We start from the raw sequence: 72,089 nt of genomic DNA, 5'->3' as shown, positions 1-72,089 counted from the left end.
TGGATTCAATTGGAAATGTGAAATCAATGTTAGGATGAAGAAGAATCTGATTCTCAAAAGTATGAAAATGGCTAAAAATAGGCCCCCCAAAAAAATAGGAGTAGTACTTACTTCGTAAGTTTTAATTTATGTGATATAGTTTGGTTGGACACGGAATTTAAGAAATATGAGAAGACTTCTTAATATTTTAAAATTATCTTTAAAATAAATGAAATTTTAAATACTTTTGTAGTTCACTTTTACTTATCCACTTTAGACTTTGCACAATGAGTAATATAAATATTTTATCCTAATATTCATATTAATTGATGTATAGTTTTAGTTTTTAGAAAATGCTCACTTATTTGAGAAATTAAGTAATTAATGTAGATAGTAAAACAGGAAAAACATAATTGTTTTTTTCGTGATATGTTAAAAATGACAATTAAAAATGAAAAACTAGTTTGAAATACTAGACAAGCTAAGTAAAAGTGCACGGAGAGAGTAGAATAATACATTTTTATAAAAAAAAATTGTCAAATAAGTGGGATCCAACATGGGTAAAATATTAATAGTCATTAAATATTTATCAAATAAGTAAATGTATCTTCTTTTTTAAATTCACTAGAAAAAAATCCGTATCATATACATTGAGAAAAAAAAATTAGTATGTGAGAGACTAATAAGTACAATTCCCCTAATTGTTTAGTTGATACATACATTCACATTTTGCATTTTCTTCTCTATTAGTTAGGGGACTTTTTGTAACATTTGAAGTAGATACACCATTTGGGGATTTAGGGTTTTTCATGGTTATGATTAAAAAATTAAATTGAGCCTCAATTTAAATCAATCCTATTAAAAAATTGATATTTGATTTGGTTTGGTCAGGTTTGATTTTTATATTTTAAAAATCTATGTTATTTGGTTTGGTTTTGATTTTACTAAAAAAAAACCGCAAAAATAACCAAATCGAACCGAGAGATTATATATTATTCATAAATAAAATATAGATATTTTGTTAAGTTTTAATTAACTTAATTCGTTAATTTTTACCATTTTCTCAAGCCCAACAATAAAATTTTAGCTCAACTATAACAATTCTAAGTCCTAGTCCAAGTCCAAGTCCATCAAAATTCATTTCTTTAGTTTTTACCTACACATAAGATAGTCACACTTTCTCTTAATTGAATAACTCTGTTCGTGTAATAATCATCAAAATTCATTTCTTTAGTTTTTACCTACACATAAGATAGTCACACTTTCTCTTAATTGAATAACTCTGTTCGTGTAATAATAACTCTAGTATTATTTAATTGTTTTATTAAATCCATGTATGCTAGGTTTTCTATGGATTGTTCATGTACTAGATGTCTGCATCTATTGAGATACATACGTCCTTAAACAAATTATTACATTCAAACCAAAAAAACTGAATCAAATCGAACTAAACCGACAATAACCAAACTGACAATTATTTTTTGGTTTGATTTAGAAATTTAAAAATCGACTAAATTGATTTGATTTTGATTTTAAGCAATAACCGATACAAACCGAACCATGAACACCCTTGTTTGGGGTGGGGTGGGTGGGGTGATGGTTGAAATTTCACCCATAATCAAGATTCGAAAGTAAAATTTACTCACACTTGATGTTTATATTAATTCGATAAATATATATATATATCCGTACATGTTAAGATATACTTTTATATCACTAAATCATATTAGCTGATTAATACACATTCTCATCTTAGTTTATAACCTAATTATGGTAAAATAGTACGATTTGATGTAAACATTGTGTGTAGGTATCCCAAATTTATATCCTACAAATGAAGAACATTTTAGTAAAAAACACTATATCTTAATGTGCCTACCTAATGCGAATTTAAAATTATTCAGATTTCTTATAAATTTCTTTAATCTAACATCAAAATGCCATTTGTTAAAATGTTGTTGGGCCATAAAGTTATGGGTTGGGCAATCTATGGGCCAAGATCAAAGGAATAAGTTGGCCCAACATGATATAAATGGATAAGTTTCAATTTTTACATACAGAATTATTTGGAAAAATCCATAGATAACCAATATTATGACCCTATTTAAGTCGTAGTTGAAATTCATACTTTTTTTTGTAAGATGATCAATTACATTTAAATCGACTTTAGGCATACGAGTTTATTTTTCAGACATACGCGTCTAAAATTTGTCTTATAAAACTAACTTCAGATAATTTGAAAGCTAATAATTTTAATTATTTTTATATGAAGTTCATGTCATATAAAATTGAACTTCGACTATTTTTACATGAGGTTAAAATAATGTATGGCTAAACTCATCCGATATTAAATTTCTTAATAATGTATGATTCTTTTTTGTTTCTCAATATGATATTTACTTGGAGAACGTAATATCTCAAACAAAACTTGTCTTGGCATCTTACAACAAACAAATGTAGAACCTCGAAGAGAAAAATAAAGGTGAAAGACAAGGCACGTTATCCTTAACTAGCTTACAAATCATATTAGAGAGGTAAATGACTTTTCATTTGAGAGCTCATCTGCTCAATCAACCTTTTCACCTTCGCGGATCCTCCACAAATATTTCCATTTAAAATATTTAATGTTAAAAACTTATCTGGTTTCAATGTTTAATCAAATCAACAAAGTCATATCATGTGTTGACACATAAAGCTTCATCACTTAGTCATAATTAATTAATTCAATATTTCAATTTATTAAATCACTTAGTCATAATAAATTGAATTCATTTAATGTGAACTATCGAATACATAGTTTAAAATAAAGGAAAATCTAGGTGATCACTACTAAATATTTATAAAAAAACAAATAACGTATTATGTTATAATCTACATTTTTTTAAGGTTGAACCCATAGGCAGCCCCTAAAGTTGGCAGTAATTTTCACTTAAACATCTCAAGTAGGTTTTGTTCATTTTAAACACCTCAAGTAGGGATCCCTTGTGTCATTTTGACACCTTTTTGACAATCAGCTAAAATTACAAAGTGTATGTAAAAACTTGCGGATGACATGACATGATGACTAATTAAAAGTTGACATGTGAAATTTGAGTGTAAAAAAAATAATTTTAAAATAAATTATTAAAAAGCAACTAATTTTTCAGCAAAAATAAATAAATAAAATTACTTATTTTCTACCATCCTACCCCACCTTACATCACCCCACCCCTACCCCATCTGCCTTACGTCCCTTTTGCCTCCCCAACCCTACAGCCCTCTTTTGGTTCTTCTTCCAATTTTATTTTATTTTAAATCATTAGATTTTAGGTTTTTTTTTCTTTTTTTGTTGTGAATTTGATTTTGAAAATCATATATGACATTCTTCTTCTACTTTTTTGAAGAAAAAAAATGTGTGTCTTGTACTAAAAAATCTTTTCAAAATTAGTGTGATGATTTTTAGAAATTTTGTTCTTATAAACGTTTTTAAAATTAGTGTGATAGTTTTTTTATTTTATTTTTTCATATTTTCTAAGGTTTTTTATCATGATTTTTCATCGTGGAAGGTGGAATAAGTGGTAGGGCTAAAAAGTGAAGAAGAAGACGAATATTCTTTTAAAAAAAAACCTCACACGCTCAAAATGGGTGCAACACACACAATATGCCAAGTCAGCAAAAAGTGTCAAAATGACACAGCGGGACTCAACATGAGGTGTCTAAAATGAACAAAGCTTAGTTGAGGTGTCTAAGTGAAAATTGATGCCAATTTTAGAGGGCTACCGATGGGTTCAACCTTTTTTTAATGTTGACATGGGGTTTGCTCAATTGTAACACATTTAATCTTAAAAAAATTTGACGATCATATGATGAACAACATAAATAAAATCTGATGAACAATTGATAAATCAGGATTAAGAATAAATTAATCATGGATAAGTATTAACAGAAAAAATTAGCTACGAAATTATTGCTAATCTTCCATTGAAACGCCCTTGATAATAATTTTTTCATAATTTGTGGCTAAATAAAATTAATAGTAATTTTAAATATTAACGACAAAATTATTTGACACATTTTTTTCTCTCCATAATATAGCAGTGTTATTCTATAAACATTGATGTTCAAAAGTTAACTATCCTGTGTTGTTTAGGGACAAGAAAATTAGTTATAATGAATTATAGAAATTATCATAGAAGAATAAATATTCTTTAAATAACTCATTATATTTTTATCTCTTTTGATAAAGGTAGAAATTTAAATAATATTATATACATGGTAAAATAAATTATCAATTTTTTTAATCCACAATTTTTTACTTTCTGTAGAAAATGATAATCAATGATTTTTTGATAATTAGTTGTTAGTTATTCTATCATCAATAAATAAGATTAGTAATGTTTTTTATTTATTTATTGGCAAATTAATTTTTTAATTATATTTTTTGGTTAGTGTTGTTCTATTAAACAAAAAAAAAAGATGGGGTGTTTTTCTTAAGTCACTTTTGCTGCTATGGTGATGACAAAATTTAAACTTGGTCAATGCATCTGAATTTTATTTTAATTTGACTATGACTTTGACTTAACTCATTATATTTTTTCCTGTTCAGTCGAGTTATATAATACTAATTCAATAATAAATTATTAAACTTACCTTAAAATTTATGCACTAAACTCTCTATAAATTCCACAACTACATCAATAACAAATTCCTCATTTCTAAATTTTATTTTAATTTGACTATGACTTTGACTTAACTCATTATATTTTTTCCTGTTTAGTTGAGTTATATAATACTAATTCAATAATAAAATATTAAACTTACCTTAAAATTTATGCACTAAACTCTATAAATTCCACAACTAAATCAATAACAAATCTCAGAATTTTGTCTCTCAAAACTATATTGAATAGCATTACATACATTTATACAAAGAGGAAATGAGTTCATACAAAACTTTTCTTTTTATTTTATTTTCTATTCTTCTTTTTCAAATCGAAGGTACATATTATAATTTTATTCTACATTTAATACTACGATAATTTATACATATTTTTAATAATAATTTTTTTCTTATGTCTAACTCTTTTTTTTTTTTGAATGTAGAAAATTATGTGAATGGTACAGAGGAAGTATGTGGCCTCACATTGGGACCATGTAAAATTAATCGAGAGTGCAGCCTACCATGTAGACGTGCAAATTATTATATTGGTTTGTGTGTGCCTAATCTTATTTTTGGCCAAGCTGGTAATTTTTGTTGTTGTGTTAATAGGTAAAATAAATATTCTTTCAAATTGAAGAATATTTATTTATATATTTTTCATTTACCTATAGAATACTATAATAAAATAGCAAAGTTCGAAGGAAAATCGATTTTTTTTAATTTTACTTCATCGATTTTTATTATGCTTTGACATATGGCTTAGAGTGATATTAATGAATATGTTATTTCATATATATTTATCTCTTTATGTGAGTGGGAAATTAAATAATCATAATTCAATATTATATTTGTGAATTATAACATAGACTTTATAGTTTCAATAAAATATAAAATTCAAAACTGTAACAATGGAAGTTTAATGAGTATCGATTCTTAAATTAAGGTTAAATTATTTAAATATAAATTTGAAATGTCTATCATTCCAAATTTTCTTTTGCTAAAATCACATATATATGTGGACATCAAAATGATATTTATGAGATAATTTTTTATCAACATAAATTTTGATTAGTCTGTTAAATATCAATTACTTATTGCAGTTTATTTTACTTGATCTCTATTTCACAAATGAAATTTATTTTATTTGTCCATTTTAACAAAACAATCTATTATTAATTAGAGTACGGAAGATTATTATATACACATTAAAACACATGGACGATGTAGTTAGGCTGTCAATAGTCGTAGGCGATTAGAGGTCGGGAGACCATGATCGTAAATTCAACCTTGTAAATCAATAATGAGGATAACCTGTCAAATGCTGAAATAATTTTTATTATGCTTGAAATCAGTGTATGCTATAACCCTGAAATTTCACCCAAATTGTGAAATCCCCGTTTGAAACTGATTTAATTGTTAGTAGTTAATAATTGAAATTGTTTTAATATTGATACCTTAAACAAAGTCCTGAAACTTTCTGTCACATAAGTAACATTATTTTAGTTACAAAGTGTTTGTCGATTTGAAGTCCTTTGGGTTCGATAATCCAGCTCGAAAGAGTCACTGTATTACTTGAGCGACCACGTACACTTGCGTGTGCATTTGGACGCAACTGTACCCGAGCTAACCAATAATCACAAACAATCATGCACAATACTTGAAATCCACAAGTCACAATAACAAGTTTATTACATGCGATTACCTACAAGAAGTCATTACATATGCTTCGTATGTATTCTTGAATATGCATTACACAATGATACTACAAATTGTAGACATGCATACACATATAACCGGAAACATACCACCCTCCTAACAAGAAATTCAAGGCAATTCAAGAACTAGAGACCCCCATCCCCCCACCCTTAGCCACAACCTCATCTCTGCCCTAACAACACATCATAGCAATCTCTAATCATCCTGTCTCCGTTCCCGAAGGCCTATGCATATAGTCTCTAAATATTTACAAAATACAATGCAATAAAAACGCGTCTAACTACTCAACTGTAAGAAACCTAGCCTATTTGGACGCCAAACAACATTGATAAACCTTTCCCATGAATTTGGCTCCGCAGAAGTAATCTTTTACGAATGCGCATAGGAAAATCCATAGACGTCCACCTCCTTTGCATCGTAATTCTGCCCCCTCATTGTCCTTGCCACGGGGTACCTTTAGAGGGTTTTGGATCAGCCCTCATCTATTTTTTTTTCTTTCAATAGTGGGAGGAAAATAAAAGACGACGCATAATTAGGTTGCTGCATTTTGACGGTCTGCTATATCAGCTCTCAAACCACTATAGTGGTGTTGCCATAGCGGGAAGGCTTCCGCTACAGAGGGCTAACGTTAGCCTATCTTAGAAATTAATCAGGCTGAAATTCGTCGTCGTGCTCAAATTTAAAAAAGTCTTGCACCACCTTTTTCACACTTTTGGGATTCCGCACAAGATGTCCTTTAGTAACAACGGATCAAGTCGTTACATATAGTAGCCCATAGATCACATTAGAGACGTAAATGACATTTCATTTGGATGAACATTTGTTCAATTAAGTTTGTCACCCTCGCGGGTCCTCCACTAATATTACTATATAGCATATTTTATGGTAAAAACTTATTTGGTCTCGATGTTAAATCAAATTCAATAAAGGCATGATATGTATTTGCACATAAAATTTCATCACTTAATCATAATTAATTAATTAAATCACTTAGTCATAATAAATTGAAATAATTTGATGTAAACTATCGAATGCATAATTTGAAATGGTGTAAAAGTGTAATGATGTTTATAAAAACAAAAAATTCACGTATCATGTTATAATCAACATTTTTATAAATGTTGACTGGGGGTTTGCTCAATTGGAACACATTTAATCTAAAAAAAAATAGTGACAAATAATTTTTGTCGTTAATATTAAAAATTAACGTTAATTTTTTTAGACAAATAATTTAATCTAATTTTTTTTGACGATCTTATGATGAACAACATTAATAAAATCTGTTGAACAATTGATAAACTAGTGTTTAAGAATAAATTAGTCATGAATAATTATTACCAGAAAAAATAGCGACAAAATCATTGCTAATCTTTCATTAAAACGCCCACCATAGTTTTTCATAATTTGTGGCTAAATAAAATTAATGGTAATTTTTAATATTAACGACAAAAATTATTTGTCACTATTTTTTTTTCTTCATATTATAGCAATGTTATTATATAAAAATTGGTGTTATAAAATTAACTATTATTTGTTGCTTATTTGGGTGGTTTGGGGATAAGAAAATTAGTTATAATGAATTATAGAAATTATCATAGAAGAATAAATATTCTTGAAATAACTCATTATAATTTTATCTCTTTTGATAAAGGTCGAAATTAAGATATTATTATATACATGGTAAAAATAAATTATCAAATTTTTCAATCCATTTTTTTTTTTTTACTTTCCGTAGAAAATGATAATCAATGATTTTTTGATAATTAATTGTTAGGTAATCTATCATCAATAAATAAGATTAGTAATGTTTTTTATTTATTTATTGGCAAATTAATTTTTTAATTATATTTTTTGGTTAGTGTTGTTCTATTAAACAAAAAAAAAAGATGGGGTGTTTTTCTTAAGTCACTTTTGCTGCTATGGTGATGACAAAATTTAAACTTGGTCAATGCATCTGAATTTTATTTTAATTTGACTATGACTTTGACTTAGCTCATTATATTTTTTCCTGTTCAGTCGAGTTATATAATACTAATTCAATAATAAAATATTAAACTTACCTTAAAATTTATGCACTAAACTCTCTATAAATTCCACAACTACATCAATAACAAATTCCTCATTTCTAAATTTTATTTTAATTTGACTATGACTTTGACTTAACTCATTATATTTTTTCCTGTTTAGTCGAGTTATATAATACTAATTCAATAATAAAATATTAAACTTACCTTAAAATTTATGCACTAAACTCTATAAATTCCACAACTAAATCAATAACAAATCTCAGAATTTTGTCTCTCAAAACTATATTGAATAGCATTACATACATTTATACAAAGAGGAAATGAGTTCATACAAAACTTTTCTTTTTATTTTATTTTCTATTCTTCTTTTTCAAATCGAAGGTACATATTATAATTTTATTCTACATTTAATACTACGATAATTTATACATATTTTTAATAATAATTTTTTTCTTATGTCTAACTCTTTTTTTTTTTTGAATGTAGAAAATTATGTGAATGGTACAGAGGAAGTATGTGGCCTCACATTGGGACCATGTAAAATTAATCGAGAGTGCAGCCTACCATGTAGACGTGCAAATTATTATATTGGTTTGTGTGTGCCTAATCTTATTTTTGGCCAAGCTGGTAATTTTTGTTGTTGTGTTAATAGGTAAAATAAATATTCTTTCAAATTGAAGAATATTTATTTATATATTTTTCATTTACCTATAGAATACTATAATAAAATAGCAAAGTTCGAAGGAATAACAATTTCTTTAATTTTAGTACTTCATCGATTTTTATGCTAAAATCACATATATATGTGGACATCAAAATGATATTTGTGAGATAATTTTTATCAACATAATTTTGATTAGTCTATTAAATGTCAATTACTTATTGCATTTTATTTTATTTGATCTCTATATTACAAATATAATTTATTTTATTTATCCATTTTAACAAAACAATATAATGTTAATTAGAGTACGAAAAATTATTATATATACGTTAAAATATGGACTAATATTTTTTTGCGAGTGCTCTTTTATTGGGTATGTATAGAGTAAATCCTACTTCAATATAATAGTCCACAAATTGCATTAGAGAGTTAATTTTGTGCGACGAGCTCGACCGATACATCATGTAGGAGTTTTTGCATCCAAGACTCAACTGTTTGCACATAAAATTTTATCACTTAATCTCGGTTAATTGATAGATATTTTTAATTTATTAAATCACATGGTCATAATATGTTGAATTAATTTAATGTAAACTACTAGGTATGCAAGTTGAAATTGAAATGATGTAAAAATGAAATGTCATAGGTTTTATCAATTGAAAAAATATTTAATTAATTTTTTTTATGATCTTCTGATGGGCGTCTTAAATAAATTTTGGTTAAAAATTAATAAGCCCGAATTTGATAATAAATTGATCATGAATAATTATTATAAAACAAAGTAAGCTACAGAATTATTGCTAATCTTCCTCTGGAACGTTATATGTACTGCTCCCCTAACTCCTTACGAAAGGTCTCGTAAAGTTTATTTAATTTTTTTACTCGGAAGTCATTTCACCAAATATTCATGGGCTAACTAACACACACAGAAAATTGAAAATATCGCCTAATTATTATAAAATGATTCCTAAATACCCAAAAATGTCGCGGATCATGGTGAGGCTATACGTACTGTTCCTCCAACTCCTTATAGAAGGTCTCTTAAAGTTTTTCAAGAAATTCGCTTGGAAGCCATTTCACCAACTATTCAGGACAAACACACACAATTTTATTTTATTTTGAAAAAAATCGCATAATTCCTATAAAATGACTCCTAAATGCCCAAAAATGTCTGGGATCATGGTGACTGTTGCTCCCAATTGCACACGCAAGTGTATGCGGTCACGCAAATAATATAGTGGCTCTTAAAAGAACCAGATTATCGAACCCAAAGGATTTGTCAATTAACTATTTTTACTAAATTATACTGATCTAATTATTTATTTAAGAGAGCCAAAAGAGAAGAATGCAAAGACCAAAATAATAAAATTACTTACAATAGTTGGAAAATATCAGGGCTACAACATGTATTGGATTTCATGTATTATATTTTTGGCTTCACATCAACACTCCACACTTAAACTTTTGTTCGTCCTCGAGCAAACATTAAAGCTTATCTCAAATACATCATACTAGGAATGTCATCACTTTGGTTGACACAAACAATTAGGTCATATACCAATTACAAAACACCAAGTACTCTTCTCAATCATTATGCAAGACATCCAAATAAACAACAAACCTCTAACCTCCTACCTCAAGGAAAGACTTTGAACTCATCAAATTTAAGCTTGCTCCCCTACTCTCATAAAAGAAAGTTAATAAAATCACATATCCATCATGAAACAAGTGCCCTCACAAGAAGAAATAGTCCACACACTCAATTCAAAGGTTTGAATATAAATTAAGGACTTCATATCAAGAACAACTCTCACACTCACACTCACAAAGAAAATTCACATGTATGCACAAAGAACCATATGCTTGCCCATTATGTACATCTCCACTAATTAAGCATGCTCGAATAGAATCAAATAGGACTTTAATGAGTTGTAATGTAGGCTAGGGGATGGATAGGAAAACTATATAATAGTGACTTACACTTTCCTAAGCACTTTGCACTTTAAGATTTCATCACCATTATTTTCTTCTTTATTTTCAGCCCTCTATTCAATAATTATTTCACAAGTAATTCTCATCATCTCAAAAATGTTTCAATCTTTTTATTTTTATTTTTTATTTTTAAAAGTTTTCCTTCATAATAGCCACCCTCAACTTACGTATTTTACATGCATTAAGGTGCATGATGTCCTTGGAAGGACCATGGCCATCATCAAGGTAACTTCTTTTGTTCATCTTTTTTTTTTAATTATTTTTTTATATCACATTCTTTCAAAGATGGCTTTTTAAGCACTTGGTACCTATCATTGATTACCTTTTCACTCAACCATCCCTTTTTCTCTCAAAATTGATAATTATAATAAGTCTATGCTATAATGCTCAAGGAAGCAAGGTGCAAAAACAGGGATTCAACAAATAGTCAAGGAAAAAATATGGCTACCAATAAAAGGCTACAGGCTTGAAAAGGCTAACTAGTGATATAATATTTGAAACGGCTAAAATTTACCAGAAAAATCAAAGAAAACCTATTATCATCTCCTAAACAAAGCAACACTTTTATTTCGCTGCAATAACATGCATGGCAAGTTCTAGACTAAGATGCAAAACGTGGAATAAACAAATTCTCACCACACATGGCACAAGTATCAATCAAGATGGATCAATTCCACTTTTAAGAGAGACAAGATCATAACAAACTACAAAATAAGATAAGCTATATACAAAGTCACAACCATGAGTTTAGGTGTCAAAGAGTCTGCATTTTTTTTATCAAGCATTCACACAAAAGTACTACTAAAAAATTAGACCTAAATAGCAAATATCACACCACTCAAAAGGGTCTTTTCTTTTCTCTCAAAAAAATAAAAAATAAAAAAAATATTCCTAAAAAATAAAAGACACTTGGTTCAAAGGGACTATCCTCAGGAAAAGAAACGAAAATAAAAGCCAAGGAACCCATCCTAAAAAAATAAAAGACTTAATAAAACAATAAAAATTAGGAATTTATTCCTCCACTCCACACTTAAAAAGATGCTATGTCCCCAAAGCATCAAATAAAATTTAAAAACAAGGGTTAGAAAAACTTCCTGAGGCCTTTAAGCCTAGCTAGTAGCATGTTCTCTTTATTTTCATCAAGGGTCGTCACCCTACACTTAATCTCAAACGTGCTCCTTAGCTCCAAATTTTGGATACTCAGACTTCTCCAAAACCTGTAAAAACAACACAAAAATAAAATAATAATAATAAAAAATAAAAATAAAAATAAGAAGTTACACTATAAATTGGGTTGCCTCCCAATAAGCGCCTAATTTAACGTCGCTACATGACACAAATAAATTCACCACTTTTCTTTCCACTTTGAACTTATGAATTTTACCCCTAACTTTGCATCAATTTTTCTGCTCCTCTCAAGGGGTGGTGGTATAAAGATAAAGGAACCAAGTAATATATGTCGCATCTTGCACTTCTTGGCCCTTAGGTGAGGAATGTCATTTTGTCTACGTGGACTAAAAAACCTTAGAATGTAGGGGTCTTGTTCCTCATCAATACACTCATTCATTAGTTCAGATTTTATAGAAAAGTGTTTTGAATTAGATTCAAATTGCCTCAACTTCAAAGCAACATTATTTACAACATTCTCACTTTTGTACTCTTTCTCAACATCGATATTAAAGAATAAGATGTAGTTTAATGGTTGAAATTCCTCTTTTTGCTCCACTTGTTGATCATCATCCACGACAATTGATAATTGGGCATTAGACGCCTCAATCTTTTTGTTCAAGTGAGTCTCCAAGTCATGAATGTCTGAGCCAAATTGATCTATTTCTTGTGTGAGCTCAACTCTTCCTTCAATCAGTTGGATTGTCATGTATGTCAGACCATCATAGATAGACTCATGAAACTTTAGAAGTTGAGTTTGTTCTTGTAACCAAGATTGGCTCACTATCTCTGCTTATTCATAACTTTCTCTTTGTTGGGCTGCAATCTCTAAGACTATAATTTCTAATTGAATAGCGTCGAGCGCATCTCGTAGTTTCGTGATTATTTTTTTGCTCTTCCACACATTCAAACATTTGTTCAGCAATTTTTGAATTAACTTTGTCCAGCATGTTCGTACATTCCATAAGTGAATTCACATTGCGCGCCTCTTGTTTTGCATTCTCCACTTCATCGCCCCTACCAACATCACAAATAACAGAAGAATCATAATAGGGGTTCGGGGGAAGGGAATAAGATTTAGGACAACCATTCCAATGAATATATTGACGACCACATATATCACATAAATGACATTCATCAACCAACCACGATTTATCCTAATCATCCATATCAATAAGAGTATCAAATTATTTTTAAAAAATTGTTAAGAAAAAAAAACTTATAAAAACAAAACTTAAATAAATAAAAAGAAAAAATATAACTTAGACAAATAGTTAATTTCTAAGTCCCCGGCAGCGGCGCCAAAAACTTGTTGCTCCCAATTGTACACGCAAGTGTACGCGGTCACGCAAGTAATATATTGGCTCTTAAAAGAACCAGATTATCGAACCCAAAGGACTTGTCAATTAATTATTTTTACTAAATTATACAGATCTAATTATTTATTTAAGAGAGCCAAAAGAGAAGAATGCAAGACCAAAAATAATAAAATTACTTACAATAGTTGGAAAATCACAGGGCTGCAGCATGTATTAGATTTCATGTATCACATTTTTGGCTTCACATCAATGACACTATACGTACTTCTCCCCCAACTCCTTACAGAGGTTTTTTTAAAAAAAATCACCCAAAAGCAATTTCACCAAATATTCATAGGCTAACACATACGACAAAATTGAAAAAATCGTCCAATTCTTATAAAATGACTCCTAAATGCCCAAAATTACCGCAGATTATGATGAGTCTATACGTAATGTCCCGAGCCTACTCCCTGGACGTGGCCGGCACTCGAGAACCATTGTTGGCCCCAAGCGAACCCTTGGTCTAGCTCAACTCTCAGCAAAAGACTTACCTAACAATAAATGAACTTCAAAAGTAAAGATTTAACTCAATGTCTCAGAATAGATACTCATAATATTTTAAATAAAACATTCACTGGCCAAAATAGGCAACTCAAGTCTTAAACATTAAACAATGGAAATGAAAAAACTCTTCAACTACTACTGTCTATTTGTGAAGCCTCTAACAACTATGATAGAAGTCAAGACAAGACCCACGACATCCTAACAAAACTGAAAAGTAAATGGGAATCATTCGGAAGCAAGGAGGCTCACCAATCAAATCTGGAACTCGATTGGATCAACGGAGCACCGATTAATGATCTTGGTTACCTGTATCTGCATCATGAAAGATGCAGGCCAAATGACGTCAGTACATAGAATGTACGAGCATGTAAGGGGAACACTGAACATTACCTGCAAGCTTGAACTGATAAAAGGAAATCATACTCACCTCAACTCAACTCAACTCAAGGATACTCAATGATACTCAAACTCAGAAATACTCAACTCATTTCAATATAAAAACAACAATAAAGATATATTATAAAGAAATATTTTAAAATAGTAGATAATAACTCAATGTATTTAAAAATACAAAAATAACTCTTTTACTCTTATTTGGGAGATTCTCTAACCGACAATCATCACTATGAGCTATGTGATGATACATCGTTTCGCCCATGCTGCCAGAACTATCTTATACCTTGCCGGAGTATAAGACATCCTCAACTAAGTGGATCCACTAAGCTATGCTTTAAAAGCAATAAGGAATCATCTAAAAAGTATGAATCTTTTTACCCATGTTGGCATACTTGATTTATGAGGACTTTGAGTCGTCTGAACTCGTCCCATATCGGTGCTCAATACTACTCCCAATAATATAACTCATGCTCATATGTTTAAAAATATTTCCTCATCCTCATACTTTGATATTATTACTTAGTAGGTTATCTTTAAAGAGATTATGCTCAAAACTCCCCATGAACTCATTTGGAAATCAAAGTTTCCTCTCATTTTAAATGTAAAACATTTATTCTTGGGAATACTTAGTTCCCATATATTCATTTTGAAAAATGAAACTCAACTCTCCTCATCCTCACACTCAAGTGCTCAAGTCTTAAAACAAAATTTAAAAGTTTGCAAAAGACTTCTCAAAATGACTCAAGAGAACTCTCTAGAACCTTACTCTTAACTCTATTCTTAAATTTGAAAATGTGAATTCAAGAATTATGATTTGGATATACAGGTTTCTCAATAATTATATGTAGTTTGAGTAGTTATAATCAGTAAGAGAGCAAAGATACATTTTAAAGGGACTTAGACGGAGCAAACGACGGAAAATGAGTGGAGGCAGGCGACCCTGACGCATCCCTGACGCGGGGTGCCAACCTCTAAACTTCAGACGCTCCATTTTGGCGCACTGTAGGCGCGGAGCACCAGCCCTCCTGGCGCAGTGGCGCGTCGCTCCACCCCTCCCCCAAAACAATCCGACGAATTTTTCTTCTCGATTTCCAGCCCAAATTCACCTAGAGTCGATTGTTCTTCTCAAAATTCTCTTAGATTCGTAAACCCAACACTAGTGAACGAAAATCTAACCAAAATCCCTCAAGAACCAACCCTCAACACAAGACTCTCACCATAAGAACTCAACAAATCTTCATATTCAAGAACGAAGAAACAACACCTCATGAATTTCATCAAGAACCTCAATATACTCAATCTCATGGATGAATTTGAAAGTAGAAACTCATGATTGGCGTGTGGGTGAACAAAACCAACACTATGGAAGCTTACATACCTCGTTAGGATTGAATGCTTGGTTAAACCCCTCAACGATCGCAAGAATTTTGAACGAACGCTTGAACCTCTCATTTTCTCCCTCTTGAACTTCTCTCTAAAACCCTAAGCATTTAGGAATTGTGAGAACAGATCCAAGTCAGTTTAGACCCCTAAAAATATTACTAAAAACGAGTTAGGCTAGTGGCGGTAAGGAAAAGATCAAAATACCCCTCCTAAGTTTGGATGGATTTCCTTAATTGGACAAGCTGTACTCAAACATGCATATCTCCCTCATTTGAACTCAGAATTTGGCAAACTCGGTGGCGTTGGAAAGAGGACTCAACGATCTTTCATTTGATATATCATGGGCCACTTAATTCATCATGTGCTAAAAATTATCGTCGTTTGAAGTTGACCCAAAACTAACATTTAAAGTTTAACTTGCACAAATCTCAATTTAGCTCTTACCAAATTAGTTCTTTCTAAAATTAGCTCTTTCTAACACCGAAGTGACAACTCCCCCAACTCCTTACGGAGGGTCTCGTAAAGTTATTTACAAAAAATTGCCCGTGAGTCATTTTACCAAATATCCATGGGCTAACACACACGAAAATTTTAAAAGATCGCCTAATTCCTTTAAAATGGCTCTTAAATGCCCAAAATGCATCGGATCATTGTGAGGCTATACTGTCATGCCCCGAGCCTACCCCCTGGATGTGCCGACACTCGATAACCATAATTGATTCCTAAGCAAATCTAGCCTGGATGACTACTTAGCGGAAGACTGACTCTAGCAAAATAAAGCTTTAAAATAGAATTAATAATTTAATCTCAAAATACCCAACTCGAACTGTCTGTAGAATACTCACGGGAAACATAATAGTTTTTAAAAAAATTTAACAAAGAAATACTGCAACATCCTCAAAACTAACTATCAATGAAGCTTCTATTTTTCAAAATGGATGTCGGGACAAGATCCACGACACCTCAAAACAACGAACTAAAAAATAAAAATGAAGTCCTCCAGAATGCAAAGAGGCTCACCGAAATCTAACGGGAAGTATAAAGTGATCTCAATGAAGGGCATTTTGATGATCTGAGCACATGTATCTTCATCATAAAAAGATGTAGGTTGAATGTCATCAATACATTGAATATACGAGTATGTAATATAGTCGAAGTGAAATGATTGAATGAAAGAACTGCGATAGATATAAATATATACTCAACTGGATGTAAAGAAATGAATGATTGAAAATATTTAAGCTTTACAAAATACTTACTCATATCTGAACTCAACATATTAAGTGATATGATAAAATACACTTTTGTCCTCGTCGGTGTTGAAGGTGAGACTTCCGCCAATTAGCTATGAAATCAAATACTTCTTTTTCTTCGATTGCTTCTTGTTCGTCAAACCTAGAAATGAAATTTGTTTGTTTCCGATCAATACACTTTGTCTCTTCATCATCTACACCTCACCTCTATAAACTAGTGTGAATGAGTAGTACCACATTGAGATGCATGACCTATTCTTGTGTTTGCAAAACCAAGATATGAGAGGGTAGAGTTTGGATAAATTTCACCTTCAACATTCACAAGTCTCACGATGCCATATAATTTATTTTGATAGAAGACTTCATCACTCCACCATGCTATTCATGGCCATCCACACAAAGATAAGAAACCACCTCTATTCTCTTGAAACATAATAAATGATCTTGAGCTGAAACTTCCGTAACATTTCAATTTCTCAGCAAGTTGAGCTCGCAGGGAGCTAATACCACGGCTAGAGATCAAGACACGCCAAGTCTATTTTCATAACATTTCTGGCGAGAATGCTTATTTTTTCACATAGAGTTCGGTTTTCTTGATGAAATTTAAATATATTAATTTGTTATAGAATATAGATTATTAATGTCTTTTAGGGATATTATTTTATCTTTATGAGACAATAGTATAATTTTATGCAATCAGTCAATCTATACAGCCTGCTTGCGAATCAATTTTTTTTATCTTTCTAGATTACAAAATATATCACCCATTTATTATGAAATTATTGTAAGGAATGATACTCGAGTTCCACATCGATTAAATAAGAAGTTAATGTGGGGCTTATATAGTCTTGAGTTCTCCCATTTTAATAATTAATTTCTAGAATGTGACTCTCCTAAGGTTGTATCAATGAAATTAGAATCATCCATCATCTTCCATGTAGTATGGAGCGAGACGTAAGTCTTATGGATCTAGAGGGCGTAGGCTAATGTATATTCACTTTTATAATTTTATTACTAAGAAATTAAGCAAAAGTAAAACTTCCAATTATTTTACAAATAAATTTTGATAAATATAATATATAAAAAAATATTCTGATTTTTATTTGAGAAAGGTATTAATAACCAATAATGAAGAAAAAAAGTATTACAATTATTATTTGAGAAAAATCATTACACCAATAAAAAAATATGATTTAAAGAGAAAAAAGGTTCAAAAACTAAAAAATAACTCCCAGGGCGTACGTTTTTACGCCTAGAGCTTACGTTTTTACACTTGGAGCTTATGCCCCAAATACTAGGACTTACGCCCTATGAATCTATGTCTTCAATTTGCGCCTTAGAGCGTTTTTGTTACGCCCCGCTCCAAAATTCGCCCTAAAAAATATTTTTGAAAACCCTGTTCAACACCAACAACTAACTATCGAATTCACCCCCCAAATAATAGAAGATTGCTTCAAAATCAATATCTATCCTTAAAACCTTTTGATTAATAAATTATTTAGAACTTCGGAAAATAGACTGATAACACTATCTTTAACCTTTCATAGTTATTATTAGTACTTGTAATTTTATTTTCTAAAACCTTCATCCCTAAACCCCTAAAGAGAGACAAACAACTTCGTCTCTCTCAAGTCTCAACTCAATGGATCCTCAAGACAACAACAATGTCTTCAATGACAATTCCGACATATGCCAACAACTCCTCCAACGTTACGGAAAATCCTCAGCACCCCAACATCGTCATCTCTGTGCTATTGCAGCCGCCACTCGTTCCATTATACAAGCTGAGTCTTTACCAATAACCCCTTTTTCTTACTTCGCCGCCACAATTTCCACAATTTCAAATTCTCAAGAATCTCTTGACCCACAAGCTTTATCTGGGTTGTCTTCCTTTTTGTCTATTGTTCTTCCATTAGTTCACAATGAAGATGTTTCTTCAGATAAAGTTGCTGAGGCAATTGAGTTTCTTGTGGGTCTTCTTGAAAAGGAGACAGTGGAGAGTGAGGGTGGTTTGGGGACTTCTACTGTGAGGGCTTTTGTTAAGTGTTTGGGGGTTTTAATTGGGTTTTGTGATAAGGAAGATTGGGATTCTGTGAAAGTGGGGTTTGAGATACTTGTGAAGTTCGCCATTGATAAGCGTCCAAAGGTTCTTGCTTTAATCCTTTGAGCTTGTATTTACTTGTGTTTATGATGTATATGCAGGTTGTGTGTTTATATTGAGTGTGTGTGTGTTATTTTAGTTATGCTTGTTGGAAAAAAATGCACCTTTACTTTGATATGCTATTTGATTATTGTGGAAGCAGCCACTCAAGAGTGAGAGTGGTTTGGGGACTTCTACTGTCAGGGCTTTTGTTAAGTGTTTGGGGGGTTTTAATTGCGTTTTGTGATAAAGAAGATTGGGATTCTGTGAAAGTGGGGTTTGAGATACTTGTGAAGTTTTCCATTGGTAATCATCCAAAGGTTCTTGCTTTAATCCTTTGAGCTTGTATCTACTCGTTTGTGCTTATGATGTATATGTAGATTGTGTGTTTATATTGCGTGTGTGTGTTCTTTGAGTTATGCTTGTTGGGAAAAAATTACATCTTTACTTTGATATGCTGTTTGTTTACTGTGAAGTGTTTGTGTGCGCAGGGGGGGTAGGGGTAATTGGGTTTTGTGAAAGTGGGGTTTGAGACACTTGTGAAGTTCTCCATTGATAAGCGTCCAAAGGTGTTTTCTTTAATCCATTGAGCTTGTATCTACTTCTGCTTATGATGTATATGTAGATTGTGTGTGTTATTTGAGTGATGCTTGTTGGAAAAAAATTACATCTTTACTTTGATATGCTATTTGATTATTCTGAAAGGAGCCACTAGAGAGTGAGAGTGGTTTGGGGACTTCTACTGTGAGGGCTTTTGTTAAGAGATTGGGTTTTGTGATAAAGAAGATTGGGTGAAAGTGGGGTTTGAGATACTTGTGATGTTCTCCATTGATAAGCATCCTAAGGTTCTTGCTTTAATCCTTTTGAGCTTGTATCTACTCGTTTGTGCTTATGATTTATATGTAGATTGTGTGTTTATATTGAGTGTGTGTGTTATTTGAGTGATGCTTGTTGGAAAAAGATTGTGTCTTTACTTTGATATGCTATGGGATTATTGTGGTTCTTCTTGAAAAGAACCCATTGGAGAGTGAGAGTGGTTTGGGGACTTCTACTGTGAGGGCTTTTGTTGAGTGTTTGGGAGTTTTAATTTGGTTTTGTGATAAAGAAGATTGGGATTCTGTGGAAGTGGGGTTTGAGTTATTTGTGAAGTTTGCCATTGATAAGCGTCCAAAGGTTGTTTCTTTAAACCTTTCAGATTGTATCTACTTGTGCTTATGATGTATATGTAGATTGTGTGTTTATTGAGTGTGTGTTAGTGTGTTATTTGAGTTATGCTTGTTGGAAAAAAATTGTATCTTTACTTTGATTTACTTTGTATATTAATAAATGTTGAAATTTTGTTAGTTAATTCTTTCCCAGAACTTGCATTTTGGATTCAAGAATCACATTCATCTGAGCTCAGCATTATTATTTTTTAAAAAAGAAAATTGAGGTAGGAGAAGGGGAAATAGTGGAGAGGATTACAAGGTGGGGAATCAAACCTTCACCAACAAGGTGAAAGTTCAGGTAGTTAACCAACTGAGCTACTAAGATTCCCCATTTGAGCTCAGCATCAATAATCTGCATTGTTGGTTTTGTTTATCTTGCAAGTTATTAAGACTCACATTAGGTTCAGAAATGATAAAAAAGAGTTCTTGAAAATGTGAATTTAGTGTTCCCAATTGACTCACTTGCCTTTTAGTCAACTTGGTCTTTAACTCTTGCTCAACCAATCAAAAAGGGGATCTCAATAATCTTTGCTTAGTAAATTACTATTTTAATATTCGGTGTGCTTGATGAAAAAGTGATTCTATACCCAATAGTTGTATCTTTAATTTGATTTGCTGTGGAATTATTGTGGGTCTTCTTGAAAAGCAGCCATTGAAGAGTGAGACTTTTTTTTGGGGACTTCTATTGTGAGGATTTTGTTAAGTTTTTGGGGATTTTGTGATAAGATTGAGATTTGGTAGAGGTGGGTTGTGAGACACTTGTAAAGTTCTCCATTGATAAGCGTCCAGAGGCTCTTTGATCCCTTGAAATTGTACCTACTTGTGTTTATGATGCATAGTTGTGTGCATATATAGAGTGTGCGCCATTTGAATTATGCTTGTTGGAAAAAATAGAATCCTTACTTTCTTTGCTATGGTAAAGGTTACACTTTTGTTGGTTATTTCTTTCCCAGAACTTGCACTTTGGCTTCAAGAATCAAATTCAGTTTGATCTCGGCATCAGCATCCTGTTTTCTTGGCTTTGTTTGTTTCATGAGCTATTTTGACTCGCATTGAGTTCCGAAATGATTAAAAAGAGTTCTGCAAATGTAAATTTAGTGTTCCTAATTGATATTCTTCTCTTTTGCCATGCTGTTACAGCTTTGTTTCCAACTCCTGCCCAACCAATTAAAATGTGATCTCAGTAATCTTTGTTTAGTAATTTACTATTTTAAGCCGTTGAAATATTCTGTGCTCTTTAGACAAATATAATTCTATCCCCAAATTATGTTCTAGCTTAACTTGGGCATCCCAAACTTATACAAATTGAAGTAATTCGAGTGTTAGATATAGTTGACCTAGTTAGCTAATGATGCTGCAATGATCTGTATTATTTTTGCTAAATCATGTAACTTGGCGACTTTTCTTTGCAACCATGCTTGCATATGTCTATATAAGCAGTTCATTTGATAACCTTTTGGCTGAATAGTGATAGTTTTGTACAGGATGTTAGTACATTATGGAACTGTGTGTGAGAGGCTGACGGTTTTGAATGGATTCATTGTCCCATAGTGAAATATAGAGAAATAATTGATATGGTTCTGATATGATGTTACTTGTCTGATTTCTTTCAGGTGAGGAAATGTGCTCATGATTGTATTCTGACTGTTTTTAAGTCATTTGGTTCATCTTCTGTGGCTAAGAAGGCTGGTGAAAGAATTTACTCCTTGATAAAAGGTAACATTGCATTGGCAATGAAACTTAGTGATCCAAAGGAAATAAGTGGATCTAAAGATGAGCATCAAGAGGTGCTTCACTCCCTGAATATCCTGAAGCCTATCATCCCGTATCTTAGAGTCAAAGACAATGAGAAGGTACTTGCTCAACTAGTGGAGCTTATGAGGTCCCAAAGCTCAGCATTCACAAGACACATTTTTGATAATATTGGGGCGATATTAGATGTTTCAAAGATTGAAATCATTCTTCTAGAAGCTGACACTATTATAAAAGCTCTTATTTCATACATGTTGTCTGCGGAGACCCCTGCTGACAATGTATTGTTTGCCGCAACTTTAGCAAAAGGCATCATCGACAAACTCCATGATGACGGAATGAGTGCTTGGGTTACCTATTTGCCTTTGGTTGTCGGCTCCATATCAGGTAATATTATGGTGATTAGTTGTACTCCATTTTGGTTGTGTGGTATCTGAATACGCCTCGTCTGGTCCATTGGTAATAACTTTTTCATATTTTATGATTAAAGGATTTGGGCCTACTGGGTGGACCTGCCATTTGTTCAATATTTCGTCTGGTTATCTTATTTCATGTTTTACTTGACTAAAGCATGTGGTTTTCCATTTGGTCTAATGTACAGCAAATTTAGCCATCCGTCGTCTCTCTGTTTTTGGCAGTCCTAAAATTTAATGATTTTGATAAAATTGATGATGAGTCACCAATTAATAGAAGGCCACGTAGGAGCATACATTTCTGGATCTAGCTCGAGCTTTTATCTATTAGATGATTGACGTGTCTTTGATAACTATAGTATTGATAGAGTACCTCTATAAGACTATAAGTTCCATGGCTTTCCCTAGATTTTTTAATTACTACGTACAGCATTCCATTGCCAATATTTATGTGGGTTCTTTGCTTTTCTTATCGTTCAATAATTGATAAAACTACCCTATTTTTACATTGTTGAGTCAATCAGAAATAGATGTTCTTTGTTATTTAGAGAACATAAAGATGAGTTCACCGGGTTTCCAGGTGAATAACCCTTCAGTGTTACTGTCTTTGGAAGACAGGTTAATCTGTACATAACAGGTAGACCAATCTTTTTAGTTTCTGAGTGGTTCTCAATTAGTTAACATAGTGAGACTGATTGATGTCACTAATTGGTGATAATTCCGGAGAGCCAAGTTTATGTTCACCACGGATTTGGTAAGGTTCTCCCGAATATAATTCCCTTAGATCTTGTAACAGCCTATGGGTCACTGGCAGTTTAACTTGAAAGGGTTTGTTGTGAAGTGTGAACTTGCCTTGGGCAAATTCCACATCGGATTGGTAGGGGAAAGATTAGGGGGTCATATAAGGGTGAGTTCAGGATTCAATTGTCGAGGTACCTTTTGAGTTAAAGACAGAGGACAAAATCATGAGGCCCAAAAGCCTTGAGGTGGCCTAAATGAGTAGGGCTAAAGTGGATAATGCCTTTGACAGTTAGGCCTGAGCTGTTACACTTCTTTGTTTCTACAATCTAACAACTTTATTTTTGTTATTATGTGATGCTGGTGGCTGGTGCTGACATTCTCAATGTTTCTTCAGGTCTTCTTACACGTCCAGAAAATATCGCTTTACCGGCTTCAAATATTTTGAAAGAAATGATCAATGCTCATATTGATGTGAAAAAGTTTTTGACCGGTAAAAAGCAGGCAGTGGATGATGAGGCTCTCAGCTCTTCTGAATTTGAAACTGTGAAAGCTATTTGCTTAGTCTTTGAAAACGTGCTTCTCAGCTCTTCTGAATACCCAAACGACCATATACTGGCAGTCCTGTCTGTCATGTTCCTTAAATTGGGTAAGTAGACATTGACAAACCCACGATGGAGCTTCCAGTAGCACTACTTTCCTTGCAAAGTCTTGTGGTCTTATCTAAGAACTGACAGTAGAAGAGGTCTACATAAACTTTGATAATTTTGAATCAACAAGTGTTTAGGCAAAAATCAGCATTTAAATTTACAGGCAGATATCATCCTCGCCTACCATTTTTAGGGGATGTGTGACTTCTGCTTCACTTATAATATTCTGCTTTAGAAATTGCGGACAACAAGAAGTCCTGTCATGCACTGTTCATTTTGCATGTTCTTTCTTCCTTGGGGTGTATTTTGTATGACACTTAAAATGTTCTCATCGAAGGCAGGTGATTTTTTGTGTTGTTTCTTATTGGTTGGTAGAGGGAGGGGATGATCTTACATATAAAGCGAAATAAATTGTTCAAATGGATGAGTTCCACCATTTTTAATCTAGAGCCTGATAATGTTCAAAAGAAACTTTGGAAGGATGATGTTTTGATAATTTATTTTCTTTGAAAAAAACATACCTTTTATGTCACTAGAGGATGAAGGCAGAGACTAAAAGCTAATAAAAGTTTATAGCTTAATGTGGAATATGGTCCTCAACCTCAGCAGAACAAAAGTGAGGAGGATGGATTTGTGTCAAAAGATTGCTTTTGAAGCTGTATAGAGAAATTTTGTCAGATTACTTTATGGACAATGGAAACTGTTAAATTTCCCACATTGGTGGAGGAAGTTGGTTGTTGTCTGCGTATATGGTCTTGGGCAATTCTCACCTCCTGAGCTAGTTGTTGGAGTTGAGTTAGGTCCATGATCTATTTCTTATTGGAAACAATGGCGTTGCATATGTCCCTAGACAATTTACTGATGTGCAACTATCAGTTGATAGGTTGTTCTATGAATTTTCTCTTTAACAACTATTTGTTCTTACTGTATTTGCATCTATGTCTCCAGGTGAGGCTTTGGACTTCTGTGCAAAGGATATAATACTTAAACTTGCTGATTGGATGATTGTTGCTTCTGGGGATGCTGCTTATGATACAAAAAATGTAAGTCCTACAAAAGGCCTTTCTTTGTGTTACAAGAAGCTCATTGATTCACTTTCTTTATTGGAATGTCATTTAATTTTGACATGGCTGGAGTCTGGAAGGGAAGTAGATGATATATGCTTACTCCTGCTCTCTCAATCTTTGAGTGGCTAAAAATTAATGTGGAAGAGTATCTTACTCCTCCAACCCTTTTTTGTTACTACAGGAGCAAATTATTTGATCTCTCTCTTCCTACCCTTCCTTTTTTTCTTGTGTTACAAGAACTAAATATTATGGTTAGTTCCATTAAAAGAGGAGGGGAAGGGTAGAGGAGAGAAGCACAATGATAATTTTTCCTTTGGATGAAGTGTTAGTATTTTGCTTTTTGGTAGTTTGATAGTGTTTGGAAGAGAGTAGAGGAAATACTTCCTCCTGCTCAATGTTTTGGGAAGCGAGAAGCGGAAAAAAGCGACGAGGGATCGCTTCACAGAAGCGGGAAGCGAAGCGGGAAGCGAAGCGCACACTTTTTTTTTTTAAGTAAAGCGGTATTTAGTATAAAATAAATAAATATTAAATAACTGAATAGAGGTGATACATTCTTAGATTAAAAGTAAATAGATAGTCAATAATCCTCATAAGTCATAACATATAAAATAAAAACATAATTAAATCACAAAGGATCAACTTTACCAGTTACTACAAGCAAAAAAGAAAGAAGTATAACTTAGTAACAAAACAACAAATAAACTAAGTAAAAAAAAAAAAGTGTAACTTAGTAACAAAACAACAAATAAACTAAGTACAAAAAAATAAAGATTGTTAAGTGCAGCAATTAGCAATCAGCATACGCCATACACATCACACTGTATAGAAATAGAAAAAAAACAGAGCAACAATAGAAATATTAAAAAAAAACAGTCGCAGACACAGCAACCAAAGAGAAGAAGAAGAGAACTTACCTTGCAGCAGTCCAAAGGAAATATTTTGAAGTCGCAAAAGTATATTTCAGAAATTAAGAAAAACCTTATAATTTTTTAAAAAAAATCCTAATTAGTGCCTTTTAAAGTTAAGCGCGCCTTTTCTTGCTTTTTCTTTACTTGCGCTTCTCGCTTCAACTGTTGAAGTGATCGCTTTCTATTGTCGCTTCGCTTCAGGGAAGAAAAGCGCAGTGGGTGCGCTTCTCCCCGCTTTGCGCTTAAAGCGCACTTTTTCTCTCTTTTGATAACCCTGCAGTCCTGCTAGTTCAATTTACAGGAGCAAAAACTTGCCATGGCAGATGAACTAACTCCTTCACTTTTAGTTCGCATAACAGGAACAAACTAAGCAATAACTCTCTTATCACAGAAACTTTTCAATTTATGAACTTCCAGTAGCTCCAGAATATATCCCTTAGCATCTGCATAAAAACTTAAAGATTAACTTAAAGGTGAAAAATGGATTTTGAATAAAAACATTTTCCTTATATTTGATGATGTACTAGCTTTTGCTTTCCTTCTCTTTTCTTAAAGTTTCTATATTTAGTGTATTCTAGACCCTTTGATTAGTAAGAATGATTTCCCGATCTTTCAAAAAAATAAAATATACAGTTGTGCAGAAAAGTTATGAACCTAAAACTTTTGTAATTACTTTCCTTTTCTTTGTTTTCTTTGCAGCTTCAGGAGTGCATAGGATCAGCTGTTATTGCTATGGGACCAGAGAAACTGCTTGCCCTGTTACCCATCTCCCTGATTACGATGGATTACTCTTTTTCAAACAGTTGGTTGGTTCCTGTTTTAAATAAATATATATGTGGATCATCACTTGAGTTCTTTATGAAGCACGTGGTGCCACTTGCTGTGTCCTTCGAACAGGCATCGTGTAAAGGTAGGCATATGTTGATAATTCATTAAGCTTGGATAATGTTTATGGTTGTTTTTTTGTGTCCCAAGTAAAATCCTCGTTTATCATTTAGTTAGATTCATTTGAATTCTATTGCTTCTGGTATTTCGGAAAATGTACTTGAATTTTGCTCACTTAGTTAAATCTCTTAAATGTGTAGGTCTTTCATGTCAAATTTTTCTAAGAGTACTGCTAAGGTCTGGAATAATACATTATTGCTTTTTTAATTTTGGTGCTTGTGCAATTTGAATTTGATAATTTTGATTTGTTATTTGATGAACTCACTCTGTTTAGTATGATTCTCATTTCCTTTTTTGTTCCTTTTCTTCTTATTTTTTTGATTCAGTTGGTGTAAATTGTTTCCTTTCTTCCCGTAGGTGCAGTACTCATAACTTTCCTTGTAATTGTAGAAGTGCTGGAATTTTGAACTTGTACATTTGATTAGTGTTTACCCTTGTATGTTTTGCTCAACGATACAATATACTCCCTCCACTTCAATTTGTTTGCCCTGTTTTGACTTCACACAGTGTTTAAGAAAGTAAAGAAGACGTTTGAATCTTGTGGTCTTAAATTAAAGATATGTCAAATGTACCAAAAATCCCTTTAATCTTGTGTTTTTAAACATGCCATGTGGAAAGTTGGAATTAAAGAATTGCCAAAAAAATAAAAGAGACATTCTTCTTGAAACGGACTAAAAATGAAAGTAGGACAAACAAATTAAAATGGAGGGAGAAATAGCAACTGCTTCTATGACAAATAAATAGCGAAGCATCATTATCTTTTCTCTGATGGGGAAGAGAGGAGACGGGATAACCTCAGTTTCCTGTTTTAGACTTGAGAGTTGAATCCAAAAAGATGCTTTACCTACATCTGGAATTAATTTTTTTTCTTTTTGTCAGTTAAAAAGTCAGTAATTCGAGAAGAACTTCTGGCTTATGCCCGTGAGTGTTGGGGACTATTACCTGCCTTTTGTCGCTGTCCATCTGACGTTCACAAGAATGCCCAAGCTTTGACTACACTTTTGATTCCTTTTCTGAAGGAGGACTCCTTTATGCTTGAGAATATTTCTGCAGCTTTGCAGGTTAGGCCAGAGCCTTGAAGTTTTTTATATTGTTTTACTTCAGGTTCTCTTGAATGTCCATGCCTTGTTTGAATTTAAGTAATCAGCTGTCTCTTTTCTCGTAGGAACTGGTGAATAAGAATAAAAATGCACTTGCATCTGATAACTTTTCTGGAGAGCATATAGTTCACCAAACGGAGAACGAAAATCTTGATTTGGCATTGGAGTTCAAACGCAAATGCTCTTACTCAAAGAAGTCTTCTAGCAAAAATATTAAGGCTTTGGCATCTTGCTCTGAGGAATGGCTCCGGGCTTTAATTAATGTCTTTTTTAAGGCATCTCCTGCAAATTACCAGCAGTTCAAGGTATGTATCGTATTTTAGTCTGACACAGACTAATGTTGTGCTCTTCTGCTTGTCATTTGTTGCTATGAATCTTTATTTCCGTTCTATTAGTTGCAAAAATATTTAATCTTGTTCCCAATTAATATATGTTATATACACTCAAGGTTGGTTTAATACATCACAAAAGTAGGAAGTATTGTCTAAAACTGCCCTCTCCCTTTTCCTTTTGTGTGTATTTTGGACTGTTCAGTAGGATTAAATGCATTTGTTCTAAGGGAAATCAGAGAATGTGACTTTTATTAAATGAAGATGCATTCAAAACTAAAATTTTTGGTAAAGGTTATTTTGTAAATGATGTAGATGTAGTACTGGACTTCTTGGAATCTTAAAGTTATATGGGATCCGTCTCCAGTCAGTTTTTGTACACTGACTCTTCCATGTTGGTGCTGTTGATAATGAGTAAAATTTGACTTGCCCAAAAAAAAAAAGATAAGAGGAAACTAACCTCTCGCCGTTCTCTCTGAATAGCACATAATTATTTTATCCTCTGCTTTCCTCAATTTTGACCAAGTCCGATCCACTTAGAACATTGCTACAGGTATTGTTGAGGCACCATACAGACTGCTCTGTTAGTTTAGGACTTGCTTCTCTCATAATTTGTGGAACATTTTTAATATGGATTTGATATGTTATTCTGAGCATTGGTATAAATGAGGCAAAAGGTCATCACACACCAGTTTTACCTGGTTAATCATGTGTAGATAAGTTTTTATCCTATAAATTTGAGTAAGCTCTCCAGGCCATGTTCATTGTCATGCTTCAAGGAAAACTTGTGAACAAGATCCAATTATTCGAGAAAGGATCTTCTCGCTGTCGAGTGTTTAACATTTATCTTCCTCTTTTATCGTTCCTCCTCTGGTGGGGGTTTACATTGGACTTGTGTGTGGTCCATCAGGACTTTAGCTTGCTCCCTCTTCACTTGGTTGAGATTACTGATATCTCCTTGGCTGAATTTCGAAAATGCTTTCTGCAATTCATTCTCTATCTTTTAACAAGTTTGTGGAACAATATTGCATGCCAAGATACTTCAGTTGTCTTATTTTTTGATAACAAATAATTCTCAGGAGGCAATAGGGTGCTTGACTTCCATCACTGATTCTTCGTTAACCCAAAGGATTTTTACTTCTTCAATGGAGAGAACTGGGATTACAAACGAAATTGGTGAATACAAGAAACTTGGACTTCATTCAACAGACAATAAAGAAAATAACTCCACTCTTCTTGGGGAAGTAGCTAAGAGGTAGCAGCTGTTCGACTTCACTATTTCTTTAATTTCCATGGATTGTGAGGCACCAACCTGTTTAGAGTGGATATATTCTGATGTATACAGTTAACAGGCTTAGGGGTCGTTTGGTAGAGTGTATTAGAAAATATAATGCATGCATTAGGTGTGGGTATTAGTAGTACCTTGTTTGGTACACTTTTCATGCCATGTATAACTAATGCAAGCATTAGTTATACACTCTATTGTGTATTAACTTGTGTATTACTAATACCAAGGAATTCTAGGTATTAGTAATACATAGCATTTTAACACTTGCATTAGATTAAATAATTACAAAACTACCCTTGAAGCCTTTTCATTTTCTTTGTTGTCATAAGTTTTTGTTTTTATTTTGATTTGCTTTTTGGTGTCTTTTAATTTTTTGGTGTCTTAATAGGCTTTATGATCTCTTATCCAATTTCAATATAATTTAATAAAAAAATTTACTATTGTGACGATAAATTTGATAAAAAAAATTATTTGTCAACTTTCCACTAAAATATTTTGACGCAAATAGTACAACTATTTAATATTATTTTTGAAAAAAAAAGAAGAAGAGTTAATAATGTTTTAGCAAAGAATTTTTTTTGATGTTTTAGCAAAGAACTTTTTGCAAAGGAAGTGTACAAATAAATAAAGTGTGAAGGGTATATTTGTAAACATATATTTTTTAATAGAAATTATGCAAGATTTGTTATTTCTAATACATCAAACCAAACAATGTATAAGAAATAATGCTTGCATAACTAATGCAAGTATTACTAATGCAAGCACTACTAATGCAAGCATTACTAATGCACCCTATTTTGCATTATTCTTATACACTCTACCAAACGACCCCTTACGTTTCCTACATTATGGTTAAAGGTGCTAGAGGCGCAAGCTTCTTGCCCCTCTAGAAATTGCTTCCTAATTAATATTAGCCACTAAGAGGGTGTTTGGATTGGCTTAAAAATTGGTTAAACCTACTTTTAAGTCAGTTTTTGACTTCTGGAAGTGTTTGACAAATATAAAAACTAACTTAAAATAAGTTGGGAAGCCTTTGTCAAGGTAAAAATGACTTAAAATAAGTCAAAACCTGAAAGTAGGTCTTCCCCTACTTTTTATTTTTTGACTTAAAAGTCATTTAGTTTGACTTTTTATTTTTGATTTAAAAGCTACTTTTTTTTAAGCCAATCCAAACGGGCTCTAAGTTAGGTAGACATTTTTAAGGTGAACTTTCTTCACCTTTAGGTACAATTGACTGTAGTGAGATCCTCATTGAATTTGCTTCATTTAAGTTAAAGTATTATAATTTTGTGGCAGTACTAAATGAATGTTTACTTTCACTTTATGTTGACCACCTATAATGATATATGCTGCATGAACAGTGGCTATTGACATAATGGCACATTAAAATGGAACCTTAACCTTTCGCTGCATATTGGTAAAGGTGCATTATCTTGGAGTTGGGATCATGCTTTGTTGAAGGATCTGGCGAGGATCTCATTAAAGTCCTCTTTGGTATTGCTAGGGATGTTTTGGAGGTATGTTAGTCTCGAGTGGCAGCAGATTGTGTAATTTCTATAATAATCTTACCTCATAATAATGTTAATTTTATGCTTGTAGACTACTCATGGAGCTGGTCATCTTGAAGCATATCACATTCTAAGTAGAATATTAGAGGTCTGTTGGCTATTGGAATTTTTTCTTTCCTTTTTTTTTGTGGTATAATTGCTTGATTGACTCGAGCTTATGTTATTTTGGCAGAAACATTCCTGGTTTCACTCTTCACATGCTGAGCAGCTGATGGATTTGTTAGCTAGGGTGAGGCCTCCAACTGATACAAAAACACTTACAAGTCGCTTTGCCTTCTACAAAACCTTGTTGATTGATGCATTACAGGTAGGTTATCCACTGTGGCCAATCATTCTTTGAACAATTCATTCAACAACTAATACGACTCTGATCCCATATGCTTATTGCAGGGTAATGACGAGGAAAACACCCAGGCCTTTCTCATTCTGAATGAGATTATTCTCGCATTAAAAGATGTAAGACCTACATGGTTAAGCTAAATAGTTTCCTTATAAATATTGACCAATCTAAATAGTCTAGTCAAGCTTTATGAAAAAAAAAAAGAAAGTCTAGTCAAGTTTTGGTATGAGAAAAGGAGGGTAAAAGTGTTTGCATGTTTGTAAAATTGATTGTGTTAGCCAACCTGTCTTGTAAGAGGAAGTTTCTTGAAATGGGAGACTTGACATAATTGCTCGTCAGAAGTATTAATGTTTCTTTTGTTCATGCACTTGGTTTTATAATCAAAGAAAGTTGCTTTGTAGGCTTGCCACAGCAGCTGAATGTGCCAAAGTGCTATATAGAGAAGTCTTGTACTACATGTAGTTTACTGCTTGTAGCACACTGAATATGGGATCTCATCACAGACAATTCTTCCTGTCTAAATCTGGAAAAGCCAGCCTTGGCAAAAACATGAACTTTTAAAGTATTTACCAGCGAATTTCTCTTTGATTGGATAAATTGTTTATCTAGTTACTGGTTGGTTTAAGCATGTTTGTTTGCTTCCCATTTTGGTCCATGACTTCCCTTCCTCTTTACTGTGGTTGTGTATATTTTTCTTCCTTTCAGCACTAATAAGATGTTACTTCTTGATAAGCTTAATAACATTTTTAATGCAGTCCACAGAAGAAGGTAGAAAGACAGCATATGATGCCCTTATCGGTGTGTGTTCTAGCTTGAGAGACTCTTCATCGGCTAAGTCGGATGAATCTTATAAGAAGTTCGTTGATATGGTTAGTAAATAAATGTCGTTGCAACTTTTATGCTCTTGCATTTGTATGTTTAGTTGTTTACTGGCATCAAATACGGATGTCGTTAGAAATTCTGGGAAGTAGTTATATTGAGTCTATGCTTTGGTGAAAATGCAATAGATGGATAGGGCAATAGACACAGTATATTTTCTATTTCAACAAACAAAACCTCTTTAATGAAGAGCCAAGTGTGAATATGTTTTGGCGTACATTGACATCCTGAGATGGAAAACATTGCAACTGTGCTGAATTTCTGTTGCTCTGGTTAGTTGATCTCCTTGCAACATTGATCAGTTTTTTTTCCCGAGTAAATTGTGTGATGTTTGGTGCAATGGCTCAAGAGATTGTGTTATAAATGGATGGATCAGAAGTCTTCTTAGCCCGTTTGGATTGGCTTAAAAGTTGGTCAAACCTACTTTTAAGTCAGTTTTTGACTTCTGAAAGTGTTTTGGCAAATATAAAAAATAACTTAAAATAAGTTACGAAGTGTGTAGCCCCCAAGGCCTAGCTCAAGTGGCAAAAGGTGGAGGATTTGTGGCTTAGGTCGCAGGTTCAAGCCCCACACCATGCAAAGCGAAGCCCGGTATTTAAGTGGAGAAGGGTAGAGGGGTGGGCTCATTATCCAACGAGTTTAGAAGGCTGTGATTGGCCCAAAGGGCAGGTCACAGACGGATTTCTCGGTTATCAAAAAAAAGTTACGAAGTGTGTAGCAAGATAAAAAATGACTTAAAATAAGTCAGAAACCAAAAGTAGGTCTCCCCCTACTTTTTTATTAACTTATAAGTCATTTCAGTTTGACTTTTTATTTTTGACTTAAAAGCTACTTTTTTTAAGCCAATCCAAACGGGTAGATTTTTGCGCTTCTGAACTGTCGTCTGGTCATTATTGGCAAAGTTTAAATTTATGATTTGCTTTATTTTGGTCACAGCTTAAGCCTGCCTTACTATGTGCAGTGCAGTGTTGCTTTATTTTCTTCCAGTTTCTGCTGTATATTCCTTTAGACTGTTGACGATATTATTTTCCTTTTGCATCATATTGATATCAATGACACTTGTGGAGAGACATTTTTGCTTGAGCAGAATGGTTTGTCTTAATTTTGCCATGTTTTTTTCCCGTGGGCATAATGTTTGGTCTAAATGATTCACATTATTGTGTCTGCTTATAATTATTTTGATTCATGTTTCTGAAGTTTAAAAGATACTGAAATATGCAGATTATAGCTTATCTTTCTGGTTCATCACCGCATATAAAAAGTGGAGCAGTCTCTGCCCTTTCTGTTCTGGTTTATAGTGATGTCAATATCTGTCTCTCAGTCCCTGATCTGGTCCCTTCTGTTCTGACTCTACTGCAGAGTAAAGATGTCGAAGTTACAAAAGTAAGCATGCCTTTTCCACGTCAACATACTATTCTATTATTTGATGCTTATGAGCTTGCTCTTTTGACTTTTGTAGGCTGTTCTGGGATTTGTTAAAGTATTTGTATCTAGTATTCAAGCAAATGACCTGCATAATTTGCTTTCAGACATTGTCAACGGAGTGCTACCTTGGTCATCTGTGTCACGCCATCATTTTAGATCAAAGGTTTGTGACGATTCTTTGATTGGACGTGAAAATTGCTATGTATTTATGAAGCATGGTAGCATATAATCTTGCTCAAAATAGGCTACTACTTCTGACTTCTAGCACAGGATCTTGCCTCCTAACATTGATACAATCTGCATTATTGGCGGTATACACAAACCATAATTTGATGCCTATTAATTCTTCTAGTTGCAAAGTCGTCTCACTGATTGAAATACAGCAGCTTGCTTTATATATGCTATTTATTTATTTTGTGTCTTGTAGCATTTTCTTCCCGTCGCCTGGAAATAATTATTTAAGAGGTAGAAGTTGTTGAGTAACACCCCCTTTGTTGAACTCACATCATGGTTTTGTTTGGACAAGAAAATTAATTTGGAAGCCAACCCTCTTTTTTAATAGGGAAAAAGGTTGATCATTGGTTTAGGGTAAGATGCCAATAGAAAGCCAATTAACACATTATGAGGTTCTCACTTATCCAAACAAAACGGGTTAACCGTTTTTACTCTTGTATACTCTGTTCCTCCACAAGATACTTTACACGCCTGTTTTAGTTCAACATATTAGATCATTGTCGAACTTTGCTCTCTAATACAATGTTCTTCTGTTGTCAATCTACTGCCTTCAGATATGCTGAATATAACTTGCATTGTGGGACATGCATCCGAATTTATTTTCTAAGAGCTTATAAGAGTGTTTGGGTAGGTTCAGATCCCTTAGGGATTGAACTAAAGTTCAGTTGACATCCCTGTTGGTAGCTGTTCCCTTCTTTCTACTTAAATAATCTGTTTATATGCTTTTGAAAGATGTGTTGTGTCTGTTTTCGCAAAAGTCAATGTTTCTGTGCCATCTTAAAGGTCACCGTAATCGTGGAGATCTTGATGAGGAAGTGTGGAGTTGCTGCAGTTAAGTCAGTTGCAGCTGAGAAGTACAAAAATTTCCTCAAGACAGTCTCAGAGGTATGTTCTCATTTAGACGAATGACCAAATGTGAGATGTTTAGTCATGTACATCTTTTGGCAAGTGCTTTTAAGCCCCATTTGGACATTATTTGAAATTAAATTGATTTGAAGTTGAAGTTTTGTTTGGACGTACAATTTGAATCTCTTAAGTCATATGTTTCTCATAAACGTAGAAACCCCACAAGTTGTGAAAACTATCAAAAAGTTCCCCAGTTCTTATACAATCTTACCAAATGAGTAAAACTATATTTCATTTTTTTTTATATAGGAATATCCTAAGGCGCCGCATTGATAAATCACATATCTCATTGTTCCTTTTATAAATAAATGTTTGTGATTTACAACTCTCAGATACAAATTTATAAAAAGCCACTAGTCAATAGTAGTAGTAAATAGCTATTCTTTAGTATAATCCTTTCACATGGTAGGACAATCTTTTCACGCCGAGCATGGGTCTTTTTTTTGCAAAATTTAAATGATGGGTCCTTTTTTACAAAATATAAACTTATGGGTCAAGTTCTATATTTTAAAATTTTTGAAATCCCAAATCTTGCTTTGGAGAATTTATGATTTGAAATCATGATCCTAAATTGCATGTTCAAATGCCTACTTAGTTTTTGGTGAGACAGACAAGTATGATTGCACGAGCATGGTTGCAAATGAAAGTATAGTACCTGAACTATAATATCAAGTGTTCCTTTCATTCTATTGTGATGCTATGTTATCGTCTGAACGTTTCCCGGTTTCTGTTCGCTGGTTTGTTTTGCTACAGAATCGCCATGGCAAGTCAAGCTCTAAAGAAGATGGTAGTGCTGAGATGGAATCAACTCCTTCGGATTCAAGGTTAGGTCCTTGTGCTCATCTTACATGATCTTTTGCTTCTTTTAGATACTTCGCGGAGAAGAAATTTGATTTAAACGATTTATCTCCTTATAGGTGGCAGCATAAAAGGAAGGATAGAGAATCTAGTGACTCATTCAAGGAAAAGAATTCCAGGGGACCTCACAAAAGAATGAAGAGAAAGGAGGGTGAAAAAGATTCATCCACAAATTTTACCAAGAAAGGATTCATGGGAGGTAAAGCAAGGAATAGCGAGATGAAAAGGAAGAACAACACTACCGATGAACCTTATAGGAAGCTGGTTAACAGAACCAAAGAATTTGGACGTCGCAAACAGGAAGGTAGTAAAACACCACCACAGAAGAGAGATAACGGAGGGAAATTGAAGAGGGAGGGTTTCCGGGGGAAGGGAAAGATAGACAGGCAAAAAAGGCCAGCTGATGGTACACGAGGTCCAGGTGCTAATAGACGACAGAAAACTAACAAAAACAGCTAGCAAATATACTGATCTTAAAAAAGAAACAGTTTGCAAGATCCCTCGGATAGAGAGTCGAAGAACAGTCTCTAATATCAAAGTAGATTGAAACGATGCATGGCTTCTGCTCGGAAGATGGATTCTTGGCATCACGATGGTTGCTGCTACCGGAAGATATCAACCAACAATGTGTCAATGCACAAATCATACTACATATATATGGTGCAATTTGGCTTGTATACCATCAATCAAGTTTTTGTTATTTTGGTCATAGTCTTAGTTGCAATTTTGTATTTGATTATGGAGTGTTTATTAGGTAATATCTCCCAGTTGTAGTTGGGAACATAATGCCTGTTGATATAAAGACATGATATAAATCTATTTGATTTTGTCTAGAAATGATGTTGAATGTGGTGAGACACTTGTTTTGGAAAAATTGTATATTCTTGGACTTGTAACCTTTGTGTTATTGACTATATTTTATCTTAGTCTTAACAGTACTTCATTCTACTTAATCTTAATCCTATTTAAACACTACTAACACTACTTATCGGAAACAACCTCTCAAGCCAACAAAAGTTAGGGATAAGTTCTGCGTATATCTTTATCCTTCTTAGATTCGGATTGGATTATACAGATTATTTAATTTTATTTAATGTTACCTATTGGAGTACTACTTCACAAATTTGATCCTACTTAACTTAATGCTATTTAACACTACTTAATCTTAGTGAATGAGATACTTATTTCCACTTGCCACTTCTGAATGCTACATAATACACCTTCGTTTATTTTTTATTTGACATATCCCTTCAAAAATAATTAATAAAATAATACTAATATTACTATATTACCCTGGATTATATAAGTGACCTAAACATTGGAAAATAAATACTACTTACTTATAATAAAATGAAAATCAATAATAAATTATCTTTTGATTTTTCAAACTTGATAAGAAAACATGCACATTAATTTTTAATATAATACTCAAGTGAATCTAGATAGAGGGAGTATTACTTACCGCTATCTAAGTTCAACGAAATTTGAATTCGCGAAAAATGCTCTTAACATGATTGTTCAAATTTGAGACATCTAATTAGAAAAAAATATAATAATCGGTTTAATATAAATGGAGTATTTGGAAGATACAAAATAATGAAAAGTTGATACTTTCCACCCAAAATCTTTCACAAAAGGTTTATCCTCAAACAACAAAAACCCCCCGCAAACCCCAAGATTTCTTCCATGGCTACCATACAGAACTCCCATATCTCCACAATCCCACAACACCCAAATCCCAAATTCAAAACCCATGTCAGGACATCTATTACAGTCTCCCAAAAACAGCAGAAACCCAAGAATGACAACAAGGCTGCTTTTGAGGAGAAGAAGAAAGCTTCTGTTGATTATGACAAAGGGATACACAAAGTAACTGTGAGAATTGATGGATTCCGCAAATCTGATTTGCCTAAACACCAACGTTTACGAGTTGAAGGGGATAGGTTTCAGAAAGATTGGGGTGTTTCTGAAGTGGTGGAGAAGATTATGAAGATCAATCATTGGGATGATATTGAAGGTGTTTTGAATTGTTGGGCTGGACGTTTTGCAAGAAAGAACTTTCCCATTCTTATAAAGGTGAGTTTTTTTTTTTACGAAAAAGAAACTTTTTTGGGTGTTTTAAAAGATTGATATGAAATGAGCTTGAGTACACGAAATAAGGATTCACATAGCCAACTCCAACTTGTTTCGGACTGAGGTATAGTTGTTGTTTTAAAAGATCAATTATTTAGTAGGAATAAATGGGTATGATTTGAATGGATTGGAAATGGATAAAGAGGATTTGTATAACTGACCCGGATTGGTTTTAGATAATGTTTTAATGTAATTGATTACCAAATGTTCTATTTTTTCTTTGAAAAATGTCATCTTGCTATATGTAAGTTTTCAGGGTGGTGTGTTTATTTAGGGACGGAGATAGAGGGGTACAACGGGGTTCAATTAAACCTCCTTTGTTGAAAAATTAGACTATGCAAGTGAATAGGGGAAATGTGATTTTTTTTGGCATATATGTAAGTTGTTGAATCCCCTTGGCATGCTTTACCCCCCAATGTGGGACTTCCCGTCACGAATCCGGATTTAGTCGGGCTCCGATGTGGGTACTGGACACCGGGTGGGAAACCAAAAAAAAATAAAATCCCCTTGGCATAAGACCTTTTTTTTTAATCACCTTATTTGAATTCCTAGCTGCGCCACTATGTTTATGTGTCAGCTATAGTGTTCTAGCGCTGTTTGGAAAAAGACTACTCCTTTGGACTAGCATACTGAAAGAGTATTTACTAGGAATACATATGTACGATTAGAATGGAATGCTATCCATATAACTGAGACAGATTCATTTTTGACAATGTTTAAGAGAATCATAAACATTTCATGTAATTGATTCTTAAAAGCACTTTATTTTTTCTTTGAAAAATGTCACCTAGCTATATGTACGTTTCAGGGTGATGTGGTATTTTGGCAACTATAGTATTCTGTTGGTGTTGTTTGGAAATGACTACTCCTGTGTACAAGCATACTGAAAGAGTAGGCTCATTGAAAGTTTGATAATTTCTTTGTTATATTGTGATGTAGGAAATAACTCAAACGGGTTCAATTGAACATAGCATCCATGTTTTCAATTGGATGAAAAATCAGAAGAATTATTGTGCAAGAAGTGATATCTACAACATGATGATCAGGTTACATGCTAGACATAATCGGGTTGATCAGGCACGTGGCTTGTTTTTTGAGATGCAAAAGTGGAGGTACTCTTTCCTTTTAACTTTCAACAAATTTTTCTTTGATTCATTTGTAATCCAAATTGACATGATAAAGACTCCGTCATAATTAATGTAAATGAAGATTTTTTGCAAATTTATGTCAATTCTATGGTTATGAAATGTGGCAACTCCATAACAAGAAGCCAGGGATACAACCTATATTGTGATGGCAGTTATAGTTTAATTGTTCATTGTATCATATAGTTTTCCCCAAACAAGGAATTACTCTTTTTTCCCCTAATGTAAGAGGTTTCTTGTAGCTACATGCCTTCTTGTTATCTGCAATGTGTTATTTGGTAGTTAGAATATATATTATACATCTATTTCTTTTTTTGTGAGGTCTTTTTCTGATATTTGTTGAATTCAATGAGTTTGTCGCACTCTTCTTAATTTGATTTGTGCCTTTACTCTATCTATTTCCGCCAATTTGTACTTGCTAATCATGTATGTCAGACTCTTCTCTTTTAATCGATATCATGTCTGTCAGATTCATTGCATGCCCTTTATTTTTGTGTTTTTGGTTATACATGTTCACGATGCCTGTTATTTTTGTAGGTGCCAACCTAATGTGGAGACCTACAATGCCCTTATCAGTGCACATGGTAAAGCTGGTCAATGGCGTTGGGCAAAGAATATCATGGAAGACATGCTCCGTGCTTCTGTGTGTATTTACTCCTCTTTATTACAATATCTGTGCGTATTGATGTGAGTGTTTTCCTTTTTTTTTCCTTTTCAGTTTGTTTCGACATTTAGATAAAATACTAAACTCTTCGGGTGTTAGTTCTGTTGGTTGCTCTAATAAGGCTTTCGTTGAAACAATGCTCTTTTTCCATGTTTTAGCTTTTCTAATATACCCTTTAACTTGCTCCAACTTGATTTTCCACATAAGTTCATTTGAATTTTGGTCAAAATTTCTGGCTTTGGTTGTTGTTTCAACTCTCATGGATGTAGAGTGATTGGGAGAGCTATATCAGTGCTAATAATTTGTGGAATATCGATTATATTTTCCCTTTCTTGGTGATCTTTCTCTGATGTCTCCAAGCTGGCCATAACAGAATAGATAGGTGAAGCAGTCAATAGCAGTCTGTTCTCGCCTATTAATAGATAACAGGTTGTGTCCAAGCTCAAACTTTTCACTCACTAAGCCTTCACAAGTTCAATATGGTTGGACCTCGGTGTATTCTCACAGTTATTCATTTTCAAAGCTTAATCCTTCCAAGCTCTCTACCTTTCTGGACATAGTTGACCACAATTTCAGCTTGATAGCCGGACCAATACCCTTTTGCATTGCTTCTACTCTGATAACTCATAAGGTGCTGTGGGACATTACTGTTTGGAAATTCAGTTACCATTATCAAAAAAACATTACTTTGGGAATAAGCTATCGGAGCCATTCACCATCTAAGCCAAAAAGTACACCCAATTTCCCTTTGGGTTGTGAAAATGTACATATGTCTTAGTCCTTCTGCTTGCTCAATTACTGTATAGAACTAGTTTGCTAGCTGTAACTGCATGTATGTATCAAATTGATTTTAGCAGTGACCATCCAGTGTTATTTGTTTTGTGTTTTCAGTTTTCACTTTTTGTTGTTTTGGATCTCTCTGCCCTTGTGTGCTCATGTTCTTATGTGGCATATTTATCTGAAGAAATTTGCTTGTGAAATTGCTGCAGATTCCACCAAATCGATCAACATACAACAACTTGATCAATGCATGTGGATCTAGTGGAAATTGGAGAGAGGCTCTTAAAGTTTGCAAGGAAATGACTGAAAATGGAGTTGGACCTGACCTGGTGACTCATAATATTGTCTTATCTGCCTATAAAAATGGTTCCCAGTACGCAAAAGCCCTTTCCTATTTTGAACTAATGAAGGGAACTAAAGTCCGTCCTGACACTACGACCCTTAATATTGTGATACACTGTCTTGTAAAGCTTGAACAATATCAGAAAGCTGTTGAGATATTTAACTCAATGAGAGAGAAAAGATCTGAATGTATTCCTGACATAGTCACATTTACCACTATCATGCACATGTATTCTGTTTCTGGTCAGATAAAAAACTGCGAGGCTGTTTTTAACACAATGCTTGCAGAAGGTTTGAAACCTAATATTGTTTCATATAATACCTTAGTTGGTGCTTATGCTTCACGTGGGATGGCTCAGGAAGCTTTATCAATCTTTGATAAGATGAAAAGTAATGGCACCCGGCCTGATGTTGTGTCTTATACCTCTTTACTTAATGCTTATGGGAGATCAGAACAGCCTGAAAGGGCCATGGAAACATTTGAACAGATGAAAAGGAACAATCTGAAACCAAATTTGGTTAGTTATAACGTTCTGATTGATGCTTATGGATCTAATGGTCTTCTGGACAAGGCTGTCCAAGTGCTGCGTGAAATGGAACATGATGGCTTACAGCCCAATGTTGTTACTATTTCTACCTTATTAGCTGCAAGTGGCCGTTGTTGTCAAAAAGTGAACATTGATTCCATCCTAACGGCTGCCAAAATGCGTGGAATTGAGTTGAATACAGTCACCTATAACTCCGCTCTTGGGAGTTATCTGAATGCAGGGGAATATGAAAAGGCTTTATCCCTATACAAGTTGATGAGGAAAAAGAAAGTTATGCCTGATTCTGTAACATATAATGTGTTGATAAGTGGTTGCTGTAGAATGTCAAATTATTCAGAGGCTCTTGAATTTCTTGATGAGATGATAGCACTGAAAATTCCTTTGACGAAGGAGGTCTGTTCCTCTGCAATATGTGCTTACACTAAGCAGGCAAGTACTTGAACTCAACTTTTCTTCTGAGTACAAAACATAAACTGACCAGGCTCCCTACCTCATTCTCAGGGTCAACTTGCCAAATCAGAATCTATGTTTTCGATGATGAAAATGGAAGGCTTTCAGCCTGATGTCATTGCCTATACAACAATGCTAAATGCATATAGTGTTGGAGGTAGACCTTCCTGTACCCTTCATAGGGATATGTTGGCTGCATGCACTGACCCATATAACTAGGAACAATTTTATCTTGCAGAGAATTGGGAAAAAGCTTTTGCAGTATTTCAAGAAATGGAATTGAATGGTGTTCTCCCTGATGCTATTGCTTGTTCAGCTCTCATGAGGTCTTTTAATAGAGGATGCCAACCTGACAAAGTTTTGCTTGTGGCGGATTTTATGAGAGAGAGAAATATCCCTTTCACTGAGGCTGTTTTGTTTGAATTGGTCTCAGCCAGCAGCATGTAAGTCCTCATTTAAAAAAATGCATGTTCCTGTATATGCAGAGGGGTTGGATATATACAGAATGTTAACATTTGGAATTTGTGCATCTGCATAGTAGTATTTCCTAGGATTCATGGAAGAAGTTACTATTTTTGGCAATTAAGTGCTTGCATTGGTATAATTATCAAATAATTGGTCAAGCATTACACTCAAAATCATGTAAATTGGAAACATTGACATCTAGTCTACGAAATAAAGTGAAAAAGTTAAAAAGAATATTTTCAGCAAGTATTACAAACCTTTACAAAAAACAATTCAATTGACTGCATAAAGCTCTTTTCTGTTCAGACTGTCATTTTCCTATTTCATTTCTAGGATATACTTGTAGTTATTGTCAGTGTTGTCGAAGGCGTGCTTAAGCCTTCAAGTGGGGCGCAAAACATGTTGAGCGCTTCACGTTGCTTAATGTGCACTTTGGTGTTGTCATCAAAGCTCTAAGACGTGCTTTTCCTTGCCAATGAGTATCTCTTGAAGAGGCGACACTAAATAGTTTGATATTTTGCTTTATCGTAATCTTTTTTCAATTTCTTTCTTCATAAATTTTCTGTTCATGCTTATATTATTACTAGTTTTTCGACACGTGCGTTGCACGTGATTATCAATTCATAAAATTTAAGCGAAGATTTGAATAATAAGGTTTGATAATTAGCTAGTTTTTATTATTTATTTAATAGCTAATTTTTATGAGATAAATGTGAGAATTCTCTAACTCTTGAAAAGTTTAATAATTTTTGGAAAAGATATTCAGAAGCATATATCTATATCACAAGAGAAATTGGTAAAAAAAAAAAGAAATGAATTTAGACTACATCATGTTTACTTCATATATTAGAACATTACATAATAATGTATATACTAAGCAAAAAAATAATTATTATATCATCAGAATTATTATATCACAATTTATCTCATAAAAATTAGCTATTAAGAAATGATAAAAACTAAGAAATAGTAAATTTGTAAAACAGAAGGGCAATATTTACATAGTAATAACTATTTTGAAGCATACTTCCTAACAATAAATCACATAAATTCTTTTTTATTGAGCATCAAAAAAACAAATCATGACAATTCTATAACTCTTGAAAAGCTTAATAATTTTGGAAAAAGATATTCAGAAATATATATCTACATCACAAGAAAATTTGTTAACAAAAACAAATGAATTTAGACTACAATAAAAATTAAACTAATACAAACTTCAACTGGCGTTATTTCAAGTCATATGAATTTTCTTCGTCGAAAATACTAAAATATTAAGAAATAGTAAATCAGTAAAACAAAAGGGCAATGTTTATATAGTAATAACTATTTTGAAACAAACTTCCTAACAATCTAAATCACTTGAGTAACATTAATAAATAAAGTCCTTTTGTCTTGGGCATCAAAAAACAAATCATGACAATTCTCTAACTCTTGAGAAGTTTAATAATTTTGAAAAAATATATTTAGAAGCATATAATTACACCACAAGAGAACTTGTTAACAAAAACAAATGAATTTAGACTACAATAAGAATTAAACTAATACAAACTTCAACTGGCATTATTACAAGTCATATAAACTTTTCTTTGTCGAAAAATACTTAAATATTAAGAAATAATAAATCAGTAAAAACAAAAGGGCAATGTTTATATAGTAATAACCATTTTGAAGTAAACTTCTTGACAATCTAAATCACATAAGTAGCATTGATAAATAAAGTCATTCTTTTATCTTGAGCATCAAAATAACAAATCATGACAATCCTCCAACTCTTGAGAAGTTTAATAATTTTTGAAAATGATATTCAGAAGCATATATCTACATCACGAGAAATTGTTAAAAAAAATTGAATTTAGACTACATCATGCTAAATTCATTTATTGGAAAATTACATACTAATGTATATACTAAGCAAAAAAATAATTATTATATTATCAGAATTATTTTCCTCAAGTACTTGAGGTTAAGGAATATACCCTCTTAGGATAGAACAATTTACTTCATCAGAATAGTGGTACCTCATATTCTGCTGAACTTTGAACTCACTCAACGACAATAAACCACACGAAATATTTTAAAATAATATAAGCAGAAAAAGAGTAGAAGATTAAAAAAAGTTGTGGTTGAAAAATAAGAGGAAACCTCTCTATTTATAGTCAACAAAGGGTAGTATGAACAAAGGTATTTTGTGTCTTATCTTAAAAGTCATGACCTTTCCGAGAAGTCATATCCCTTTGGAAAAGTCACAACTCATCGAAAACTCACAACCCTTTGAAAAATTAGTAAATAACTATTTTGAAGCATACTTCCTGACAATATAAATCACATAAGTAGCATTGATAAATAAGGTCATTCTTTTTTATTGAGCATCAAAAAAACAAATCATGACAATTCTATAACTCTTGAAAAGTGTAATAATTTTGAAAAAAGATATTCAGAAACATATGTCTACATCACAAGAAATATTGTTAACAAAAACAAATGAATTTAGACTACAATAAAAATTAAACTAATACAAACTTCAACTGGCGTTATTTCAAGTCATATGAACTTTCTTCGTCGAAAAAACTAATATATTAAGAAATAGTAAATCAGTAAAACAAAAGTGCAATGTTTATATAGTAATAACTATTTTGAAGCAAATTTCCTAACAATCTAAATCAAATGAGTAACATTGACAAATAAAGTCCTTCTTTTGTCTAGGGGATCAAAAAACAAATCATGACAATTCTCTAACTCTTGAGAAGTTTAATATTTTTGGAAAAAGATATTCAGAAGCATATATCTATATCAAAAGAGAAATTGTTAACAAAAACAAATAAATTTAGATCACGATAAAAATTAAACTAATACAAACTTCAACTGGCGTTATTACAAGTCATATAAACTTTTCTTCGTCGAAAAATACTTAAATATTAACAAATGGTAAATCATTAAAACAAAAGGGCAATGTTTATATAGTAATAACTATTTTGAAGCAAACTTCTAGACAATCTTAATCACATAAGTAGCATTGATAAACAAAGACATTATTTTATCTTGGGTATCATAATAACAAATCGTGACAATTCTCCAACTCTTGAGAAGTTTAATAATTTTGAAAAAAGATATTCAGAAGCATATATCTACATCACTAGAGAAATTGTTAAAAAAAAGAAATGAATCATGTTAACTTCATATATTGGAACATTACATACTAATGTATATACTAAGCAAAAAAGTAATTATTACATCATCAGAGTTATTTTCCTCAAGTGCTCGAGGTTAAGGAATATACCCTCTTATGATTATACAATTTACTTCATCAGAAAAGTGGTACCTCATATTCCGCTGAGCTTCGAATTCACTCAACGATAATAAATCACACGAAATTTTTTAAAATAAAAGAAGCAGAAGAAGAGTAGAAGATTAAAAAAAGTTGTGGTTGAAAAATGAAAGGGAACCCTTCTATTTATAATCAACAAGGGTAGTATGAACAAGTGTATTTTGTGTCTTATCTTAAAAGTCATGACCTTTCTGAGAAGTCATATCCCTTTGGAAAAGTCACAACTTATTGAAAAAGTTACAACTCTTTGGAAAAGTCACAACTCATTGAAAACTCACAACCCTTTGAAAAAAGTCACAACTCATCGAAAACTCACAACCCTTTCACAACTTATAAGAAAAGTCACAACTCATCAAAAAAGTCACAACCTAAATTAGGGATATTATAGTAATTTAACATTCAAATTAGGAGTTCATGCTTTTAAGGTAATATAGCTATAGATATAGATTAGTTTTGGACAAAAAACATTTGTATTTTTTCTCCATTTGCGCTTTTTTTTTTCCGTTAAAGCCCACGCTTTATTTGTGCTTTGCACTTAAAGCCCCAATGGACCTTAGTGTTTTTTTGTGCTTTTCACTTTTGATAACACTGCTTATTGTCCATGCCCAGTATATCCATTTATTAGACTATATTCTGGTGTGGCATTACTCGATAATGATAAAGCTAACGCTTTTTTGAAGCTTACGAGATTGGAGGATGATTACAGAAATTACTACAACAATGGAGGCTTCACTCCCTTATGTGTCTGTTGGAACGCTAAACCAGCTTCTGCATAGTATTGGCAAATCGGGAAAGACTGAAACCATGATCAAAGTAAGTGTAAACGTCTCAGTGACTTTTTCAGTTTAAATGTCGATTCAATGCGGTATAGTCAAGCCTTGTACTTTCTTTCAGTAAGATTACATTTTCAATCTTGCATTTTAAGGCAATATTTGACACATTTCCTCCACTTGTCACTTGTGCAGTTTTTCTATAAGGTAGTCACATCAGGCACAGAAGTTAATTTAACAACCTATTCAGTTCTGCTGAAAAATCTTTTGGCTTCTGGAAATTGGAGAAAATATATTGAGGTAATACCTTTAGAACTTCTGGCAAATATTTTCGCTTATCCATTAAGACAAACCATCCTCTTGTTGTGGCCCTAGAGCTTTCTTTGCTCTCCCTTTTTTTGGATAATTCGTAGTGGCTCTAAAAGTCTAAATCTTCAAATATAGTAAAACTAGTACTCTCTCTGTTTCAATTTGTTTGTTTGCTTTTGACTTGATACGGAGTTCAAAAAAGTAAATAAGACTTTTGAATCTTGTGGTCTTAAACTAAAGATATGTAGATTGTACCAAAATGCCCTTTAATCTTGTGGTCTTAAACATGCCACGTGGAAAGATGGAATATAAAGAGATGTCAAAAAGGGAAAGAGACATTCTTTTTTGAAACAGACTATAAAAGAAAGTAAGCCAAACAAATTGAAATAGAGGGAGTGTAATTCTACATTGTGAGTTTTACAGAATACACGATGCATTAGCTTGTTCTCCTCTCTCTCTCTCTCTCTCTCTTTCTTTCTCTAAGGTATCTAGAAAAAGATGCTCGAAGCAAACACATTTCTCAGAAGTCTATTAATGTGTATTAATTGCTTAGTTTCTGTCAGCACGACTAGTAATACGGTGATGTAGAATATTGTATTTTAAAGGACATACTCTACTTCTGGTACCAAAGAAAGGGCAGTCCGGTGCACTAAACTCCTACTATGTGTGGGGTTCGGGGATGGGCCAGACCACAAGATTCTGTTGTACGCAGCCTTATCCTGCATTTTTGCAAGAGGTTGTTTCCATAGCTTGAACCGGTGACTTCCTGGTCACGCGACAACAACAACTTTACCAGTTACTCCAAAAAAAAACCCTTCACTCTACTTCTGATACCATCATCTTTAATTCCCAGATGAATGGCTACCCAACAAAGTAAGACTTGATATATTTGTTCGAGTAGAGAAAACAAAAAGAAAAAATTGTTGATTTCCTATGCATTTAAAGAGATAAGCCTTGAACCCACGAGTGCTAAACTCTATTACCTTACCTTTCTTTCACAATAAAAAAACAGAAAGAAAGGAAAGTGAAAAATGCTGAATTCCCAGACCTGTGAAATGCTTTTTTTTTTTTTTTTTGGTAAGGTAAAGACCTGTGGGATACTAGCAATTGCAGAGGAATTAGAAGCACTTTACTACGCAAGAATGGATTAGCCGAAATTCAGAAAAATCTGTTATTCTATGTTTTTCTTCTATCCATCTTCTTATTGGTTTGAAAACCCTTGTGCTCAATCTTTTCTAACATTGATCAGTAAACCAATTTGGTGAACTTCTGATGCAGGTTTTGGAGTGGATGGAAGATGGACGACTTCAGCCATCAAGTAATATGTATGACGATATACTCTTCTTTGCTCAACGTAGTGGAGGGACCGAGAATGCTGCTGTTATAAAACAAAGAGTTGGTAAGCTTTGTTTGGAACACTTGTTAATATTCACTTCCCTTGAGATTACCTGTTTCTGATGATAGTACTTAAAAGAACATCTTTGAAGATTAAACACTTAGTACCTCTATAGCCCCTTAAACTTGACACGTACCTGTTTCTGATGATAGTACTTAAAAGAACATCTTTGAAGATTAAACAATTAGTACCTCGATAGCCCCTTAAACTTGACATGTTTCATAAGATAGATGCTCAAGTCAGTGACCAAATAGACACTTGTCAACCTAAAGTGTTCATACTGCTGTCAGGTTGAAGTGTCTATCTGATCACTGACTAAGTTCGTGTCAAGTTTAAGGGGCAATCTAGGTATTTGACCAAGATTAAATCCCTCAAAACTTACAAAATGAATCTCCATATTTTCTTTTCATTTGACAGAATCCTTAAGAAAGAAATCGGGACATGAAACAACAAATGAGCTTCTTTGGAGATAATCGTTGCCATCCTACCAATGCCTCAAGCTGCTTGGGCATATTTGTTAGCGACCTGCTGCAGTTTCAATCAATTCCTTCATTGCATCGAGCAAATAAAAGCAAGCCATTTGAATGCTGATTTGGTTAATCCGATGGAAAACGATCATGGCTTTGTAGTCATCTACATTTCTGTTCGTTGCCTTTTGACCTCGTATATGCAAGTATACAGTCCTTCATCGACTAGTTACAACAAGATACAGTCAATGAACCAATTTGCAGACCAAATATTGTAGATGCACAACAGCCTCCTTGCATTTGGACACGAGTGATCGAACATCATGGACACAACCTCAATATTTTCCGGCTAATATTTATTTTTTGAGGTTTCTTCAACTTCCTGAAAAGCTGTAAATTTTAGCTATTGTTATAGATGGAATGTAAATGGCTTTGTTAAGTTGCCTCTGATCTGTAGTATTGTTAGATTCATCTGATTTCTAGAGATGAATCATCGTGTTACATATAGATCACGGATATGAGCCGTGGAAGTAATCATTAATGCTTACATGAATTATAGTGCTAGTTTTGTCTCCTTGAGGAAAATAGAAAGAGAAAATTATGTAATTACACAACTTAAGATAACATAATCTCTAAAAAAAAAATCCTACCATTTGAATGAATTACAAAACTCCCCTTTTCCTTCCCTCTCTTATCATTCATATACATCACTTCACCTCTATCCGATCCATTATAACTTTGATAAATGTTATTGTTGATATATAATCATAACTAGTAAATGGGCCTGCGCTTGGCGCGGTTAGTTTATTTTTCTTTAAAATTTATTAGAAAAGAACCTTTCTTGTATTTTGATGTTATAGCATTTTTATATTAATCTATTTTCAAGAGTATAGAGTTATTCAATTGTAGTTTCCCATTTGCTTTATTAAAAGAAAAGGCAAAATTACAAATCATAACACTATTTTCTCCTAGTTTACATAAATTCATTTTACAGATTCATTAATTTGCTTTAGAAATTTTACAATGGTTAGTTTAGTTTTATCATCTATATGCATGGATACATAGTGTCTTTAATTAGAGAGTCAAATAAATATTTTTCTCAATTTTCTTCTTTGCAAATTTCGTTAGTATAACACTATCAATTACTTTCAAAATCAAATATTTTTTATATATGTATATATATAACTAATGTGTTTATCAAGAGCAAAGGTTCCATAATCATATGCTATACCAATAAGTAATATGTAGTCATTATGTGTTTTAAAATAAAAATGCAATCTTCAAAAATCCGAATTTCATATGTAATATAGGAGTCCGAAGCCAAAAGGGCAAAAAAAATTGCCAAAAATTCCAAAAGGGCACATCATATTTTTTTAAAATGAAAAGGGCAAAATCCTCTGACACATATTAACGCTGTTTACACCGTTAAAAATAAAATCGCTTCCAGGGCAGCGATTTTTGTCCAATTTTTTTTCACTAAAATCGCTGGCACAACAACGATTTTTTAACTCTAATTTTTTTTCCTCGAACTAATATCACTGCTATGGCAGCGTTTTCATAGAAAAAAAAATTGGCAGTTTTTTGTAAAAACTTTTTTTGGAAAATCGCTGCCTTCGCAGCGTTTTCCTTAAATTTTTTTATTTTTTTTAAAAAAATCTTTTCTTAAATATTTTTTTTAAGTTTTTTGAAAGAACAATTATTTTTAAAAAAAATTGCTGACAGGGAGCCTGATTCCACCCCAAAAATTGGACTTGACGTAGAAATCATCAAAATGAGGCATGAACTTTAATCGGTGTTGAATTAGGTTGCCTTTTCAGCTATTTTTGTTAAAGAAATTATTTTTTAATAAAAACGCTACCTTGTTTTCAAAACGAAAAAAAAATTAAGAAAAGCGATTTTAAAAAAAAATAAAAATTGAAGAGAAAAGAATTTAAAAAAAAGAAAAAAAATTAACTACAAAGCTGTCAAGGCAGTAATTTTCACCCATTTGACAGCTTTTTTATAAAATATATATATATATATCTTGGCAGCGATTTTGGTGGAACTAGTTTTTAGGCAACGATTTTGGTAGAAATATTCTTTTATTTTTTATTTTTTAAAAAAATTTCTGTCAACTAGTCAAATCTGATTATAAATTTTTTTTCTTTCTAAAAACAATCGCTGCCAGTGCAGCGTTTTTGAGATTTAAAAAAAATAAATTAAGATCACTGCTATTGCAGCGTAATTATAAAAGCAATTTTTATTTTTTTTGGCGTTAATATTTTTTTAAAATTGCTGATGTTGCAGCATTATTATAAATTTTATGGATTTTCTTTTCTTTTTTAGAAATCGCTGCCTTGACAGTGATTTTGGTGGAACTATTTTTTTTTGAAATTTCTGTTAACTAGTCAGCATCTAATTGTAAAAAAAAAAAAATTCAAAATCGCTGGCAGCGATTTTGGTGGATTTTTTTTTTTGTCAACTAGTCAACATCGAATATTTGAAATCGCTGCCTTGGCAGCGATTTTAGTGAAGAATTTTTTTTAAAATAGGAAATCGCTGCCAGGGCAGCGAAATTCCCCTCTAACTTTTTTTTTAAAAAAAAAAATATCGCTTCTAACGCAATGATATCATAAATAAAAATTGTCATCATTATTTGAATTGGAGTGTGCCAGATTACAATATGGGAGAGCCTAGCCATGCTTCCATGCACTTGAATTCTTTTCAACCGGAGCCAACTGATAAGTAAAAAATGTAATGTTTTCTTATTTATTAGAATTATTTTTTTTTAATATGCAATATATTTATATTATTATATTTTATAGGTGTGACCAACTTCAAGATGCAGTGAATTATTGTACACAAATTGTGAATATTAATATTATCGATAATGAACGAGTTGGTGAGTTGCATAGTGATGAACCTTTGGAGCATGAATTAATCGACAATGATGAAATGTATGAGAATGATGATGATGATGCACCTAATGCACCCGTTGAAGATCAAAGTGTTAATCATCATTCTATAGTGATTCCATACTTAGATCACTCTGAAGAAACAACAGAAGATTTTATCTATACAAGAGATGATGGTTCTATCCGAACAACACTTTGGAATCCAAACATTTCTAAATATATCCAGTCAGGTTCGATTGTTGCAAACTAAATATTTTATAGTTATTTATTTATTATTGATTAATCTAATTTGTATATGCAACTAAGTATGCTATTTATGAATAAGAAGCAAATGAAATCTGCCGTAAGAGCATATAGTCTTGCAATAAAAAAAGAATTTCTTTGTGATCAATCCAAGAGTAAAAGTTGGAGAGTTATTTACAAGCGTCATGAGTTGGGGTGTAATTAGATGATTCGCTTTAGAGAGATTTCGAGTGATATATGGAAGACAGGAAAAATGATTGAACCACATACTTGTCTTATAGATAATTATAAGGACGATCATTTCAATTCGAATAGTAACATGATTACCACTTCATTGATACCATTTGTTATGCAAGATCTAGACATAAATATTAAGATGATCCATGAAATCATCAAAGGAAAGCATCACCATACTCCTAGTTATAGAAAAGCACAAAAAGGTCGGAGAAAAGCATTTCAAATGATTTATGGTGATTTTGAAAGTTCATTTAAGGCATTATCTCGATACATTGCTGCACTATAATTATTCAATCCAGGCACTATTATTGAGTGAGAGCATCATTCTACAACAATGCAAGGTGAACAAATCTTTAAATTTCTTTTTTGGGCTTTTAAACAGAGCATTGATGGTTTCAAAAGTTGTATGCTGGTCATTTCCATCGACAACACACATCTTTATGGTTTGTATGATATGAAACTGTTAATTGCGGTTGAGATTGATGCCAATGGAAATATTTTCCCACTTGCATATGCTTTAGTTGCACGTGAGAGTTTTGAGTCTTGGTCGTGGTTTCTCAAGTTATTATGGACATATGTTGTTTGTGAACGACAAGGAATTTGCCTCATTTCTGACCGTCATCAAGGAATCTTGCAATGTATTCAATCTTATGATTGGTTGAGTCCACCCAACACATACCATAGATTTTGTGTTCGACACTTAAAAGCAAATTTTAATTAAAAAATTGTAAATAGTGAACTCGAGAAATTAATGTGGTTGGCTGCTACAGAGCACCAAAACAAAAAGTTTGTGCAACGGATGCAACAAATTAAAATATTGTCTCCTGCAGCATATGAATGGTTAAATGAACTTCGTTTGAAAAAATGGATAATGTATAATGATGGTGGTCGTAGATGGGGTGCAATGACGACAAATGTGTCTGAGTCATATAATGGTTTATTGAAAAAAGCTCGGGGGCTTCCTGTGGCTGCCATGGTTCGAATGACGTTCAAAGCTCTTGTTGATCGTTTTATCGAAAGAAACAACCTTGCAATCACATTACTTCAAAGTAATATGCTGTGGCCTGTTGCAATAGATAAAAAATTTAATGATTATTATCAAAAAGCTCAAGGGCACACAGATATGATGACTTACAACACTGGTGATGGAGTATTTGAAATTCTTACTTTTGCTCATGATGGTAAAAGTGGAAATGTCCATAAGGTTATTGCAAAAGGTAAGAAATGTTCTTGTGGAAAATGGAGAAATTATCATATGCCTTACTCGCATGACATTAAATTTTGTGGACTTCGCAGAATCGAGCCAAAGTCAAATGTAAGTAAATTCTACAGTATAAAATATTACAAACAAACATACACCGAGACATTTACCTCAGTGGGTGATGAAATGTTTTGGCCGCCAACTCCTTTTAATTTAATTGCAACTACTGAATATTTGCGAACATGTGGTATGCAAGTAAGAAGCCGACTTAAGAATGATATGGATATAGCTCCAGCTCGCATGGCCAGAAAATGCAGTGTTTGTAAGGAAACAGGTCACACAAAGGCATAATGTCCTACTCGATTTTAAATATATTGTCTATATTTTTAAGAAGAATGTAATTTTTCTGTCTTGTTATTAATTTTATAATATATCATTTTTAAATACTTGTTGACATGAATTTAATTTGTCTTGCTGCATTTTAAATATATTGATTAAATTAATCTTTCAAGTGAGTTAAAAAGTAAAAAGATAGTTTAATATTTTGTAAGTACACTACATTTATATTATAATTATATAATTGATTTGACCTAAGTTAAAAAGTATTGATTTGACCTAACATAAAAAATATTGATTTGACATAACTTAAAGGAAAAGAAATATCCTGCAAATGTTGAAAATAAAGAGGAGAATCTCATTGCGATGACAATAAATTTCAAACCCTTTATTTAAATTTACACGAAACAACAAATTTCAACACACATAAAAATTTGTTTTACTGCATAAAAATCTTTAGCCTTTCAAATAAGGGAAAATACATTAAAAAAAAAACCCTTGAACTTAACACGAAAACTTACTTTAGTACTTCAACTACACGGGTGTTTATATACCCCCCCTAGTCTCATTTAAAGTGAATAAATACCACCCTAAGAATACAAAGTCAGTCTCACAATGGCAAGTATATTACACACGCACCAAGTCATTGCCATATCAACGCCACATCATTGTCACGTCAGAACCGTGTTGGAAATCAGTTTTAAAATTTTATTTTTTTTCCTTCCCTTCTTCTTCTCTCTCCCATGTCAGAAATCAATTTTTAAAATTTAATTTTTTCCCTTCTCTCTCCAATGGATGCACTACATTCCACCTCCATTAGTGTTTTCTTAGTTCTTGCTTGATTATTATTAATTCTAACTAATGACTTCTCTATTTTCAACCTCAATATCTTCTAACAATTTCAATAATTTCTTTTGAGAAAATTCTTATACATTTTCTATCAATATCAATTGATGTGAGATTGCAACAAATATGGACCTACATTGAATTTTTTACCGATTTATTGCTCTCTTTGGTATTTGAGGACAAATAAATCAACTGAAAATGTAGATGAATTCGACCCTTTAGTAAAAAAAAAACAATCCTTTCCAATATTCCATCTTCAAAAAACCTTATTTTTTTCATGACATACAACAATCATAATTTTTGAAATCATTAAAATGTGTTATTGAAATTTTCTTTTGTTTGACAGAAATCTCAAGTTTGATCGGAACAAAATTTAATGATTTTTCTCTCTTTAGTAGATCCGAAAACAAAAAAAAAAGATGAAGATTAAGATGCAGGTGAGGTAGAGTACAATGGAGGCGTTCGAAAAAGGAGAAAGGGGATGAGATAAGGGGTTCAAAATAAGTGAAAAGGGCTGGGGGGGTTTTGCAGAAGAATAAAAAGGGGATTGGGGGTGGGTGGGTTTGGAGAAGATGAAAGTAGGGGTGGTCAGGTGGGTGATTTTTTTTCTTTTTTAATTATATAATACATATATTAGTGGGACCAATTTTTTAATCAAAAAGAAAGACGCGCTTGACTATTTTCTTTATGCCACGTCATCATTAAGGGGGATATTTATCACTTTAAATGAGATTAGGGAGGTAAATAAACATCTGTATAGTTAAAGTACTAAAGTAAATTTTCCTGCCAAGTTTAAGGGGTTTTTTATGTATTTTCCCTTCAAATAAAGATACATAAAAATTATTCTTTTGAGTTTTTTGAATCTTCTACGTCTTCATTTTCGTCTTCATTTTCAGAATCTCTCTCATTTTGATAGTGACTACCTGTTCCACATCTAGTTGATTTGTGTAGCCTAGATATTCTTCGAGGTGGTTTTTCTCTATAAAAAATTGAATGTTATGAAGCTTCAGCATTAAACCTTGGATCATGGGACACGATTACCTATAATACAATACAATATAATATAATAAAATAAATATGCACAAAAAATTTAGAAAAAATTATAAAATTTCTATGAAAATTATAATACTTACATTTGAAAAATTCAACCTCCCACCAAATGGAGAATTATGTATAAGAAATTCACGCATACCATGTTGAATACCATATTGAGATCAGCTGAATTGCGCAAAACCAGTTATCGAAACATGTGGAGTTACAAAACCAACTGTTTCTTAACTTGAAAATTAGTATTAGTGTTAGAGGGGCCTGCAGAAAAATCAAGCGTGGGATAATAAGGCTCGGGAGTAACCACCAAATGTGTATTATTATCAACCAAATTATCTCCATCAATCAAATGATGCTCCGCACGATTTCGACCACGACCTTCACCAATGCTCATTCTACCTCGATGTGCACTATCTCTAGGTGTTGTTTGTCGCGATCGGCGAGATACTTGTACTGGTGGTAGTTCATCGTATTGAGTGGGAGGATTGTAATCAGGAGCAAAGCTCAATCGCGTTCCCTGGAAGGCCGCATTCATTGACTCCATTGAAATACGAGCGACTTCCTCCACATATTGTCTCATTTCATTAGATTGATTTTCATCATTTTCAATCATCCAAGCTCGACGATACTCATTTCATGACCCCTAGCCTATAATGAATAAAAAATTATTAATAACAAAAAAATTGTTAAAGATCGATATAATAATTTAAAATTTACATAATATACATACTAATGCCTCATGTCTTCCTGCCATGTGTTGATGCCCTTTCTGTTGTTGTGAATTTCCAATGAACATTTAGGAATGCCTCATGTACTAACGAAAGTAATCTGCTTGATCACTTACAAATGGAGGTTGAAATATACGATTTTGACGTTGTTCCCATAAATATTGTGGGTATAGTTAAACGCATCTATATCCTCTTGTTTTATTTTGAATCGTTTATCACGCTTAAAATAATGTTCAAAAAATTGAGTACACGGTCCAGAAATATGTTGTAAATAACCAAATTGTCTCACAACACGATCAATCATGTGCCACTCACGATAAATTTCATAAATAAGTGGCACATGTGTCATCCAGACAGAGTGTCCTGACCGACACCACTCAGGCAATCCATTAATAACATCTTCTGAATAAGGCTGCCAAATAAACTATAAAAAAAATGTAAGTAAGATAATTATTAAAAAATTTTGACAAAAAAATAAAAACAAATATGTACACTAACTAAAACAATCTTATGAAATATTTTTTTTGTACTATTATGTCATATAATATCTTATTTTGAGGACCTACCAAAAATCTATGTATATGTCATTATATTCACATGATTTTCTTGGATAGTAAGATATAAGTATGAATAGTTAAAAATTTAAATAAAATGGGATACAAATATGAATAGTTAAAAATACTAATAATATTTAAATACCTGATCATCAGTTAGATTATCTAGTACATCCCTAATCACACCGATTACAGTTCGTGCCTGTAACACCCCGTATCCAAAAATAGAGATTTCAAATTTCTGGTGTTACAGGTGGCACTCACGGACACCATCCACGGACCGTAGATGGACTCACGGTACGTTCTGCAGGTCCGTGGTTCGTGATAGAAAACTTCCCCATAACTCAGTCAGAAAATTTGGCTAAGTCCCGACTCACGGACAGACTCACGGTCCGTAGATCAGACCACGGTCCGCGTTCTGTGTCCGTGGATCGAGACTTCCCTAACCAGCCTCTGACACAAACTACGGTCGACCAGCACGGACCGTCAATCGATCCACGGTCCGTAGGTCTGACCGTAGATGAGGATTAGCAGCCAGTTAGCTGAAAATTATTGATGGGTCAACTTCAGATGGTCATAACTATTAGCAAAAAATGAATTATGTGCCTCATGACCTATGGTTAGATAGATAATTGAATTATCTTTCCAACGCCACCGAGTTTGCTAAATTTCGACATCCGAGTAAAAATTTATGCCCGTTTTAGTGAAGCCCTGTCGGGCAAACTCGACCGACGGACCCAATCGACGGAGCGTCGATTGATTGACGGACCGTCAGTCCCGTCCGTCAGTCACTCCAACAACAACTAATTCATGGGTCTTTTGATCTTTTCCTATTTCATTTAACCCCTAAGATACGTCGTTTAGACCCTAAATCATGAGGTTTTAATCAGTTTAAGCCTAGAAACATAACTAGAACCTACCTAAGTCAAATTCATTAATCAAAACTTAGAAAAATTAGAAGTAAGAGAGGAGAAAAAGGTCAAGAACCCTAGTTCAAGAACGCAGCAAGGTTCCATCAGTTCCAGCCCCGAAATCGAAAGATTTCTCCGTGGAATTCGTCACCAAGTATGTGGGATTTCACTAGTGGGTTCCTTTCGCCCATTAGGTCCCTAGAATTCAGTCAGATTCTTGATTCCATGGTTATGAACAGACCTAGGGTTTCTAGAATTTCAACAGATTATCATGAATTAGTTATTTAAATGTTCCAAATCAGATTATCATGTTATTGCTCAGTTTATGGCATGAATTCTAGAACCCTAGCTATGTATTTCATTAGTTCTTGAATTACACATGCTAGGTCAGATATTTCAGTTATTCAGATATACATACTCCAGTTTTATGCCACATTATCAGTATATTTCAGCATAAACCCTATTTTGAGTTATAAATTATGAGAAGCTTTTCTTTAAGACAACACTAGAGTTTTAAACTGAGTTTTTGAGAAAGTTAAGATGAGTTTTGAGAAAGAGCTTCTAATACATGATTAGTATGACAATTGAGTAGGTCATCAATGTATCAATAGTATGGTATCTAGATATACCATCAATCTTTATGCTGTATGACTTCCCAAGTCATCAATGATCAGAGTATTGTTTTCTAAAAAGGAGTTTTCAAGTATGAGTATCTACATGTCAGTATTTTAAGCTATTCAAAATTTCAGTCATAATATATTCAGTTATACATGCCTCAGTTTATGAATGCATCATTATCAGATTAATTGTTGCATTCTCAGTTTGCATGTTCAGTTTCGAGCTATCCAGTATTTATAGAAATTCAGTCATAACTAGTTAACCACTTAATTCATTGGGAGTAGCATAATACCGAGTTGGACTAGGGTTTCAGCGTACCCATATAGTCCCAGAACTACGAGCCACGTAGGTGTAAGTCCCCTCTGTGGGCAACATCAGTTTAGTGATCACGCTAGCATGCCTTTATACCTCTGGCAGGGTATATTGGGTCCTCTCGATGGGGCGTATACATCGGACTCCATATTTAGCTCATGTGGTTTTATGTCGATTATTAGTAGCTCCCACAGTTCAGTCAGACTCTATTGCATTGACCATATTTCAGTACAGTCAGTATTCAGTCTTAGCATGTTATAAATTTGGTCATTGCATTCAGTTAGCTCAGTATTCAGTATTTCAATAGCTATATCATGTTCAGATTATATCATTGCTCAGTATGTTTTGTTCAGTTATATGTTATTTCAGCTTTACTCCATCCTGCATGCTCAGTACCTTTCAAGTACTGACGCATACGTGCGCTACATCTTCTCGTGATGTAGGTTCAGGTTCTCAGCATCCAGATCACGCTTAGATCGGTTCCCGATCTCCAGTTCAGCAGAATCAGTGGTGAGTCCTCATTCTCCGAGGACAATAGTCATGAGTTTCTTTTCAGTATTTTTAGTCTTTAGTTTCAGTTTTGCTAGATCTAGTTAGGGCATGTCCCAACATTTCTAGTCAGTTTAGAGGCTTATTTCAGACATAGTTAGATTCAGTTTAGTACTCGAGTTTGATATTTCTTTTGTATTAAACTCATCAGTTTCCATATATTCAGCTATAGTATATGGGTATTCCCCATCTTTTCAGATTTATTTATGATTTAGCTTCCGCATCAGTTTATGATCTTTAGTATGCTCATGATCATGCCAGCAGGGTTAGCTTGGGATCACTTGTGGTCCTAGGTCCCGTGTCCGCGTCTCTGGGGTAGCTCGGGGCGTGACAGTGCCTTATTTTGATGATTTCTACGTCGCGTCCATTTATGTGCAAGCGCAGTTAAAACCTCAAGTTGATTGGTCCTTAGAGATTTCAGTAATGGTTGCAGGGGAATAATACGTTCCCATGCCCAAATCTACAATAAATAAAATTCAACATTTCTTAGATTACAATTAAATTTAAAAGTGCATATTACTAGTATATAAAAAATAAATGTATACCTGCACTAAAGAGAGAAATCCACAAACTTCATTTAATTGTTTCATTGATGCACGACATAGACAATTATACAAATATGATAATGCGGCTGCTCCCCCATGCTTGTATTGACATTACATTTAAATTTTGCATGTCAATCAAAAAGTCTAAATTAAGTTTATTATTAGATTTAATTGAAAATATTGATCCACCACATAACCATAATAAATATAATTTAAACTTTTGTTGCACCTCATGCTCAGTTGAATGATCAGTAATATCATATAAACCTTCAATATGCTCAATTAATTTATATGTTAACAATCTACTAACATCAGAAAAATAATCATATTATCGAGTGACCATCCTGTTAATTCAAACATCATTTCTTGTCTACCCAAAACTCCTAAAGTATCAGCGCCATTTGAAATTATAGGACTACCATCTATTACCATTCCGAACAAAATTTCTACATCTTGTAAAGTTATGGTAGCCTCACCAGTTCCCATGTGAAAGGTATGCGTTTCTGGACGCCACCTTTCAATTAAAGTAGAAATTAATCCGGAGTCATACGACACACATCCTACATCAAGAATTCCTTTAAATCTATAATTTTTAAAATACCAACGAATGCGAGGACTTAAAGGATGATATTTTATATGTTGCCAAAATTCAACATCACCACAACGCGTATATAAGCAAGAATTCTCTTCCCTTGAGCTACCGTTCCAAATTCCTTTGGAACGATGATGAACTTGAATCTTAAATACATCATACTCTACTGGACCAGGATGTACGTACATATTTGACGGATGCATATCTATATACAAAATATAAAAATAAGTGTTAGTGTTAATATAATTATTTAAGGGAAAATGGTCAAAATTACCCCTCAACTTAGTTTTATTGATTGACTTTACCCCTGCCGTTAAAAACAAGTTATTTTTACCCCTGCCGTCAATAAACTTAACAAATATACCCCTCCTTGGATGGAAAGCCCCAAATCAATTAAAATTATCCGATTTTACTTAAATTATCCAATTTTAATCCGACCCGATCCACTTAATAATATAACCCATTTCTTTTACCCAAATCAACTTTATTTTTTCCACCACCACCCTCTCTGAGATCTCCTTCACCACCACCGCCGAAACCATCACCTCTCCCACTATTCTACCTCTTCCAAGTCAGCAACCCTATCAAGAGTTAACTTCTCTGCGCTCATTGTTGATGTTTCAGTGTCATTTTCCATCCAATCTTTCCGAACATGATGTTCTGTGGTTTATTTTCTGTTGGATTCATAATCTTTGTTTTCCTCCGTCATCTAATTGGCTTTTTTTCCAACATTGCAGGTATGTAATTATTCGAGACATGACTGCTGCTGGTCTTGGTCTAAATAAATTCTGTTATGCTGGACTTATAGCAGCTCAAAAGAATAAGGAACCTCTATGATGTAGCTTCCAAGGTGAGCAATAAGTGCATCCATGTGCTTTTACTAGTTTTCAATTTTTATTATATCTTGACTTATTTGATTTTGTTTTTGTTACACATCGCTCCCTTATACAGCTTTTGAAGAATTTTGAGGAAATTAAGTTGCTTAGGATCGATTTGCCTAGTGGGGAATTGGGTATTGATGAGGGTGCTTTGCTCAAATGAAGAGGTGGTGGTTTCGGCGGTAATGATGAAGGAGACCTCGGAGAGGGTGGTGGCTTTGGTGGTAGTGAGGAAAATAAAGTTGATTTGGGTAAAAGAAATGTTTTATATTATTAAGTGGGTCAGGTCGGATTAAAATTGGATAATTTTAATTGATTTGGGGCTTTCCATCCAAGGGGGGGTATATTTGTTAAGTTTATTGACGGCAGGGGTAAAAATAACTTGTTTTAAACGGCAGGGGTAAAGTCAACTAATAAAACAAAATTGAGAGGTAATTTTAACCCTTATCCCATTATTTAAAGATGAATATATTCACAATACCATATAAAAGTTAAAAATTAAAAATAAAATAAATCCAAGCTTACCTTATAGAGGAAAGACTTTTGAAAAAGTTTGAAAGGAGAGTTAGAAAATTATACTTGAAGTTTGAAGGGAGACTTCAACTAATTTATAAGAAAATTTTAAATGAAACACGTGAATTTTTTCTATTTTTAGGCATGCATGTGAGTTGGATTTTTTTTTAATATGACATGTGAATGTTTGAACAATTAAAAAAAAAAAAATTGGAAGGAAATTTCACTGCTTGTTAGTGAAAAAAATAAATTTAATACGATTTAAAAAATATATAATTGGCAGCGATATTTATAAAAAAAAATTCAACCAAAATCGCTGCCAAGGCAGCGATTTCTAAAATAAAATAAAATATATCCACGAAATTTATAATAACGTTTAAAAAAAAAACATTAATGAAAATCGCTGCCAGCAAAAAATAAAATAAGTTTATTTATATAAAAACGCTGCTATAGCAGCAATTTTCATTTTTTTTTAAAGAAAATCGCAAAAACGCTGCACGGGCAGCGATTTTTTGAAAAGAAAAAAAAATTCCACCAAGGCAGCGATTTTGAAATAATTTTTTTTTATAATCATATGTTGACTAGTTGACAGAAATTTCAAAAAAAATAAAAATCAAAATAATATTTCTACCGAAATCGCTACCAAGGCAGCGATTTCAAGATATATATATATATATATTTTTATAAAAAGCTGCCAAATGGCTAAAAATTGCTGCCTTGGCAGCTTTTTAGTTAAATTTTTTTCTTTTTTTTTAAATTCGTTTCTCTTCAAAAAAAATTTAAATCGTTTTTCTTAAAAAAAAATCGTTTTGAAAACAAGGCGGCGTTTTTATTAAAAAATAATTTTTTTAATAAAATCGCTGAATAGGCAGCCTAATTCGACTCTGATTAAAGTTTGTGCCTCATTTTGATGATATCTACGTCGAGTCCAAAATTTTGGTTGGAATCAGGCTCCCTGTCAGTAATTTTTTTTAAAAATAATTGTTCTTTAATAAAACATAAAAAAAATAATTAAGAAAAGATTTTCAAAAAAAATAAAAAATTAAGGAAAACACTGCCATGGCAGCGATTTTCCAAAAAAAAGTTTTTACAAAAAAGCTGCCAATTTTTTTCTTTTCTATGAAAACGCTGCCATAGTAGCGATATTAGTTGGAGGAAAAAAAATTAGAGTTAAAAAATCGATGTTGTACCAGCTATTTTAGTAAAGAAAAAGAAAAAAAATTGGACAAAAATCGTTGCCAGGGCAGCGATTTTATTTTTAACAAAGTAAACAATGTTAATATGTGTCAGAGGAAAATCACTTCGGCAGGAGCGATTTTGCCCTTTTGGTTTTTAAAAAATATGATGTTCCCTTTTGAAATGTTTGGCAATTTTTTTTGCCCTTTTGGTTCCGGACTCTATAATATAGTTATGACGGTGTTTGGAAATTGAAGTTGTTCACGAACAAAACTTTAAGGATCCTTGAAAAGGGTGAAAGAGAAGTAAGAAATAATGGGGAAAAAATTTCAAAAGAGTACTTTGGTGCGAGAGAATAGTCATTATAGTGTATCATACAATTGTAATTAATTGCTAGTTTTAGTTCTATCATTTGAGTTTCTATTTTTTTTTTACTCCGGTTAATATTAACATTATTATGACAACAACAAAAAATCATATAAATTTCTAGGCTTGATCTCTTGGAGAAGAAAAGATATCTTTGGAGAATGTTGTAAAAAAATGTATTCTGTGAAAAGTTATTTGTGAATCTGCAGTAGTTGGATTTACATAGAGTTTGTACTAACAAATACTTATAACAATAACTTTACAGAAACATAAAAAACAAAGTTTAAAACATGTACTAAAAAACAACAATTAGTATCATAAGCATAAATTAATGACTGTAAAAAAATATACCAGGATCTATAACAATAGAATGAAACAGAAAGGAAAAATCGAGCTCATTGAATGCACAGTGTTTCCTTAAGGAAATCATTTCCCTCTAGTACCCGAGTTTTAAAGAAATAGATTCTCTTAAGATGAAACAATTTTATTCACTGATGTAATGATACAAAAACAATAGCGTTAGTGAGTCACTCAACATGAGCAATATACACAAATATTTAATTGTGCAAAAGAAGAAGAAAAAGAAGTTCAGAATCAAATATTTAATTGTGCAGAAGAAGATGAAGTTCAAAATTTTCGTTGTTTTAAAATGAGAGGAAACCCCTCTATTTATAGACAACAAATGGTAGTGTGAACAAATATTTATTGTGCTTTACCGAAAAGGTCACAACTCTTTAGAAAGGTCACAACCTTTTATAAAGGTTACAACCTTTCATAAAAGTCGCAACTTTTTCATAAAAGTCAAAACTTTTCAATAAAAGTCACAACTATTCATAAAAGTCACAACTTTTAATAAAAGTTAACCTTTCATAAAAGTCGCAACTCTTCATAAATGTCACAATTTTTCATAAAAGTCACAACTTTTAATAACAGTCACAATTTTTCATGTAAGGGAAGGCTAATTTTGGAAATAAATAAATTAAAAAGGAATTCTTGTTTGTGGTGGCGCCACGTAGGCAAGCCTAGGGTTCTCTTTTATATATATATATATAATATGATTATTTTAAACCTAAATCAATATGAATCTAGTTTATAAATTATGTATATGAATATTAATTAAATATAATTTATATTCATTAAGAATATGGTTTTTGTAAAAAAAAATGAAATTAAAAAAATGAAAGCACATTTCTTGAAAAATGAATCTAATACAAGTTTTGAATATGGAAAGAGAGCGTTTTTCCCGAACGGGGCCTTATATAACCCGAATCGAAATTAGTTGGGTTCTCATAAAGTAAATAGTTCTAATACACGTTTACCTTTACCTAACAAGAACTGTAGTAAAGAGTCCTAATAAATATCTTCTTCTTCTAATTCATCATTTTCAATCTCTCTTCAATGGAGTTTTACGATCTCTCTTCAATAGAGAAAAGTGGTAGTTCGAAAGCAACGGATAATGGTGGTTGTTCGAAAGCAACAGACAAGGAGTTGATGAAGTATTTGGTGAAATACGTAATAGGCAAGCCTTTTGCCTGTAAGCATACTGTTATGGAGGATGTGGATGAAGTTTACGGAATCAGAGTGTTCAGTCCATTACAAATTCTTGAAACTACTCAGGGGATGACGACGAACACACGATGTATAATCACTTTTCAGAACAAGGAGAAATGCAAAATGTTTATTAGTAAAGATACTCCGGGGTTTTGGAAACCTAATCCCAAAATTAAGTCTATTTTTTATTCCAACGATAAACACATTGGCAACATCAAAATTTCTTGGTAAGAATTAGTAACTTATTGGGATCGATGATTACTTCCCCGATGATCGATCATGAACTTTTTTTTTTTTTTTGTGATTTGGGTGATTCCAACTGGTTCAGAACACGTTTTGTAATTGATTTGCATATTTGGTTTGTGTTCCGGAGTTTCCAGATGAGTTTCATACACTCGAATTGCATAAAGTTACTTGGTATCCGTTGTTGGTTGAAGGCGTGAAAGCTGGCTAGGACACCATGGTCATAAAATTGGTCAAATAGTTGATTAAACTATTTGCACCTCGACTAATTACCTTGACTAATGATTTGATGATTCCGATAGGCCCATAACATGTTTTATTATTGATTTGCATATTTGGTTTGTATCCGAGAGGTTTTAGATGAGTTTCATACCCTCGAGTTGCATTCTAGTTATATTAAAGTTAAGAGTTATTACTTGGTAGCTGTTGCTGGTGGAAGGGCGCGAAAGATGGCCTGGACACTAGGGTCATAAAAAAAAAGTTACATTGGCCAAATAGTTGATTAAACTATTTGCACCTCGACTAATGATTTGATGATTCCAATAGGCCCATAACATGTTTTATAATTGATTTGCATAGTTGGTTTGTATCCTAGAGGTTTTAGATGAGTTTCATACCCTCGAGTTGCATTCTAGTTATATTAAAGTTAAGAGTTACCTCGGTCAAATAGTTGATTAAACTATCCACACCTTGACTAATTACATAGCTTTCATGCACCTAGACTAATGATTTGACCGAGTTACCTTGGTCAAATTAGTTGAGTAAACTATCTGCACCTTGACTAATGATTTGATCGAGTTACCTCGGTTATATTAGTTGATTAAACTATCTGCAACTCGACTGATTCCATAGCATTCACGCACCTCGACTAATGATTTGATGATTCCAATAGGTTCAGAACATGTTTTATAATTAATTTGCATATTTGGTTTGTGTCCCGGAGGTTCTGGTTGAGTTTTGGATACTCGAGTTGCATTCTAGTTGTATTTAAAGTTAAGAGTTGAACTCGGTCAAATAGTTGACTAAACTAGCTCGGATTCATGGTCTGTACCTCGACTAATTCCTGTTTGTTTTTACAGGTACTACTACTATGACACCAACAACGGTAAACGCAAGTCATCAAAGAGATTGAGAAAGAGTGAGTGGCATATCAGAGAATATTATCTCTCATCAAAATATTTGCCCCCAAACAAAGTTGAGAGAAAACATGTGATATTAACCATGATGATGAAGACAAAGGAACAAAAATATGGTAATAGTAATAATAACAATCAAGGGAAATCCGATAAGGCAATGCAGATTATTCAATCTCCACAAGGCGGACACGTTCAACTTGATCATAAGTATGACGACGCTGTGGGGATGTCTGTTGAGAACCAGATAATTATGCAATCTTTACAAAGCCTTCAACTTTCCGATAAGGCGATGCAGACTATTCAATCTCCACAAGGTGGACGCGTTCAAGTTGATCATAAGAATGGCGATGCTGTGGGGATGTCTGTTGAGAACCAACTAATCATGCAATCTTTACAAAGCCTTCAACTTTAGTGATAAGAATAGAAAGATTAGTTTTTTTTTTTTGCTTAAAAACTAGTGCTCAGCCCTAACTGCTCTTTTGTTTTTACATAACTGCTTAATCTATAGTTAAGTTTGCTGCCAAATGATTACATTGATTGTTGGGATTCCTGTCTAGCTTTTTGCTTAAAGTATATATGTGCGATAGTGAACAATTGATTCACTTTTGCTTGCTGGGGTTAGAGAGCTTGATTCGGATTTTCTTTCGTTTGACCCTTTTGGTAGAATATGTGTTTGGATACTTGAGAAACCTTAAGTTGTTTTCATCACTGTTTGATGGCTGTTCAACATACGCTGCATTTTATTTTTCGTTTGATCCTAGATTAGCTGGACTTATGTTCGATACTTATATTTGATAATAGTCTTCAGTTGAATATCTTATCATGTATTGCACCAATATCAACGTTGGAATTTGGTGTGAACCCCATGGTGCTTATTATAGACCAGTTCTTTGACACAATGTCTCCATAGATTCTACTGGTCCGAGTTCTGGGGTGATAGACTTGGATCTTTTGTTCCTATTGACTTTTCTGTCATTTTAACTGATGTATGTGTTTCTGCAATTGGCGAACCAGAGTAGTTTTTTGTGTTGGACTTAATTTCTCAACCCAACCACACTGTTTTTATACTTGAACGACATGCTGCATCTGTTTAGTTATAATGTACTGATTGATGCTTATGGAGTTATAGATCTAATGGTCTTCTGGACAAGGCTGTCCAAGTGCTGCGTGAAATGGAACTTGATAGCTTACATTCCAATGTTGTTACAATTTCTACCTTATTTGGCTGCCAAAATGTGTGGAATTAAGGTGAATACAGTCGTGGTTTTGACCTTATACAAGTCGATGAGGAAAAGGAAAGTTTTGCCTGATTTTATAACATATAATGTGTCGATAATTAAGTTGTTGTAGTGCTATTCTGTTCTTAACTTCTTATCTGTTGTTTTTGTTACAATCTATTATCTATTGTACGCTTAGTAGTCATCTTCATTTCTGTTTGTTGTCTTTTGAACTTGTACACGAAAGCTTACAACAAGATATATACTATCGATGAACCAATTTGCAGAGCATATATTGTAGATGAAGCAACAGCCTTCCTGCATTTGGACCACTCACCAGTGATGGAATATCATTGAAACAACCTCAATATTTCATCTACTTGTATTGTTTTTCAATGCATCTTCAACTTGTTGAAAAAAAAAAGCTGTAAATTTTAGCTAATGCTATAGATACAATGTAAATCATCTTTTTTAATAATGCCAATTGTAGTCTAGACAATGTGTTTATGATGATTGATGAGAACGGATGCGGTTCCCCTCCGGTAGTGTTTGTGTCCAGTTTGTCCAGTGTAGTGTTGATCTTGTTACACTTGTAAATCATCAAATCTAAGGGCCAGAATGTGCTTATGAAATACACCTCATAAACCATGGTTAAATTAAGAGATTGTATTTCTTTCTTTCCTTATTGGTAGCATGTTTCTAAGCAAAAAAACTTTATTCGATTAGTTACAAGTTTAATAAGATTAACACTATACTGGACAAACTGGACACAAACATTACTGGAGGGGAGCCACATCCGATGATGAGAACAATTGGTTTATTTCATATGGCTTGATGTAAAACCAAGCTACTAAAATGCTTGCCATTTTTATTATTAGGAAAATTATACTCGAAGCTTCATAAACACTTTATTTTTACAGGGTTCCTATTACCCCTTAAAGCATCTCACATTTATATGAGGTTTTAGGGAAGGGTCGCACCCCAAGGTATGTGATATAAATATTCTATCCTAATGCAAATTTTATTGACTACTTGCATGACTCAAATCCGTAACTTATAGGTCACACATAATCAATTTTATAGTGATAGAACAAATCTAAGTTGCTAAGACTCTCTGAAAATATTGCCTGTGAAGAGAAAACAGATAAGGGATGCTTCCTCACTTTCCTCTTGTCTTGTATCCCCCCCCCCCCTTACCCCCTATGTTGCTTCCTCGCTTTCCTCTTGTCTTGTATCCCCCCCTACCCCCTATGTCTTTTGCAAGAAAGATGGGCTCCTCGCTAACACTTTTTTAGGAATTCTCGAGCATTTTTCCTTCATCCCTTTTGGTACAAATAATTTTCTTATGAGAATTTCTTGGGGTAGGTGGGATGTGTTATTCTCTTTCAAACATCAATGTTGAACTCCAGTGGGGCCACTGCACAAACCATTTGAATTAGAATAACCTAAAAGTGATAGTTTCATTTTGCAATCAAACAATTAAATTGAACACAATGTCCCAAATAAATTAGTAGTACTATGATTTGATGTGATTGCTACCTTTTTTTTACACACCATTATTAACTTCTTGCTTCAAGTTTCAACTAATAATACACTTACTATAAAAGCAATGGCCAAAATTTGCTTACATCCAACTTTTCTTCATCGAGTTAGGCTTCTCCGTAATAACTGCGTCTCAATTTCAAATAAATTAGAAATGATTCTACATACTTTTATTGTCGTGTCATTCAATTTACACACGTTTCAATCTAATATTATAAAATTAATTAGTTTGTATTATCGGGCTTGGATAGTGAGGACTCTCAACTACATGAATAGTTCAATGTTTCATTGACTCTTTCAATTCGTTGAAACGAAAGAAATTACCCCGGCCATCGATCTAATGCTTTTCCATCAAAAGTGGCACAAGAGCCACCTGGATTCCATTCCTTTGATCTATCTGTACTTTGTCCGAACCAATTAGGTAGACTCAATCTTATTATATTTTTCCACTGTCCAGGCCGTACCCTGCAGAACAAGGCTTCTCTTTCGGTGCTAGGCGAGGTTTGGAACACTACCATCTATTCTATATACATCTCAATTGCTTCACACCTCTGCTTGGAAACCTCCATATAACGTTCATTATTTTGATCTAGCCGCTAACCATATTTTAGTAACAACAAAAATAACATACTCGAGGGTTTATAAAAAATAATATTTTTATCTTCATAAGATAAGAATAAGATCTACGTAACTACTTTTCTCAAAAGTTAAATCTCACTTACGATATTACACCTAGTACGTTACAGTATGTTGTTGTATCTATTACTAACTAATGTTAATATTACTATATTATAGAAGAGTCTAGGAATGACTACCAATGGTCCAATAAGATTACTACTAATGTCCAATATATTTATAAAATATATAAGTGGGCCCCACCACTTTCCATTTAAATACTACATATTATATATTATTATTTACTATACTATAAATCACAACTACTATCCAATATATTTATCAAACTATATAAGTGGGCCCCACCACCTTCCACTTAAATACTACATATTATATATTAATTACTATACTATAAATGACTTAAATACTCCATATTATCTATTACAATAATTAACAATTATTTGACACTTTAAATTCTTTCAATGCCATATAAATTAGGATAAAAAACCTAATATATAATATTAAATATATTTAAAAATAATATAAGTAATACTATACATTACAATAATTAACAACTTAATTATTTAAAACTTATATAAAAAAATTAATTGACTCTCTAAATTCTATTGGTACCACATAAAATGGATTATATAATAAACATATATTGTTTGAAATTGACAAAAAAGAAACAATAAATTACAATAATTAATAAAAAAAATAGTCCACTCCAAAAAATCTATCAATTAACAACATATATTGTTTGAAATTGACGAAAAAGAAACTATAAATTACAATAATTAACAAAATAAATCTCTCGATTCCAACAAATCTATCAATTAATGCACATAAATTGGGACATGGCAAATAACATATATTATTAAAAAATTAAGTTCAAAATGTACTAAAAAATACAATAATTAACAACTTAATATATTAAAGAGACATATAAAAAAGGGTTAATATTTGAAATTCTGCATCTTGCACATAAATTAGAACAAAGAGAGTAATAAATATTATTTTCAAAATTATGTTAAAAAAAAGTACTACAAATCACAATAGCTAACAATTTAAAATATTTTTAAAATCAATTACAAATTTCAATAACTTCTCAAATTCCATAATATGATATAAATTAAAAAAAAGTGTTATAAATCATAATAAATAGTACAATATTTAAACTACTTTAAAAGCATTATAAATTGTAATAAATAATACAACAATTTAAATTACTGAAAATTTAACGACTTAAATTTTTTTTTTAAATGTATTAAAATTTTGGTTAATTGTCAAAACTTTACATGTGCCACATAAATTGGGACATGGAGAGTCACACATATTTTTTTAAAAAAATTACATTAAAAGTATTCTATCAATTAACAACATATATTGTTTGAAATTGATGAAAAAGAAACTATAAATTACAATAATTAACAAAATAAATCTCTCGACTCCAACAAATCTATCAATTAATGCCACATAAATTGGGACATGGCAAATAACATATATTATTAAAAATTTAGGTTCAAAATGTACTATAAAATACAATAATTAAGAACTTAATATATTAAAGAGACATATAAAAAATGGTTAATATTTGAAATTCTGCTTGTGCCACATAAATTAGAACAAACAGAGTAATAAATGTTATTTTCAAAATTATGTAAAAAAAAAAGTACTACAAATCACAATAGCTAAAAATTTAAAATATTTTTAAAATCATATAAAAATTTCAATAACTTCTCAAATTCCATAATATAACACTTAAATACTACATATTATATATTAATTACTATACTATAAATGACTTAAATACTCCATATTATCTATTACAATAATTAACAATTATTTGACACTTTAAATCCTATCAATGCCATATAAATTAGGATAAAAAACCTAACATATAATATTAAATATATTTAGAAATAATATAAGTAATACTATACATTACAATAATTAACAGCTTAATTATTTAAAACTTATATAAAAAATTTAATTGACTCTCTAAATTCTATTGGTACCACATAAAATGGATTATATGATAAACATATATTGTTTGAAATTGACGAAAAAGAAACAATAAATTACAATAATTAATAAAAAAAAATAGTCGATGAAATTGACGAAAAACAAATTATAAATTACAATAATTAACAAAATAAATCTCTCGACTCCAACAAATCTATCAATTAATGCCACATAAATTGGGACATGGCAAATAACATATATTATTAAAAAAATTAGGTTCAAAATGTACTATAAAATACAATAATTAACAACTTAATATATTAAAGAGATATATAAAAAAAAGTTAATATTTGAAATTCTGCATCTGCCACATAAATTAGAACAAATAGAGTAATAAATATTATTTTCAAAATTATGTTAAAAAAAGTACTACAAATCACAATAGCTAACAATTTAAAATATTTTTAAAATCATATAAAAATTTCAATAACTTCTCAAATTCCATAATATGACATAAATTTAAAAAAAAGTGTTATAAATCATAATAAATAGTACAATATTTCAACTACTTTAAAAGTATTATAAATTGTAATAAATAATACAACAATTTAAATTACTTAAAATTTAACGACTTAAAAATATTTTTTT

At 32.5% G+C, this 72,089-nt stretch overlaps 4 protein-coding genes and 2 pseudogenes across 5 annotated transcripts; 4 read left to right on the top strand and 2 right to left on the bottom strand.

Annotated features, from left to right (window-relative positions):
• Positions 1 to 18,645: 18,645 nt before the first annotated feature.
• LOC125818676 (uncharacterized) lies at positions 18,646 to 36,750 on the top strand. The gene is made up of 18 exons (XM_049498187.1): positions 18,646 to 19,227; positions 22,043 to 22,568; positions 23,730 to 23,981; positions 24,931 to 25,025; positions 26,657 to 26,867; positions 27,782 to 27,963; positions 28,068 to 28,307; positions 29,411 to 29,586; positions 31,043 to 31,136; positions 31,219 to 31,275; positions 31,360 to 31,494; positions 31,578 to 31,643; positions 32,283 to 32,396; positions 33,628 to 33,789; positions 33,866 to 33,994; positions 34,849 to 34,950; positions 35,725 to 35,795; positions 35,889 to 36,750. The coding sequence occupies exons 1-18, from the start codon at positions 18,724 to 18,726 to the stop codon at positions 36,286 to 36,288; spliced, it is 3,516 nt and encodes a 1,171-aa protein (XP_049354144.1). The 5' UTR covers positions 18,646 to 18,723; the 3' UTR covers positions 36,289 to 36,750.
• Positions 36,751 to 37,472: 722 nt separating this feature from the next.
• LOC125818679 (pentatricopeptide repeat-containing protein At2g41720) lies at positions 37,473 to 49,081 on the top strand. Of its 2 annotated transcripts, none has more exons than XM_049498189.1 (10): positions 37,473 to 37,905; positions 38,902 to 39,074; positions 39,645 to 39,750; positions 40,761 to 41,870; positions 41,943 to 42,048; positions 42,130 to 42,334; positions 46,365 to 46,497; positions 46,650 to 46,754; positions 48,042 to 48,162; positions 48,577 to 49,081. In XM_049498189.1, the coding sequence occupies exons 1-10, from the start codon at positions 37,516 to 37,518 to the stop codon at positions 48,630 to 48,632; spliced, it is 2,505 nt and encodes an 834-aa protein (XP_049354146.1). In that variant the 5' UTR covers positions 37,473 to 37,515; the 3' UTR covers positions 48,633 to 49,081. The 2 variants fall into 2 exon arrangements, 1 of the variants encoding a protein (XP_049354146.1); XR_007442410.1 differs by having other exon boundaries at positions 37,502 to 37,905; positions 46,666 to 46,754.
• Positions 49,082 to 52,751: 3,670 nt separating this feature from the next.
• On the top strand, positions 52,752 to 53,552 carry LOC125818835 (uncharacterized). The gene has a single exon (XM_049498352.1). It carries the CDS (start codon positions 52,752 to 52,754, stop codon positions 53,550 to 53,552), a length of 801 nt encoding a protein of 266 aa, XP_049354309.1.
• A 1,946-nt stretch (positions 53,553 to 55,498) lies between these two features.
• On the bottom strand, positions 55,499 to 56,226 carry LOC125818694 (uncharacterized; annotated as a pseudogene).
• A 2,028-nt stretch (positions 56,227 to 58,254) lies between these two features.
• LOC125818833 (protein MAIN-LIKE 2-like) lies at positions 58,255 to 60,148 on the bottom strand (annotated as a pseudogene).
• Positions 60,149 to 64,512: 4,364 nt separating this feature from the next.
• On the top strand, positions 64,513 to 66,541 carry LOC125818689 (uncharacterized). The gene is made up of 2 exons (XM_049498201.1): positions 64,513 to 64,950; positions 66,046 to 66,541. Exons 1-2 carry the CDS (start codon positions 64,571 to 64,573, stop codon positions 66,512 to 66,514), a joined length of 849 nt encoding a protein of 282 aa, XP_049354158.1. The 5' UTR covers positions 64,513 to 64,570; the 3' UTR covers positions 66,515 to 66,541.
• The last annotated feature ends 5,548 nt before the right edge of the window (positions 66,542 to 72,089 follow it).

Source organism: Solanum verrucosum, unplaced genomic scaffold (assembly GCF_900185275.1).
Source record: "Solanum verrucosum unplaced genomic scaffold, falcon-dt-bn FXZP01000252.1, whole genome shotgun sequence".
Classification (NCBI taxonomy): Eukaryota; Viridiplantae; Streptophyta; class Magnoliopsida; order Solanales; family Solanaceae; genus Solanum; species Solanum verrucosum.
Note: the sequence above shows the minus strand (reverse complement) of the source record. Positions and strands in the feature narration are given on the sequence as shown.

Coding starts and splice junctions, on each gene's coding strand:
- LOC125818676 (XM_049498187.1), top strand. CDS start 18,724: ATGGATCCTCAAGACAACAACAATGTCTTCAATGACAATTCCGACATA. Junction 31,644..32,282: donor TTATTCTCGCATTAAAAGAT/GTAAGACCTACA, acceptor TTTTTAATGCAG/TCCACAGAAGAAGGTAGAAA. Junction 34,951..35,724: donor TCCTCAAGACAGTCTCAGAG/GTATGTTCTCAT, acceptor GTTTTGCTACAG/AATCGCCATGGCAAGTCAAG.
- LOC125818679 (XM_049498189.1), top strand. CDS start 37,516: ATGGCTACCATACAGAACTCCCATATCTCCACAATCCCACAACACCCA. Junction 39,075..39,644: donor TTTGAGATGCAAAAGTGGAG/GTACTCTTTCCT, acceptor TTATTTTTGTAG/GTGCCAACCTAATGTGGAGA. Junction 42,335..46,364: donor TTGGTCTCAGCCAGCAGCAT/GTAAGTCCTCAT, acceptor GCTTTTTTGAAG/CTTACGAGATTGGAGGATGA.
- LOC125818835 (XM_049498352.1), top strand. CDS start 52,752: ATGTGGTTGGCTGCTACAGAGCACCAAAACAAAAAGTTTGTGCAACGG.
- LOC125818689 (XM_049498201.1), top strand. CDS start 64,571: ATGGAGTTTTACGATCTCTCTTCAATAGAGAAAAGTGGTAGTTCGAAA. Junction 64,951..66,045: donor GGCAACATCAAAATTTCTTG/GTAAGAATTAGT, acceptor TTGTTTTTACAG/GTACTACTACTATGACACCA.